Raw genomic sequence first — 72,089 nt, forward strand, 5'->3', positions numbered from 1 at the left:
AAAAATAAAGACTGACACTGTTTCCACTGTTTCCCCATGTATTTCCCATGAAGTGATGGGACCAGATGCCACGATCTTCATTTTCTGAATGCTGAGCTTTAAGCCAACTTTTTCACTTTCCTCTTTCACTTTCATCAAGAGGCTTTTAGGTCCTCTTCACTTTCTGCCATAGGGTGGTGTCATTTGCATATCTGAGGTTATTGATATTTCTCCCAGCAATCTTGATTCCAGCTTGCACTTCTTCCAGCCCAGCATTTCTCATGATGTACTCTGCATTTAAGTTAAATAAGCAGGGTGACAATATACAGCCTTGACCTACTCCTTTTCCTATTTGGAACCAGTCTGTTGTTCCATGTCCAGTTCTAACTGTTGCTTCCTGACCTGCATACAGGTTTCTCAAGAGGCAGGTCAGGCGGTCTGGTATTCCCATGTCTTTCAGAATTTTCCACAGTTTATTGTGATCCACACAGTCAAAGGCTTTGGCATAGTCAAGAAAGCAGAAATAGATGTTTTTCTGCAACTCTCTTGCTTTTTCCATGATCCAGCAAATGTTGGCAATTTGATCTCTGGTTCCTCTGCCTTTTCTAAAACCAGCTTGAACATCTGGGAGTTCACGGTTCACATATTGCTGAAGCCTGACTTGGAGAATTTTGAGCATTACTTTACTAGCGTGTGAGATGAGTGCAATTGTGAGGTAGTTCTAGCATTCTTTGGCATTGCCTTTCTTTGGGATTGGAATGAAAACTGACCTTTTCCAGTCCTGTGGCCAATGCTGAGTTTTCCAAATTTGCTGGCATATTGAGTGCAGCATTTTGACAGCATCATATTTCAGGATTTGAAATAGCTCGACTGGAATTCCATCACCTCCACTAGCTTTGTTTGTAGTGATGCTTTCTAAGGCCCACTTGACTTCACATTCCAGGATGTCTGGCTCTAGGTGAGCAATGATTTCAGGTCATCATACTTGATAACTGTAGTATCTTTCTACCTGTTAACTGTCCTTATACAAATCCAGGTGATTCACTACTGTAAAACTAATTCTTAAATATAGTTCAGATCACAGCATATCTACATTCAAAAATATTCAATACTCTCCTCTCATATCCATCAAATCAAATAGAGCTAACTGAACACAAGCTGGAATCAAGATTGCCGGGAGAAGTATCAATAATCTCTGATATGCAGATGACACCACCCTTATGGCAGAAAGTGAAGAGGACCTAAAAAGCCTCTTGATGAAAGTGAAAGAGGAGAGCAAAAAAGTTGGCTTAAAACTCAACATTCAGATAACAAAGATCATGGCATCTGGTCCCATCACTTCATGGGAAATAGATGGGGAAACAGTGGAAACAGTGTCAGACTTTATTTGGGGGGCTCCAAAATCACTGCAGATGGTGACTGCAGCCATGAAATTAAAAGACGCCTACTCCTTGGAAGAAAAGTTATGACCAACCTAGATAGCATATTCAAAAGCAGAGACATTACTTTTCTGACTAAGGTCCGTCTAGTCAAGGCTATGGTTTTTCCAGTGGTCATGTATGGATGTGAGAGTTGGACTGTGAAGAAGGCTGAGCACCAAAGAATTGATGCTTTTGAACTGTGGTGTTGGAGAAGACTCTTGAGAGTCCCTTGGACTGCAAGGAGATCCAACCAGTCCATTCTGAAGGAGATCAACCCTGGGATTTCTTTGGAAGGACTGATGCTAAAGCTGAAGCTCCAACACCTTGGCCACCTCATGCGAAGAGTTGACTCATTGGAAAAGATTCTGATGCTGGGAGGGATTGGGGGCAGGAGGAGAAGGGGATGACCAAGGATGAGATGGCTGGATGGCATCACGGACTTGATGGACACGAGTCTGAGTGAACTCCAGGAGATGGTGATGGACAGGGAGGCCTGGCGTGCTGCGATTCATGGGGTCACAAAGAGCCGGACACGACTGTGTGACTGAACTGAACTGAACTGACCTTCACATTCCTGGCCTCCATAATATACCTATGACTTCCTATTCCAGCCTAGACATCTTAGCTGCCTACAGTTACTATTATTGAAGACTACCTATGTTTCCAAACTTAATTCACTTATTTATTCTTCTCTCTGGCATGGAATGCCTCCCCTATGTATGCCCATTGAAATTCAATCCATCTCAAATGCCACGTCTTCCAGGAAAACTATCCCAATTCCATCAAGATAATTCCTTCTTCTTTTAATTATATTTTTTCTTGTGTAGCTTATGTAACTCTAGATTACTATATCCTTAATCTCCCTTTCTAGACATCAAATTCTCTGAAAGCAAAATTTGTGCAGTACTCTTGTTTGAATTCCAAAACACTCAGCAGATGTTTTGAAATTATGGCCATTAAAAATAGTCATTGGATTAAATTATTAAAGTTGAAAAAATATAGTGATGCATTAGTCAGAACTATTTTGGTTGCAAACCCATCTAATTTAGACCCAAAGAGAATTATTTTGGGCTCATATGAACAAATTATGGAAAAGGAAAACTACCTTGCCATAGACATGGCCACTAGTGGTGTACCAGTTTCTATCCTCTAAGCTTCAGCAACAGAGAGAAAGGAATCTGCCACAACACTCACCTCGACACCTGCACCTGTTTAAAAAATGCCAGAAAAAAAGTTTCTGACTGCCCAGCTTAATTCACTGATTCACTGAACTTTTGACAGTAGTCAAAGTTGAGCATAAGAAGGTAGCAGCGCCAGTTAAAGACCTCATGGATAAAGTAAGGAATCATGTATGTGTGTGTGTGTGTTAGAGTGCTTTCTCAGAAAATGAGAGAAGGGATATGATATAAACAAATATTTAATGTCCATTATAAGTAGTGAAAGGTTTTAGTGATAACTGATTACTGTTGCATAGTTGATTAAAAACAAAAAAAAAAGGAGGAAAGGAAAATTTTAGTCTATCAGTATATAAACAAAATTTAGAACAAATGGTATCATTTGTTTTCCCATTCCTATTACTGTTCTTTCTTCAACATTCCTAAGTTGGCACGTTCAGACTTTACATACTCTATGTAGAAGTAAGGCTGTGTAAAACTGTTGATAAATTTCCCAGATTGATATAAAAAAGAAAAAGATTGCTTAACTGTTTGGGAATCCAGTATTCCATGATGGTTAAAACAGTGTTACTGAATATAAATTTTAGCCTTTCTCATGTAAATTAACTTTTTTACTTTCTGGCATCATATTTCTCTCTTCTACTTTTATTGTTGGAAATATACATATTTATACATTTTTTCATTTATCTCAGAGTATCATATATACATGACAGCAAGAATCATAGTCTCAAGTAACCATTAATATAATTACCAGAAACACAGAATAAATGAGTAGGAAATAAGGTGATCTGAGAAGTGTCTACTCTTGAAATGGGCAGTTGTTATGTTGCTCCAGGCAACTGTTCCATTGAGGGAAGGCAGATGAGTGTTGTTGAATCAGATGGTTCCTTATATCAAAAAATTTCAGAAAGTCAGTTATATATGAAACCTCTTGATTTCTATATATGAACCACCAACTCATATTTTCAAATGCTTTATATACCAGACAGAGCAGATCTGCAGGTAAAATATAACCTGCCGATTTTTTCTTCTGTTAGATAGGTTCAACAAGTACTCATTGAATGAATACTTATATACAAAGCTAATGATCTGAAATCAAATCATGGTTTTCTATTAATTACAGTCCAGTTGTAGAGAGTACTTTCTCAAGAAGAAAATGTTGGCATCAGTTCTTTAAAATGCTGTTTAAAATTTTAACTTTTAGGGGAGAATCATTCTTTTGTTAAAGGGAGGCATAGGTAAATATAATCCTAAAAATTATCTCTGAAGAAGTTAGTCAAATGGATTATCAATTCACTCTTATAGATGCCTTTCATATGTTATTAAAAGGATAATATAGCTAGCATTTATTGGTATTCTTGTTTCTTTCTTCATACTTAAGTAACACAAAGTTTAAATGTTTAAATTGCTCAGTTTAATCCTTGTCATGAAGACATTTAAAACTGCTATCAGCCATACTGATATCTCTTACGTTGAATTTCTGTAGCCCTTATTTGTTGTATGTCATTTAGTGATATTTTCCAGCTTCAAGGAGTTTCTTGACTATAGAAGTGAAATATCTATACAGTGAAGCAATGGACAGAACAACAAACTGCTATTAGGAGATCCAGTCAGATTTAAATTTATTAATTGTGGGACCTCCAAGCCAGGCTTCAGCAATATGTGAACTGTGAACTTCCAGATGTTCAAGCTGGTTTTATAAAAGGCAGAGGAACCAGAGATCAAATTGCCAACATCTGCTGGATCATGGAAAAAGCAAGAGAGTTCCAGAAAAACATCTATTTCTGCTTTCTTGACTATGCCAAAGCCTTTGACTGTGTGGATCACAATAAACTGTGCAAAATTCTGAAAGAGATGGAAATACCAGACCACCTGACCTGCCTCTTGAGAAATCTGTATGCAGGGCAGGAAGCAACAGTTAGAACTGGACATGGAACAACAGACTGGTTCCAAATAGGAAAAGGAGTATGTCAAGGCTGTATATTGTCACCCTGCTTATTTAACTTAAATGCAGAGTACATCATGAGAAATGCTGGGCTGGAAGAAGCACAAGCTGGAATCAAGATTGCCAGGAGAAATATCAATAACCTCAGATATGCAGATGACACCACCCTTATGGCAGAAAGTGAAGAGGAACTAAAAAGCCTCTTGATGAAAGTGAAAGAGGAGAGTGAAGAAGTTGGCTTAAAGCTCAACATTCAGAAAACGAAGATCATGGAATCTGGTCCCATCACTTCATGGGAAATAGATGGGGAAACAGTGGAAACAGTGTCAGACTATTTTTTGGTCTCCAAAATCACTGTAGATGGTGGCTGCAGCCATGAAATTAAAAGACACTTATCCTTGGAAGAAAAGTTATGATCAACCTAGATACCATATTGAAAAGCAGAGACATCAGTTTGCCATCAAAGGTCTGTCTAGTCAAGGCTATGGTTTTTCCAGTGTTCATGTACGGATGTGAGAGTTGGACTGTGAAGAAGGCTGAGCACTGAAGAATTGATGCTTTTGAACTGTGGTGTAGGAGAAGACTCCTGAGAATCCTTTGGACTGCAAGAAGATCCAACCAGTCCATTCTGAAGGAGATCAGCCCTGGGATTTCTTTGGAAGGAATGATGCTAAAGCTGAAACTCCATTACTTTGGCCACCTCATGTGAAGAGGTGACTCATTGAAAAGACTCTGATGCTGGGAGGGATTGGGGGCAGGAGGAGAATGGGACGACAGAAGATGAGATGGCTGGATGGCATCACTGACTCGATGGATGTGAATCTGAATGAACTCCGGGAGTTGGTGATGGACAGGGAGGCCTGGCAAGCTGCAATTCATGGGGTCGCAAAGAGTCGGACACGACTGAGCAACTGAAGTGAACTGAACTGAATTGAGAAAGGAGAGAAAATGGTCTGCTCTGTACTTCAGCAAAAACTCTTCAGCAGTAGCCAACTGAGAGAGGGGGACAACAGAGGGAAATCAGTCCTTCAGTTGTCCAAGGTACTGTCAACTGCCAACTCCTGTTAAAGAAAGGAGATAGATATGAGAACCAGAAGGGCAGTGCTGATAAAACCTACTATGAACAGATGTTGGGAGAAAGGAAGCAAAGAATAAAAATAAATGCCAAGATATGTGAGTAAAAGATATTTTATCATTTAAAAAGCTGTAATAAAAAATAATGTGGAGTACTTAGAGAAAAAAATAATAGTATGACCTGGGTTCTATATAAATACACAATTAAAATCTATGACAAAAAGCCCAAATAAAATGAGAGAAATGGAAATTTACTAGAAAATAAAAGGAAGATAAAAGGAAAGGCACCTTACTTCTAAAATTAAGAATGGAAATAGAAGATATTTTTTAAAATCACACTATAAATTGAAAGTACAATGTCTGAAGTGAAAACTATGTTGGATCAATTTATCAGCAAATTACATGATTCAGGAAAAAGGACTATTGAATCTGAAAAACAAAGCAATGCAAACTATGCAAAAAGAAACAAGAAACAGAACGAAAAAGACAAAAGAAAAGAAGGGGAAAGAAGAAGGTATTGTGGGGAATATAATATGCGTTTAAGTAAAACATATAACAATAACAGCACAAAAATGGGAGGAGAAAACAGCAAGATACTACTGTAAAATTCTGACACCATATATAAGTGGTATAATGTCACTTGAAGGCAAACTCTGATAAGTTAATAAATGTATGCCATAAATTCTAAAACAAGCACTAAAATTAAAAAAAAAAAAGAATTACAGCTAATAATCAGCCAACAATTGAGATAGTATAAAATAATAATTTTAAAAGTATTCAATCTCAAAGAAGGAAATAAATGAGGGAAGAAGATCAAAATAAGGATGGAATCAACAGAAAACAAACAGCGAGATGATAGAACTCAGCATATCAATACAATATGTAATTATTTATAAATACTATAATAAGAAGGCAAAATTATACAATTGGATTTAAAGAAAACAGCAAGACCCAACTGTTCACTGCTTACAGGAAATATATTCAATATAAAGAATCAAATGGGCTAAATGTAAATTGATGATAAATATACACTATGTTAATTCTAGCTGAAAGAAAACTAGTGGGTATATTAATATCAGAAAATTAGATTTCAGAGCAAAGAATAATACTAGAGATAAGGGATTTTTATGATAAAGGGGTTAACCTCTAATCAAGAAAACATAATATTCCTAAAGATTTATGCATCTAGTAAGGCAATATCAACACACATATGGCAAAAATTAATAGAACTTGAGGAGAAATAAGTAAGTCCATAATTATAGTCAGCGATTAATAACAGAGCAGAAAACAACAAAACATATAAAAAGTAATGAAAATCAATTAAATAAGAGGCTGAGTCTTTGAGAAAAATCAAAACAATTGATGAACATCTAAAATTATGACCAAAAATAGATATTTGATACCAATTAAGAGAATTATTAGATAAAATGGAAACTGTAACAAGAAGATAGCAACTACCAAAGCTCATTCAAGAAAAATGGAAAACTCTGTATAGACTTAAATCTATTAAAAATATTGAATCTGTAGTTACAAACTTCTTTCACAAAGAAAACCAAAGAGTGAAAGTGAAAATCGCTCAGTCATGTCCGACTCTGTGCGACCCCACTGACTATGGAATTCTCCAGGCCAGAATATTGGACTGGAGAACCATTCCCTCTCTCGGGGATCTTCCCAACCCAAGGATAGAACCCAGGTCTCCTGCAGTGCAGGCAGATTCTTTACCAGTTGAGCTACTAGGGAAGAGCAAAAAAGACCTATATAAATTGAGAGAAAAATCCACCTTTATGTATAAGATGACTCAATATTGTCGCAATGTCAGTTTTTCCTTACTTGATCTGTAGAATCAGTTCCAACCAAACTTCCATCAATGTATTTTGTGAACATTAACAAACTGATTCTTAAATTTTTATGGAGAGGGAAAGGACACAGACTAGCCAAGACAATATTGAAGGAGAGGAACGGAGTTAAGAGGACTGACACTATCCAACTTCAAAACTTACCATAAACCTAGAAAGTGTGGTTGTGATAAAAGCGCAGACAAGTGTATCAATGGGACAAAATACAGAGCACATAAATAGACCCAGAGGAACTAAAAAGCCTCTTGATGAAAGTAAAAGAGGAAAGTGAAAGAGCTGGCTTAAAACTCAACATTCAAAAAAATGAATATCATGGCATCCAGTCCCATCACTTCATGGCAAATAGATGAAGGAAACAATGGAAACAATGACAGACTTTATTTTCTTGGGCTCCAAAATCACAGATGGTGACTGCACCCATGAAATTAAAAGGTGCTTGCTCCTTGCAAGAAAAGCTATGACAAACCTAGACAGAATATTAAAAAGCAGAGACATTACTCTGCTGACAAAGGTCTGTATGTATAGTCAAAGCTGTGGTGTTTCCAGTGGTTATGTATGGATGGGAGAGTTGGACCATGAAGAAGGTTTGAGTGCCAAAGAATTGATGCTTTTGGTGATGGAGAAGACTCTTGAGAGTCCCTTGGACATCAAGAAGATCAAACCAGTCAACCCTAAAGGAAATCAATCCTGAATATTCATCGGAAGGACTGATGCTGAGTCTACAATACTCTGGCCACCTGATGCGAACAACCGACTCATTAGAAGACCTTGACACTGGGAAAGATTGAAGGCAGGAGGAGAAGGGGACGAAAGAGGATGAGATGTCTGGATGGTATCACCAATTCAATGGAATGAATTTAAGCAAACTCCAGGAGATGGTGAAGGACAAGGAAGCCTGGCTGTGCTTCAATCCATGGGGTCTCAAACAGTCAGACATGACAGAGCAAGAATAACGTGAATGGCAATCTAGTGCAGCAAGCAGTCTTTACAACAAACAATGCAGAAAAATCCACGTATGAAAAAAAAAAAAAAAGAAATCTGGACACAGAACTTACTACACATCACATAACTCAAAATGGATGACATACCTAACTGTAAAAAAACACTAAATGACTATAAAACCCATAGAAGACAACACAGGAGAAAATCAAAGAAAACTTGGTCTGATATCTTAATTTGTGAATTCTGTAAACACACTTCATGATGAAGTAACAGAAATTCTACACAAATCTTCTAGAAATTGAAAATAAGGGAATACCTTTCAACTGATTCTATAAGACCAACACCACACTGATACCAAAATTAGGCAGACTTAAAACTACACAATAGCCCTTTGAACACACATAAAAGGATCTGAAACAAAATTTTAGCACATCTAATCTAACATTGCATGGAGGAAGAATACATCACTACAAAGCAGATATTACCCTGGTGATGTAGCCCAATTAAACAAGCAAAAATCAATGTATTTAATCATATTAACAAAAAGAATAAATAGAGAAAAAGCATCTGTCAAAATCCAACATCTATTTCTAACAAAAATTTTCAAAAAACTAGTAATAGAAGTTAACTTCCTCAATCTGATCAAGGGAATCTGAAAAATCTAAATCTATCATTATACTTAGTAATGCCTGGTAAAAGTCTACATCAAAATTTAACTGATCACCAACAAAATACGAGTGTCCACTCTCACCACTTCTATTCAACATGGTACTGCAACTTCTAGCCTTTGAAAAAAGAAAAATAAGTAAAAGGCATTGAAAATTAGGTAAAACAGTAATAATATCTTTGTTATAGGCAACATGATCATCTATGCTGAAAAACTGCTAAAATCTATTTTTTAAAAAGCCAAACTATACTCCATTGTATATTCTTGCCTCCTTTGTCAAAGATAAGGTGTCCATATGTGTGTGGATTTGTCTCTGGGCTTTCTATTTTGTTCCATTGATCTGTATGTCTGTCTTTGTGCCAGTACCATACTCTTTTGATGACTGTGGCTTTGTAGTAGAGCCTGAAGTCAGGCAAGTTGATTCCTCCAGTTCCATTCTTCTTTCTCAAGATTGCTTTGGCAATTCGAGGTTTTTTGTATTTCCATACAAATCTTGAAATTATTTGTTCTAGTTCTGTGAAAAATATGGCTGGTAGCTTGATAGGGATTGCATTGAATTTGTAAATTGCTTTGGGTAGTATACTCATTTTCACTATATTGATTCTTCCGATCCATAAACATGGTATATTTCTCCATCTATTACTGTCCTCTTTGATTTCTTTCATCAGTGTTTTATAGTTTTCTATATATAGGTCTTTAGTTTCTTTAGGTAGATATATTCCTAAGGATTTTATTCTTTTCGTTGCAATGGTGAATGGAATTGTTTCCTTAATTTCTTTTTCTACTTTCTCATTATTAGTGTATAGGAATGCAAGGGATTTCTGTGTGTTGATTTTATATCCTGCAACTTTACTATAGTCATTGATGAGCTCTAGTAATTTTCTGGTGGAGTCTTTAGGGTTTTCCATGTAGAGGATCATGTCATCTGCAAACAGTGAGAGTTTTACTTCTTCTTTTCCAATTTGGATTACTTTTATTTCTTTTCCTGCTCTGATTGCTGTGGCCAAAACTTCCAGACTATGTTGAATAGTAGCGGTGAAAGTGGACACCCTTGTCTTGTTCCTGACTTTAGGGGAAATGCTTTCAGTTTTTCACCATTGAGGATAATGTTTGCTGTGGGTTTGTCATATATAGCTTTTATTATGTTGAGGTATGTTCCTTCTATTCCTGCTTTTTTGGAGAGTTTTTACCATAAATGGAGTAAAGACAATCTCTTTAACAAGTGGTGCTGGGAAAACTGGTCAACCACTTGTAAAAGAATGAAACTAGATCACTTTCTAACACCGCACACAAAAATAAACTCAAAATGGATTAAAGATCTAAATGTAAGACCAGAAACTATAAAACTCCTAGAGGAGAACATAGGCAAAACACTCTCCAACATAAATCACAGCAGGATCCTCTATGATCCACCTCCCAGAATTCTGGAAATAAAAGCAAAAATAAACAAATGGGATCTAATTAAAATTAAAAGCTTCTGCACAACAAAGGAAACTATAAGCAAGGTGAAAAGACAGCCTTCTGAATGGGAGAAAATAATAGCAAATGAAGCAACTGACAAACAACTAATCTCAAAAATATAAGCAACTTATGCAGCTCAATTCCAGAAAAATAAATGACCCAATCAAAAAATGGGCCAAAGAACTAAATAGACATTTCTCCAAAGAAGACATACAGATGGCTAACAAATACATGAAAAGATGCTCAACATCACTCATTATCAGAGAAATGCAAATCAAAACCACAATGAGGTACCACTTCACACCAGTCAGAATGGCTGTGATCCAAAAATCTGCAAGCAATAAATGCTGGAGAGGATGTGGAGAAAAGGGAACCCTCCTACACTGTTGGTGGGAATGCAAACTAGTACAGCCACTATGGAGAACAGTGTGGAGATTCCTTAAAAAATTGCAAATAGAACTACCTTATGACCCAGCAATCCCACTGCTGGGCACACACACCGAGGAAACCAGAATTGAAAGAGACACGTGTACCCCAATGTTCATCACAGCACTGTTTATAATAGCCAGGACATGGAAACAACCTAGATGTCCATCAGCAGACGAATGGATAAGAAAGCTGTGGTACATATACACAATGGAGTATTACTCAGCCGTTAAAAATAATTCATTTGAATCAGTTCTGATGAGATGGATGAAACTGGAGCCGATTATACAGAGTGAAGTAAGCCAGAAAGAAAAACACCAATACAGTATACTAACACATATATATGGAATTTAGAAAGATGGCAATTATGACCCTGTATGCAAGACAGGAAAAAAGACACAGCTGTGTATAATGGACTTTTGGACTCAGAGGGAGAGGGAGAGGGTGGGATGATTTGGGAGAATGGCATTCTAACATGTATACTATCATGTAAGAATTGAATCGCCAGTCTATGTCTGACGCAGGATACAGCATGCTTGGGGCTGGTGCATGGGGATGACCCAGAGAGATGTTATGGGGAGGGAGGTGGGAGGGGGGTTCATGTTTGGGAACACATGTAAGAATTAAAGATTTTAAAATTTAAAAAAAAAAAAAAAAAAAAAGCCAAACTAGCACCAAAAAATGAGTTTAAGAAGTTGTAGGATATACTTTAATATTAAAAAATTAATTGTTTATATATACTAAAAATAAACAATAAAAATAACAGAATACCATTTACAATTATATTAAAAATATAAAATACTTAGGGGAAAATCTGTGAAGATCAGGAAAGACCTATACATTGAAAACTTTATTTATTAATGATGACCTAATAAAAAATAATCTAAATAAACAAATGGATAAACACTGTCAACGGATCAGAAGACGGAATAGTGTCAAGATACCAGTTCTCTCCAAATTAATGTATAGATTCAATGTAATTCTAAACAAAATTCTATCAAGTTGTCTATAAATATTGAAAAATTGATTTTAAAATGCATGCATGAACTCCACAACTTAGAATAGACAAAATAACTTTGAAATGTTTGAAATTCAATCCTGTCTGATTTCAGGTCTTTTTACACAGCTACCACCATCAAGATAATATAGTACTGTCACAAAAATAAGCAAAAATGGAATAAAATAGAGATTCCAAAAACAGACCCATAATATATGAATGAAATATTCTGACAAAGACACAAAAGTAACTCATTAGAGAAAAGATTTTAAGCAAATGGTACTGGAAAAATTATATATTTATTTGCAAAAAAAGATTCTAATCCATATTTTGCAGAAATTAATCAAGATGGATCAAAATATACAAAAATTAAATCAAGCTGGATCACGACCTTATCATAAAATCTAAGACTAAAAATTAAAGGAAAAAAGATATGAAAACAAATGCACAATGCATAATAGACTAAAATGATAAGCTAGATATCATCAAAATAATTTCTACTATTCAAAAGAAACTGTTTAGGAGAACAAAAAGATAAACCACAGAAGAGGAGAAAATATATGGAAATCATATATCTGATGAAGGACTTGTATATGGAAACACAAAGTACTTTGAAAGCTCAATAATAAAAAAAAAACACAACCCAATAATTCTCGCAAAAGATTTGAACAGAAAAGTCACCAAAGAAGGTATGTGGATGACAAAGAAGTAAATGAAAAGATCCTAAATGTCATTGGTTATTAGGGGAAAACACATTAAACTGGCAACAATATTGTCACTGAAACCTATTAGAATGATTGAAGTTGAAAGACTAACCATACCAAGTGTTGACAAGAATGTGGAGGGACTGGAGCTTACAAACATTGCCGACTGGAATGTGAAATGGTCACTCACTTTGGAAACCAGTTTGACAGGTTCTTAAAAAATTAAACATATATTTGCCATAACATCCAGCCATTTAACTCAAAGGTATTTACTCAAAATAAAAGAAAGCACAGAAGAATAAAACAGTACATACCATTAAATTCCATTAAATTTATGTAGAACTGTAGAAAATGAAAACCAATACAGAATGATAGAAGGCAAAGCAGTTGTTACTTGGTGATGCAAAGAAAGAAGTCAAGAGAAGTGGGAGGGAGGGATTAGCAAGGGACCTGGGGAAATGTCTGGGGATGATGGATATGTCCACTGTCCTGATTGTTGTGAGGTTTGACAATGTATAAACAAATCCAATCTTATCAAATTGTATATTTTTAAATAGGCATTGCATATTGTATGTCAATTATTCTCAAACTGTCAAAAAAGAGAGAGATGAATCCCTATCAATCTAAGGACATGTGATAGAAAAATTTTGGAAGAGCTTTCTCTGCTGATTACCACAATCAAAAGTAAATGTCAAGTTTGAAACAAAGTAACGGCCCACAATTTTCTCCAACTTATCCATCCTCAATCAAAATTCCTTGCACAAACAGAAGTAAAAATTTAGAATGTTAAAATAAGGTAAAAGGTCCTCTGATAATGGGCATACTCTCATGGAATCTCTCCAATATTGAATGAGATTAATAAAATCCAGTTCTCTGTCTGAATTAATGATATAACAGTTTCTGAAACATTCTTACTTTAAGTCTGATCATTTGTCTCCTGAGCATCGAATTCCTACTCCTGTTTTCTGCTCCATCCAAATGCCTATGATTCTTTCTCAACACATCCCAAATGCCTGATACTATGGCTGAGCTGTGCACAAACAAAAACATATATTTACTATCTGTCCCTTTATAAGCAAAGTCTTCTGATACCAGTTTTATTCCTTTAAATTCCCACATTTCACATCTCTCTTAAGCATCTTTTATTATATTATGCATCTTATGTTTAAGATCTTTAAGGGCAGGAACTCAACTATACAAGCACTATGTAGTACTTTGCTTTCAGTCAGTTCTCAATAAATTCTGTTAAATCAGATAATTTATGAATGAAAAGAGATAAATCAGCAGATACTAACTAGGATGAGCTCTTAATTCCAGAATAATAAGAGTGCATTGCTGTCATCAGATTAGGCTATGATACTCCAACAACTTTTGCCTACAGCTCAAAGAATGTTAGAGTTGAAATAGGCTTTAGAGCTCTGCAAATCAATCTGTTTGTTTTTAGCTGAAAAAACTAAGGGCCAGAGAGTTTAAGTGATTAGCCAAGGATAAAATAAAGAGTGCTAGAACAGACTAAAGCTCATGCCTGCTAGAGATAATGGAACAGATAGGTTCATGGGCAGGCTTTAAAAGATAGGCTAACTCCCCCCAAAATGTATAGCTGCTAAATTTCACATATGTGCATGTAAACATCTTCTTGGGAAGAGTATTATATTTTCATCAGTGTCAAAAAGAGTTCATAATCAAAAAAAAAAAAAACTGAGAAAAATATATTTTTTTGGAGAATCACTGATTGTTATCATTAGGTTAAGTAGTAAAGCTACTGGTCAACAGGTCTGATCATCCTGTATTATTTATCACATCCAAGGCAAAAGCCAACACACATTGTGCCAGTGTAAACAGCTACTGTGCACAGCAATTCAAATACTTCAGGTATCCCTCTTTATGTTCCCCTAAGGATCCTTCAGTGTAGAAGTACTTCTGCAGTACTAATCAAAACAATCAAATCAAGATTGTATGCTTAACAGGGGGATGGGGGTGAGAGTTAATGTAAAAGGGAAAAGTTGTATATTTCCTATCTTAAGAAATATTTCAAGGAGGTTATTTGGTATGCATGAAGAAAAAAGATTTAATGACAGATGTCAAATAATTTACTATCATTATCATTCTGATTTTAGGAAATCTATTTGTCAAAAAATCTTTCAATAAAATGAATCTATGAGACTGATGATCCAATACAAGTACAAACTAAATGTGACATAAGGTTTCTGTAGATAATGAGCAAAACTATTATGCAGACTAGACATTAATGTGCACTGCCTACCAATGGTAGCATTATTATTGCCAAACAGTTCAGTTCAGTTCAGTTCAGTTGCTCAGTCATGTCTGACTCTTTCCGACCCCATGAATCGCAGCACGCCAGGCCTCCCTGTCCATCACCAACTCCCGGAGTTTACTCAAATTTACATCCATCGAGTCGGTGATACCATCCAGCCATCTCATCCTCTGTTGTCCCCTTCTCCTCCTGCCTCCAACCGCTCCCAGCTTCAGAGACTTTTCCAATAAGTCAACTCTTTGCATGAGGTGGCCAAAGTACTGGAGTTTCAGCTTTAGCATCATTCCTTCCAAAGAACACCCAGGGCTGATCTCCTTCAGAATGGACTGGCTGGATCTCCTTGCAGTCCAAGGGACTCTCAAGAGTCTTCTCCAACATCACAGTTCAAAAGCATCAATTCTTCGGTGCTCAGCCTTCTTCACAGTCCAACCCTCACATCCATACATGACCACTGGAAAAACCATAGCCTTGGCTAGACAGACCTTTGTTGGCAAAATAATGTCTCTGCTTTTGAATATACTATCTAGGTTGGTCATAACTTTCCTTCCAAGGAGTAAGTGTCTTTTAATTTCATGGCTGTAGTCACCATCTGCAGTGATTTTGGAGCCCAGAAAAATAAAGTCTGACACTGTTTACACTGTTTGCCGATCTATTCCCCATGAAGTGATGGGACCAGATGCCATGATCTTCGTTTTCTGAATGTGGAGCTTTAAGCCAACTTCTTCACTCTCCTCTTTCACTGTCATCAAGAGGCTCTTTAGTTCCTCTTCACTTTCTGCCATAAGGGGGATGTCATCTGCATATCTGAGGTTATTGATATTTCTCCTGGCAATCTTGATTCCAGCTTGTGCTTCCTCCAGCCTGGCATTTCTCATGATGTACTCTGCAAATAAGTTAAATAAGCAGGGTGACAATATACAGCCTTGACATACTCCTTTTCCAATTTGGAACCAGTCCGTTGTTCCATGTCCAGTTCTAACTGTTGCTTCCTGACCTGCATATAGGTTTCTCAAGAGGCAGGTCAGGTGGTCTGGTATTCCCATCTCTTTCAGAATTTTCCACAGTTTATTGTGATCCACACAGTCAAAGGCTTTGACATAGTCAATAAAGCAGAAATAGATGTTTTTCTGGAATTCTCTTGCTTTTTCCATGATCTAGCAGATGTTGGCAATTTGATCTCTAGTACCTCTTGCCTTTTCTAAAACCAGCTTGAACATCTAGAATTTCATGGTTCACATATTGCTGAAGCCTGGCTTGGAGAATTTTGAGCATTACTTTACTAGCATATGAGATGAGTATTCAGGTATGACCTCAATCAAATCCCCTATGATTATACAGTGGAAGTAAGAAAAAGATCTAAGGGAGTAGATCTGATAGATAGAGTGCCTGATGAACTATGGAATGAGGTTCCTGACATTGTACAGGAGACAGGGATCAAGACCATCCCCATGGAAAAGAAATGCAAAAAAGCAAAATGGCTGTCTGGGGAGGCCTTACAAATAGCTGTGAAAAGAAGAGAGGTGAAAAGCAAAGGAGAAAAGGAAAGATATAAGCATCTGAATGCAGAGTTCCAAAGAATAGCAAGGAGAGATAAGAAAGCCTTCCTCAGCGATCAATGCAAAGAAATAGAGGAAAAGAACAGAATGGGGAAGACTAGAGATCTCTTCAAGAAAATTAGAGATACCAAGGGAACATTTCATGCAAAGATGGGCTCGATAAAGGACAGAAATGGTATGGACCTAACAGAAGCAGAAGATACTAAGAAGAGGTGGCAAGAATACACAGAAGAACTGTACAAAAAAGATCTTCATGACTAAGATAATCACGATGGTGTGATCACTCACCTAGAGCCAGACATCCTGGAATGTGAAGTCAAGTCGGCCTTAGGAAGCATCACTATGAACAAAGCTAGTAGAGGTGATGGAATTCCAGTGAAGCTATATCAAATCCTGAAAGATGATGCTGTGAAAGTGCTGTACTCAATATACCAGCAAATTTGGAAAACTTAGCAGTGGCCACAGCACTGGAAAAGGTCAGTTTTCATTCCAATTTCAAGGAAAGGCAATGCCAAACATATCAGACCACACTTAAAATGGAACTTGAAAACCTGTGAAAGTTACACTACTTAAAATAAAACAAAACACTTACTTGAAAGTTTTAATAGAAGGAAATTAGTAGTAAGAGAATTGGTTAAGGAGATTAAAAAAAAAAAAAACATAAACATACTGAAATTTCACTCATAGTACTGAAAAAAGTAAAGAATACTCAGAAATGTTTTCAGCAAGAATGGTCTCAGAATCTTTATGAACAAAGCACTAAAATTTTATGAGAGGATATAGATTCCCCTAAATGGAAAGATATTTAATGTTTTTGAGTAAGAATTCTTAATATCAGAAAAAAGTAAGTCTCTCAAAGTCACTATGTATCTTTAATGAAATCCCTATTAGAATTCCAATTTTTGTCCTTTGTCAGATAAAATTACCTTAAATTTATACAGAAGGATAGATGCCCAGAATCTGAAGGAAATAAAAAGTTGCTGGAAGCCTCTATTATCAAATCACGGATTTACCATAATAACAAAGTACATCAGATAATATTATTATCAGATAATTAATCTCCTCAGTAATGAGACCAGTGGGAAGAAAGGGGTCAATAGCTTAACAAATGGTACTGGTAAAACTAAATATATGTCTTGAGGAATGTCAAATTAAATTACTATTTTATATCTTGTCTGCAAAAACTTAGGATTAAGATTTGAATATAAAAGAATAAAACAATAAAAATCCCATAAGAAAATATAGCACATTGTATCATAATATAGAGATCTGAAAGAATTTCATGATCAAAATGAATTTACTACAAAATTATAAAAGAAAACAGACTTATTTGTTCAAAGCTTTGAAACTTTTGAATGGTAAAAGATATCATGAACAAACTCAAGCAACAGAGCATAAATTCAGGGAAAATATTAAATAAAGAGTGTAATTAAGCTCTGTGTTATGAGGAATACTTACAACTTGGTAAGGCAGATATGAACAGCCCAATAGAAAAATGAGCAATTAAGTGGCTATTTATATATGAGATCATTCAAATTTGGGGGGGGGGGGGGGGAAACATTAAACAGAACCTCAAACTCAGAGATTTGTAAATTAAAGTGAAAGTTAATCACTCAGTCGTGTCCTACTCTTTGTGACCCCATGCACTGTGTAGCCCACCAGGCTCCTCTGTCTATGGAATTTTCCAGGCAAGAATACTGGAGTGGGTTGTCATTTCCTTCTCCAGGGGATCTTCCCAACATAGGGATCAAACCCGTCTCCCACAGTGCTGGCAGACTCTTTACCAACTGAAAAAACATTAAACAAAAGCTCAGACTCAGAGATTTGTAAATTAAAGTACAAACAATCATTTCCCACTTATCAGCTTGCAAACATTTAAAAGAGAGATTACAACTATTAGTATAGATGAGCTAAAACGCGTATTCTCATACATAGCTATGCTAGATGGTTAAAAAAAGACATATTTAAAACTAAAACTAGCATTTCTTTAAAATATGTACTTTAAGTGTTTAAAAATATTTATTTTTAATTACCCATGAATAGTATCATTGAATACCTTTTTAACTGATATCTAATACATATTTAGGCACTTTCCAGGTAGCTCAGACAGTAAGGAATCTGCCTGCAACATGGGAGACCAGGCTCATTAATATATTTTAATGAGGTTATCTATGAGCAATATGGCTTCCCTTGTGGTTCAGCAGTAAAGAATCTGCCTGTAATGCAGGAGACGCAAGAGACACAAGTTGGATCCCTGGGTTGGGAAGATTCCCCTGGAGAAGGAAACAAAAACACATCAGCATTCTTGCCTGGAAAATCCCATAGACAGAGGATCCTGGCGGCCTACATCATGGGGTCACAAAGAATTGCACACGACTGAGTACACACTTGCATGCAGAATAAGCAATATATTTTTGTAGAATTAGAGGGAAATAAGATATCCTAAATTATATCTGACTTCTAAAACTGACTCAATTTTGACCACAGCTTGAACAAGTAACAATACAAACATTATTTTTTTCTATCTATATTAGGCATAGTTTAAATGGAACTGTTAGTAGACTCTGCAGTTTTTGTGTAACTGCACAGTACAAAAGAGAATACTCTCTTTCTAATGCTCAAACTCTCAGAAATATTGTTTGAGACTGTTACTAGGGGGAAGTCTTGTTTTCCAGAGGCTAAATTTAAATTACCATAAATCTTACAATTGTACATTTTTATGAATAAATGTATCTCAGAAGACACAATTGAAAACACAAGACAAAACCCCACCTTGGAATTCAGTCATAATGTTCTGAAAACACAATCAATCAATACTTGTAAAATATAACATCAAAGATAAGTTTAAGTTTTATATCATCAATAGATCACAAAGTTTCCTCATATAAAAGAATAAGCCATATTTTACTTTAAATAACCCATAATTAGGGTATTTTCCTCTTCGGCTAAATGTGGAAATCACTCAACTCTTCATTAACCTCTTTCTGCAAAGATATACAACCAATGACTTTTCTCCATTAATTGATAAAACGCCTTTAATTTTTCACCACCTTCATACTACAATTGTTTCTTAACAGTCTCCATAGAAATACTCGTGGATAACAGTGAAAGAAATTGTACAGTTCCTTAGGACAATTATTCACCTATTCTATGATGTTTATAAACCAAGAAAATTAAGTGTCTTTAGCTCACTGCCTTTCTAGTTTTAATCCCTCCCCAGAGGAAATCGATGTGTGGGTAATTTTTGCTCTAGGGCACTTACAGATTTGTTCCTGATAATAAGAACTGAACAGCTAAGTTACAGAATGCAAATTCCTGCTCTGAAAGCATATTTCTTAATGCCTTAACTGCTATTATTTCAAAAACAAATTAAACAAGTTCTGTTGAAAGCCAATTAACCAATTTAGGAAGCAACTTAATGCAAATCACTGCCTCTTACTTTCACCCAGCATGATATGATGTTTTGTGATTCTAAGATGTCAGTCTTTAAATGCATATCTATAGCTAGTGACTGTTTTAAAGTGACCCAAGGTGCCTACACAAACATTCCACTGGGATGCATAAGTTAAATAAAATTTTTGATTTCTTTTTACTTTCTACCTCTTCATCTTCCTTCTTTCAGAGTCCTATTACAAACAAAATTGAAAAAAAAAAATGTGTAAAAGAGCACAGAGCTAAGAATCATCAGAAAGAGATTATAATCCCAGGTTTATATCAAAGAAACTGTATTTGGTCCAAACACCAGTCACATGATAAGGAAAACACCAGTTACATGATAAGGTCATAAGGAAAACTATTCCATAAATTTAAGACATTATGCACCTTTTGAAACAAAGTTTATGTATATGGATAATTTTTCTATTTTGTTCTTTAATTTTCATAGAACATTTGTCCTGACTATAAGGCATTGGGGATTAATTTTAACTGATAATATTCAGAGATACCTAGCTAAAAGACATCTGATCTTTGAGACTTCCATCCCTTCCCTACCCAAAGTTTCTTCAGCACCTCTTCCTCAATAATTCCCATTTAAGACACAGATTTTTTGAACTATGTTCAACCAATCTGGGTATAATTCATGAAAACACTTCAGTCAATATATAAACATGTATCCAGTGATCAGCAGGAAAAAAGAAAAAGTAACAAATATTGACAATGACAAGTAATGGTTTATAAGAATTAGCCAGTTCCTAAGAATGCATTTACTATTATTTAATATTAACTTTAGCATTTCTATAACAGACAACATGTATAGTTTATTTCAAAGTTTATATAGGAGAGAAACATGTAAGAATTGTACTCATTCTGAGCATTTATATACCTAGGAAAAAATTTTGAGCATAAAATGAATGGACCACTTGAATACATTTTTTTGAAAATTAGATATTATAATGAAGCATTAAAGAGATCAAATTAACTACAATACAGATATAAAACTTTAAAAAAGAAAGGAAAACTAAAACTGAAAAGAGCAAACTACTACAGGACAAATAAAAGCATTAAACGAAAATAGCTCAACATAGGAAAAACATAACTGATGTTGTATAGAGCTTTATAGACCTCTGAGATTTATTTTTTCTGCTGTATTTTCCTCTGTATTTTTCCTGCTGCTCACACTTCAGTCAATAATAATTACGATTTTTATGTCAAATAGCAGAGTGTTCTCGGAGAAGGCAATGGCACCCTACTCCAGTATTCTTGCCTGGAAAATCCCATGCACGGAGGAGCCTGGCAGGCCACAGTCCATGGGGTTGCGAGTCAGACAGGATTGAGCAACTTCACATTCACTTTTCACTTTCATGCATTGGAGAAGGAAATGGCAACCCACTCCAGTGTTCCTGCCTGTAGAATCCCAGGGACGGGGGAGCCTGGTGGGCTGCCATCCATGGGGTCACACACAGTCAGACACGACTGAAGCGTTAGCAGCAGCAGCAGTAGTGTTCTATTTTTAGCCTTTGAATAACCATTAAAAATCACAAAGACAGTCAGCAAAACCTGCTTACTAATAAACATGCATGGGGTCTTTGACAAGTAATGACTCTGTTCTCATAAGGATTTGATTATTAAGTATTATATTTGGAAAGAACAATAACACTTTTGTGATAAAAATGTAGTTGAATAAATAAGATGTGTTACTATTTGGGCTCTATGCTTTCCCCTCACAGAGCTAGAGATATGTATTCTCTGGAAAGGCGTCTGTGTGTTGTGTGTGTGTGCACCAAGTCATTTCGGACTCTCTGCAACCCCAAGGACTATAGTCCATCAGGCTTTTCTGTCCATGTATCTCTTAACCACTTTCCTCTGTTCACCTTGTTGACTAATTTCTCTCATGACAGAGTCTCACTTTTTATCTTCATATCCTGGCACTTAGCATAATACCCTATATATTCTAGGGACTCATTAACTCTGGTTTATGAATGAACAGATGAGTGACTGATGGACTCAGCTTACAAAAATGAAGAAAGGGATGGGGGAAGAGTGCTCCATCCCAAGGCAGTGAATTCCTTGGAAAGAGTTCATTCTTATTTATATTTATCGTTTTAGCAGGTAGTGTAATATCTGGAAGATATTAAATTTTCTCATAATGTTTACCAAATGAATGAGTGTGTGATTTTTGTTAGAATTTCACTGAGCATGTGATTCTTACAAGTGTAAGTTTGTATCATTAGTTAGAAACATAGTCAATCCTCTCATTGATTACTCTTTTCTGTTCCAGTTTAGTCCCTATAACTACTCTTCTGAGACTAAAAGAAACATTTCACAAGCTATATAAAATATTATTTTTATGATTATTCCTTATTCTCCTACTCATTCACTAATATTTTTCTGTAAAATGTATTTTATATATGCTCCAATATCATACTGCCTACTTTGTTTTCTATAAATAATTCTTTTCTTTTAAATATTTTATGTAAAGAAATTTTGCCTTAATCAAATCAATTTATCTTTTCCCTAATAATGTTTCTTTGCTTTTACACTTTGAAACTCCTTTCCCTTCAAAATGTTTGAAAAATATTCAATTTTACTTGTTTAATGTAACAGTGGTTTGATTTTTTTTTTAACTTTACTATTATCCAGTTGGAATTTATTTTACTATGAACTATTAGGTAAAGATCTAAATCTTTTCCTAATCCCTATGAAATAGTCCAAACACCATTTATTAAATATTATTTCTCTCCTCACAAATTTGAGTTGTCTTCTTAATTATATATTCCTACATACAACCCAATCATAGTCTCAGGTCTATGTCTATGCCAGATTGTGAATGACTGAAAAAATGGAACCGTGCTGATGTAATAATGTATACAGTACAATGGAATGAACAGCTAGGCACTTAATAAATACTTTCTGTTAACAAAATTCTCGGTGACTTTTCCTGCTCTGAGATTTCAATATAATAATGAAAAATACATATGTAGTTCTCCCATAGTATATTAGAAGATCCTTAAAAGCAAAATACCTGTCTCACTCATTTTTAGTTTCCACGTTTAATATAATGTCTGACAAAGAGACTTAGCAAGCATTTGCTGAAATGAACAGAATTATGACAAGACTAAAAAGAGAGTGCTATGAAAAGAAAGATTTAAATACAAGGAGGTAGAAGATTTGTCCAAGTAAATGAAAGAAGTTAAATGGTGGTGGGAGAATTTTATAAGAGACACAAAACTATAAAGTACAGATTTAATTCTCTATTCACACCAATTACTATGTAAATATTATCGATTTTCAAATAACTCTGCTTTATAGGTTATGTTTAGGTTGTTTCACACTTTCAGTAATGACAAAATTCACTCTGGCAAAATGCACTTTAATTCTCATTCCTCACTAACTGATTGATACATACTAATTCTTCAGTCAAAAATTCTCATCTCTAAGACGATCTGAAAATGTTTCACATATAAATGAAAGGTTGTGACCCTAATTTTCAAACTTTGAAACCTCATGACTACATTCAGTGTTGTTAAAGGAAGCTTAATTTTAACTTTGTTAATTAAAATTGTGAATCAATGTCCTGAGGGAACTTTCACTAGACATATGTTAAATCCAGTGAGGAATTATTTAGAGAACATATGTAATTCTCATTAGGCTGAATTGTGAAAGGATGCAATATAATTTAATACTAGCCTCAAAATATAAATTCATCAAGAAAAATTTATTTCAAATACTATCTAAGTATTGAATTCCAAAACAAATGTGAAGAACTCATTGGAAAAAACCCTGATGCTGGGAAAGATTGAGGGCAGGAGTAGAAGGGGACCACAAAGGATGAGATGGTTGGATGGCATCACCAACTCAATGGACATGAGTTTGAGCAAGCCCTGGGAGGTGGTGAAGGAGGAAACCTGGCATGCTGCAGTCTATGGGGTCGCAAAGAGTTGGACACAACTGAGCAACTGAACAAATCAAAAAATTGTGTCTTGGCCTTCTGGCTGAGATCATATGTAATAAAAATTCTCAACCTCCAAGCATGTCCACTGATTCAAATTGGCAGATAGGGTGTAGTGAGCAATAGAAGGTAACTAACATCCACAGAGATAAGTATTACTAGCTCCCTTCTGAAATTAAGATTTGTAATTTTTAAGAAACAAACGGAAAAATTAGTGCTAACAAGAGGAGGTGTCAGGGTTTGAACACAAGTTTCTCAAATTTTAGAGTTGGACCCTTTCCACTGTAATGCATTCACAAATGATCCTTTCAGAAGAAATCTATGAGGTCCTAGTTACCAGAGGACTTTGAAACCTAGGTGATATCTTCATCTCTCCTACCCACTGAAGGGAGTGATATTAGAAAATAAACACAAATACAAAAAAGGAATAGTGGTTGTATACATGGCCTTTATAAGAACCACATCTGATTCTGAATAAAACTTGGAATTCATTCCACCATGAGATGTAGCTTATGCCTAGCAGTAAATACTAAGAATACATGTTTGACAAAGAAGAATGATTTTTGTCCTCAAAGTTTAATGAAATAAAAACCATAGTAAGTAAAGCAAATAAATAAAGATCCTGAAATTTTAAAGCAATGGCAAATATTATAAATGGAGCTGTGTGATCCCTCCTTCTTTTGGTGATACCACCAATTCCACTCTACACACATCCACACACATACACACTCCCACTCCCAGAGGTACTCTCTAGAGACAAGTCTTGTTTACAAGGCCAGGTTTCCTCAAGAACCCCGAGCAATACTGTGTACTGTTCAACAAACTGTAGCTTTTCAACAAATATTTGCTGAATGAATGGAAACAAATATAGAGAAAGTGGAATTTCTCAATTCCTATTTAGTTCTATCAAAGAGAATGATCTTCAAACTGGAAAAGGTATAATAAACAAAGTTAAGAGCTAACTGAAGGATAAGATAGATGGAGGGAGAATAACAGTATCTGGCTGTCTTACATGAATGATTTCAACTCCTTAATCCCTGACAAATTATAGCACAGAATTTTCTTATGAAGTACAGATATGGTCACTGAGTATGCCAGAAGACTGAGACTGGAATATAAATCCTGATTCTCAAAAAGAGTATAGGTTGGAAACCACAGAGAATGGAAAGTTGTATAATTCCTAGCAAACTTCTGTTGTTGTTCAGTCACTAAGTCATGTCCAACTCTTTCCGACCTCATGGACTGCAGCATGCCAGTAGCATGCCCTGTCCTCTATCTTCTCTGTATAGTTCTTCTATACAAAGAGTTGTGCCACCTCTTCTTAATCTCTTTGGTTTCTGTTTAGGTTCTTTCCATTTTTTTGTCCTTTATTATGCCCATCTTTGCAAGGAATGTTCCCTTGGTATCTCTAGTTTTCTTGAAAAGATCTCTAGTCTTTCCCATTCTATTGTTTTCCTCTATTTCTTTGCATTGTTCTCCTAAGAAGCCTTTCTTAACTGCTATTCTCTGACACCGTATTCAGTTGAGTGTATCTTTCCCTTTCTCCTTTGCATTTCACTTCTCTTCTTTTAGAACACCTTTTAAAAATAATTATTTAATAAGATGATTTATGAGCTCTTATAAGTGGAAGCACTGATCACCAAGACCCTTCATGAGTTCACTGAGATAACACCAAATTTTGGTTTTCTTTTTTTATTACAATTATTAACCTAGAATGACTAACCTATAATTCTATTAGAATTATAGACATACCAGAGTTGTTAACAGTAACATCAACACTCATTGAACACTTACTTTGACCAAGAATTGAAGATTGTCTCATTTGCCTGCATTGAGTATTAGCTCATCTTGCCTGATATTCTATAGGCAAGAATACTGGAGTGAGTGGGTTGCCATTCCCTTCTCCAGGGCAGATACAAACTACTATAGGTAAAACAGATAAACAACAAAGGCCAGAACTATATTCAGTATCTTATAATAACCTATAAATAAAAAGGCTATTATATATGTAAAGACTACAAACACACACACACACACACACACACACACACAAAACTGAATCGCTTTGTTGTACACCAGAATCTAACCCAACAGTTAAATTACAGACTCAAAGAATGATGGGGCCATCTATACAATGGAATACTCTTTAGTCATTAAAAATGCCTTTAAAGACAAATGTTTGACAAAGAAAGTTGTTCACAATATAGTTTAATGAAGTAATTATTATAAAAAGCATGATCAATAGGTTTCATTTTGGGAGAAAAAGAGAAAGTAAGGGAGGGAGAAAGTAAAAGGAGGAAGGAGGTCAGTGAGACTGAAAGAAATGAAAGAGGGAAAGTGAATCTACTGAGAAACTATTTTTCATTGTGATCCATTTTAATAAATGTGTTGTACATCTTACTCCACATGTAAAAGTACTTAATTAAAACAGATACAAGTACTTAACTGAAACATTTTCACAGAGTAATACTTACTCTTTCTGTGTAGAATGCTATAAAATATTTCTAACTTAAGCTATTCTATGTCTTGCTTTAAATGCCAGTTGTAATTAACTTCACGGCTGACTAACAGGTCAAACCCTGCAGTTTGAAACACACTGATCTAGAGAACACCTGCAAGGATACACAATGAAGTATTAACAGAGCCTATAACAAGTATAATTTGGAATTTCTGTTTTGCCTTTCTATTTTCTAACTTCCTATGATAAACACATGAGAAATGTAAGAATATTTTATGTAAGAAATAAAAAGCACTACAGATAACTGTAGAGACAATAATTAAGAGCAGATCATATGAAAAATATCTAGTTACTCTAATGGACTGCTAGCTTTAAAATAAGACAAAAAATGTGCATTAGGTGCCAAAAGATTTACCTGGCATTAAAACACATATAAACTCTCTCTCACACACACACAAATACACGCACTATTTAGAACAAGGGAGGTTTGTCTATACAGGACTCTACTGTCTTTTGTACATTTAGATCTTTATGTTCATTTCTCTATACCATATTTCCACTGCAGAAGAGAAAGAGGAATGATAGAGTCTATAAGTTACATACCACGAAGAACATCAAAGAAATAAAGCATCTGTAGTCTGATGTCTTTTCAAATATCGAGAGGGCTTTTATTTGAATAATAATCACAGAATAGAATTAAAATTCAATATGTGGAAGGCATGGAAGAGGTAAATCTGGGTGGATTTTAAAGCCTTATATAAAGAGGAATTCTAATACTACTTAACAATGGAATGCACTGCCTTAAGTAGGCACGATATCCCTCAACAATCTGACCCTTTATTACAAAAAAATCAATCTAAAAATTTTTAACACCTATAGGCTTTCTATTTCTTAAAGAGATCTCTAGTCTTTCCCATTCTATTATTTTTCTCTATTTTTTGCATTGATTGCGGAGAAGGCTTTCTTATCCCTCCTTGCTATTCTTTGGAACTCTACATTCAAATGGGTATATCTTTCCTTTCCTCCTCTGCTTTTCACTTCGCTTCTTTTCACAGCTATTTGTAAGGCCTCCTCAGACAGCCATTTTGCTTTTTTGCATTTCTTTTTCTTGGGGAAGGTCTTGATCCCTGTCTCCTGTACAATGTCATGAACCTCTGTCCATAGTTCATTAGGCACTCTGTCAAAAAAATAGGAAAGATTAGAGATCACTTCAAGGAAATTGGAGATATCCAGAGAACATTTCATGCAAAGATGGGCACAATAAAGGACAGAAATGGTATAGACCTAATGAAGAAGAAAATATTAAGAGGTGGCAAGAATACACAGAAGAACTGTACAAAAAAGATCTTCACGACCAAGATAATCACGATGGTGTGATCACTCACCTAGAGCCAGACATCCTGGAATGTGAAGTCAAGTGGGTCTTAGGAAACATCACTACAAACAAAGCTAGTGGGGGTGAAGGAATTCCAGTTGAGCTATTAAAATCCTAAAAGATGATGCTGTGACAGTGCTTCACTCAATATGCCAGCAAATTTGGAAAACTCAGCAGTGGCCACAGGACTGGAAAAGGTCAGTTTTCATTTTAATCCCAAAGAAAGTCAATGCCAAAGAATGCTCAAACTACTGCACAGTTTCACTCATCTCACACGCTAGTAAAGTAATGCTCAAAATTCTCCAAGCCAGCCTTCAGCAATACGTGAACCGTGAACTTCCTGATGTTCAAGCTGGTTTTAGAAAAGGCACAGGAACCAGAGATCAAATTGCCAACATCTGCTGGATCATGGAAAAAGCAAGAGAGTTCCAGAAAAACATCTATTTCTGCTTTATTGACTATGTCAAAGCCTTTGACTGTGTGGATCACAATAAACTGTGGAAAATTCTGAAAGAGATGGGAATACCAGACCACCTGACCTGCCTCTTGAGAAAACTACATCCAGTTAGAAATGGACATGGAACAACAGACTGGCTCCAAATAGGAAAAGAAGTATGTCAAAGCTGTATACTGTAACCCTGCTAATTTAACTTCTATGCAGAGTACATCATGAGAAACGCTGGGCTGGAGAAAGCACAAGCTGGAATCAAGATTGCCGGGAGAAATATCAATAACCTCAGATATGCAGATGACACCCTCCTTATGGCAGAAAGTGAAGAGGAACTAAAAAGCCTCTTGATGAAAGTGAAAGTGGAGAGTGATAAGGTTGGCTTAAACCTCAACATTCAGAAAACGAAGATCATGATGGCATCTGGTCTCATCACTTCTTGGGAAATAGATGGGGAAACAATGGAAACAGTGTCAGACTTTATTTTTCTGGGCTCCAAAATCACTGCAGATGGTGACTACAGCCATGCAATTAAAAGACGCTTACTCTTTGGAAGAAAAGTTATGACCAACCTAGACAGCATATTCAAAAGCAGAGACATTACTTTGCCAACAAAGGTCTGTCTAGTCAAGGCTATGGTTTTTCCAGTAATCATGTATAGATGTGAGAGTTGGACTATAAAGAAAGCTGAGCACAAAAGAAGTGATGCTTTTGAACTGTGGTGTTGGAAAAGACTCTTGAGAGTCCCTCGGACTGCAAGGAGATCCAACCAGTCCATCCTAAAGGAGATCAGTCCTGGGTGTTCACTGGAAAGACTGATGTTGAAGCTGAAACTCTAACACTTTGGCCACCTGATGAAAAGAGCTGACTCATTTGAAAAGACTCTGATGTTGGGAAAGATTGAGGGCAGGAAGAGAAGGGGACAACAGAGGATGAGATTGTTGGATGGCATCACTGACCTGATGGACATGGGTTTGGGTAAACTAAGGGAGGTGGTGATGGACAGGGATGCCTGGCGTGCTGCAGTTCATGGGGTCGCAAAGAGTCGGACACAACTGAGCAACTGAACTGAACTGATAGGCTTGTAATATATCTAGTTCCCAGATCTCTGTCCCATCCTAGATAGATCTTTTTTGAGTTTTCTCACTGTAGCTACACAAACAGAACTAGCTTCCTTTGGAAGGTAACCAAGTGCCTATCAATGGCAGTGTTCAGACACACGAGGGAAAAACAATTAGTGTGGATACTGTTGAATACAATTTCTAAATCAGACAGAACAGAAATTGTCAATCAGTACATTTTCTAAAATGAACATACTGGTTTTTATCTTAATGAAGAAAAATCTCCTATACTTATTGAAATGGACATAATTTCATAAGGATACAATTAGGGTTCCTAAATGGCACCCCACTCCAGTACTCTTGCCTGGAAAATTCAATGGATGTAGGGGACTGGTGGGCCACAGTCCATGGGGTCGCGAAGAGTTGGACACGACTGAGCAACTTCACTTTCACTTTTCACTTTCATGCATTGGAGAAGGAAATGGCAACCCACTCCAGTGTTCTTGCCTGGAGAATCCCAGGGAAGGGGGAGCCTGGTGGGCTGCCGTCTATGGGGTTGCACAGAGTCGGACACGACTGAAGCGACTTAGCAGCAGTAGCAGCAGCAAGAGGGAGTTTATAGCATAATACCTAAATAAAAATATTTTGGTTCTGCCAAATGCATTTGTAATTCTGTGGAGGTAATATTTTATGTGCTTATAAGAATATATGTATACTATTTCATTTCCTTCTTTATACCCAGAAGTCTTAACACACATAGTGTTCTGCACTTTTTTCCCTCATGATGATAAATATTACAGAGTTTTTCATTTCAGTATTTAAACAGCTTCAACATTTTATATAGCTATATTGCATTCTATTTTATAGCAGTATCATTGTTCATTTTACCAGTCCCTGATGGACAGTTATTCAGGATATTTCTAATCTTTGCTATTACAAACAATGTTGTAACAACTAACCTTATAAACACATCATGTCTCATGTTAGTATGCCTGCAGAAATATACATTAAATACACAGATATAAAAAATACTAAAGGGAATATGTATTGGTAATTTTCATAAATATTAACAAATTGAGTCCCATCCACAGTATATGAGTGTCTCTAAACTCCTCAGCTTTTACAACACAGCAATTCCAGTGTTTCAGTGTTGAAAGTGTTACATTTCAAGATAGAATACACAAGCCATAAACAAAAAATGTTCTAATAGGTCCTACATTTATTAAGCTAAGAGAGTGCAGTGGACAATATACCAAAAGCAGCACTGGGAATTAAGACTTCACCAAAGTGCTATGAAAGAAATGAGGCAAATTATCACAATAACAACATAAAGAAGTAGTGTGTTTAATGATGGACAGCCAGCTATCCTGTGTGTGAAACCCAAACTCTCTTAATAAAATCCCTCAAGCCCAAATTCTGTTAACACTGGTCCCGAAGGGAAAATTCTTACATGGTGTCACCTAGGCCTTCAACTACTGTTTACTAGGATTCAATTTTCTTATTGGGAGTCATTATACTACATACATCATGCTGCTAGGTCACAGTAGACACATTCTAGAAAAACAGGAATACTCTATCCTTCCCTTGATCTTTTCCTTAACAGCACAAATGAAACACAATTAGTAGCCAGCATGATAAAAATTTAAATGCAATAGGCAACCAGTGAAAGTGACCTGCAAACTGAAAGTGAAAGTTGCTCAGTCATGTCCGACTTTTAGCAACCTTATGGACTATACAGTCCATGGAATTCTCCAGGCCAGAATACTGGAGTGGGTAGCCTTTTCCTTCTCCAGGGGATTTTCCCAACCCAGGGATCGAACCCAGGTCTTCCACATTGCAGGCAGATTCTTTACCAGCTGAGCTAGCAGTGGTCACCTAAATCCATTTTCTTTGGCTTCACAGTAATGGAGATTCAGCTGAATGAGTGGCCAGGAATATACAGACTATACTTCTCAGCATTCCTTGCAGTCATGTGACAAAAGTTCCTATGGAACGTGAAATTCTGGGGCCACTTTCTTAAAAGGAAATTCTTTGCATTCTACTTCTGCTTAATCCTATTTCTCAAACTAGAATGCAGACATGGCAGTGACCCAGATCTAACCTAGCAGACAAGGACAACTTCCTTCTGGACTACAAAGCAATAAAACGCAAAACACTTGGGACTGGTAACCTTGTGAAACTAACCACTTTGACAGCCTTGACTATCCTCCTATTGTCATGTTCTATCTTATTTAAGCCAATGTATATCTTTGTTACAGTAATTTTGTCTCTAAAATACACACACAGACATACACAAACATATGCACACATACAAAGATTAGCTAGTGGAGGTATTAAGAAAAGGTAAAAACTTTTTAAAGTTCAAATAAAAGGAAAAAGATGTGTGTAGGCATCAGGACATAAGACTACAGCTAAGAAATAAAGATAAGTACAAAATAAACAACAGAAAGAAAATAAAGAAACCAACCAAAATAGAAGACTAGTATCAGAAAGAGATATTTTCTGTGCTCAGAAAATTTATATAATATTGCAAAGCATTAGAAGGAAAAATGTACTTCAGATACTTTGTTTTATATGCAAATGATTATTTCTCACAAGCAGAAAAGCTGAGTGATTCAAATATAATTAACAACTGTATTTGAAAACATTTAAATACATTTACATTTACAGTGAATTATAAAACAAATATGGTATCTTAGCTTGATTAAAATAAGAATTTAGCAGAAAAAAACACTGAAACTCACTCAGTAAACATTGAATATGTGCTAGACAAGACACCTGTGCTGGATTTAGGGATACAAAGGTGAATAAAACAGTTCCTATTTGGGAAAACTACTTTCTTATTATCAATTTTTGAACAATTATTTTTTAAAAACACACAGAAAATTAAACATATACACTAAATCTCTTTAATACAAAGATTTTTTTAAGAAAAAGTTTTCATTGTGTGTAAAATGAGTTTCAAAACAAAAAATTATTTTGAAATGTAATGAAAATTTATATTACACATACTTCAAAATTATCAACGCCTTTTAATCATTACAGCATTGTTCCTGAAGTAAGATATCAAAATGTGTTAGTCCTTTCTACAAAAAACATTTGCTCAATAAAGACTGAAAGTACTTTAAAATAACAGCATGTACTAACTTCTTCCTTCTATTCTGCATGAATTTATTCTAATTATCACAGGAAGGAAAATACAGGCATTTTGATATTTCATTTAACTTTTTCACCTGAGAAGTGAATTATAGTAGGATGTCTTAAAGTGTTATCTACTTAAAAATGACAAATATTTAACCTAATGAAAAATAATTTATAATCTAACAACATTCACTTGGAATTTGTCCAAATAAAACGTTTTATTTGCTTTATACACAATGGAGTATTACTCAGACATTAAAAAAGAATACATTTGAATCAGTTCTATGAGATGGATGAAACTCGAGCCGATTATACAGCGTGAAGTAAGCCAGAAAGAAAAACACCAGTACAGTATACTGACACATATATACGGAATTTAGAAAGATGGTAATGATGACGCTGTATGCGAGATAGCAAAAGAGACACAGATGTATAGAACGGGCTTTTGGACTCTGAGGGAGAGGGACAGGGTGGGATGATTTGGGAGAACGGCATTGAAACATGTATACTATCATGTAAGAAACGAAGTACCAGTCTATGTTTGATACAGGATACACGATGCTTGGGGCTGGTGCATGGGGATGATCCAGAGAGATGATATGGGGTGGGAGGTGGGAGGGGGATTCAGGATTGGGAGCTTGTATATACCCGTGGTGGATTCATGTCAATGTATGGCAAAACCAATACAGTATTGTAAAGTAAAATAAAGTAAAAATAAAATTTAAAAAAATAAAATAAAATAAAATAAATAAAAGAAAAATTTAAAAAAGAAGAGAAAAAAAAAATGTTTTATTTGCTTTAACTCACTTTAATGCATTAAAATCCCGGAGTAACTAGCTGTTATGTTAGACAAATTGTGTCAAGTGAAAACACACTTGTGATAACTTTATTCATTTTAAAAACTTGTTTGAAGCTTACAAACTACCCTCCCACTATTACATGAAGAAGATATAAGCATTCTATATTATTTGAAGTGTGTGCTCTGCTGTATCTGACTCTTTGTGACCCCATGGACTGTAGCCCACCAGGCTCCTCTGTTGGTGAAATTTTCCAGGCAAGAATCCTGGAGTGAGTTGCCATTTCCTACTCCAGAGAATCTTCCTGACCCAGGGATCGAACCTAAGTCTCTTGTGTCTCCTGCGTTGGCAGGCAGATTCTTTACCACCAGTGCCACCTGGGAATCTCCTGGATCTTATTTAAGACAATGTAAATGACCAATTGATGATAACCCTTTCCCTCAAAAAGTTCTAGAAATTACATTCAGTAAATATAAGAAACTAAGGGAAAATGATACAAATATATATATATACACACACACATATATATCTAACACCAAAATTTTAAATGATCATTTTAGAGTATAACATATAACGTTTTAAACTATGAAACGTTTCATTAATTACTTTAAATTAAAAATTGTTACAGATTGGTTAGAATAAGATACCACAGTCTCATATACATTATTTCTTTAAATAAAAAACACATTTTAAAAATTTGAACATTAGTTTGTGGAATAAACCTACAAAAACTATAACATCTAAATCAAGAAAATAATAAAGCTTAAAACCAGGAAATACATGAGATTATTTGGAATTCCTTATTTTTTCCCACCAATATATATATCTGCATCCTAATTTCCAAATATGCCTTCTAACTTCTAATGATTACTTTTAAATTTCTTTCTTACTAGACTTTGCATTCTTCAGTCACTTCTTTTTTCTTTTTAAACAGGCACCTGGGAGAATAAATTTTAAAGTCTGACTACAAAAAGAAAAAACAGGAAGATAATTAATCATTAGCGTATAGTATTAAATTTAGTATTTAGAATTTTCACAAAAAGAACTTCAGATACACCAGGTATTCTTCATTCAATCTAATGGCTGTCTCCCCTTTGAATATGACAGCGATTTCTTAAAATAAGTATATGCAAAACTGTATCAGCTTATCTAATCACCCTTCAACCTGACTCCCAGGCTTCTTGTCAAACTTGCTTTAAACGTCCTTCTCATGCAGTTGCTATTTTTCATTATTCTTTTATCCTTTTCTCTCAGTGTTCCAACATCTTTACTGTTTTCAGCAAACAGAAGGTTTTTTTACATAGTAGGACAAAAGCAGACAGAGCAGATAGTTGAGAACCATAAGCAGTCCTGCTGGTTGGTCCCCACAGGAGACAATGTGCTGTAATGTAGATTTGGCAGACTCTCTGCAGGAGCTCACAGAATCTGCAAATCCCTCCCCAAAGAACAAAACTATATTTTCCTATCTCCTCTGTACAATGGTTTATGTAGCATTCTTCTAAAGGTGACTCACTATGTGCAAGTTATCAGAAGCTGAACAATTACTTTTACTTTAAAACTTTGCACATTCCCAGGGCTAATTAAAGTCCAGAAATATATAGACTGTTCACAAGTAGCTTTCTAATATGACAGAACACTGACAATGAAGCAAATAGGATAAAGGAATTACTATACTTGTAAACTAGAGTCTACTAGCACCTCTATGACAGTAAACAATTTAAAAGAAAACAAATAAACCTCAATTTTATAGGGCCCTTCCCTACTCTAATTCTGTCATATGAATTGACTTGTTTTAACTAACTTTGTTGTGTTTTAATACTTTTTCTAAGTGGTCTCTTCACCTTTCATTACTTTTATTTGAAGTGTAATGAGAGTGGCATGCATGCATGCTAAGTCATTTCAGTTGTGTCCAACTCTTTGTGACCCTATGGACCACAGCCTGCCAGGCTCCTCTCCCCACGGGATTCTCCAGGCAAGAATACTGGAGTGGGTTGCCATGCCCTCCTCCAGGGGATCTTCCACAGTCAAGTATCAAACCCACATCTCTTATATCTCCTGCATTGGCAGGCAGGTTCTTTACCACTAGCACCACCTGCGAAGCCCTATTACCTCCTAATTCAAAGAAGCATATACAGACACCTCTCCACCAACTGACTTAATTCTCTAAACTATTTCAGACTTGTCAATTCTGAATCAGACCTACCTTTAATTTTCAGAGCACCAGCCATTTTAGAGACTTTGACAATACTGACGATTTTTCCATATCATCTTAGCAATTTTTCATTGGTTTTCATGGTACTTCCATATTTTTTGTCCCCTAAAAAATATTCTTTTAAGTCTATGGTATTCTCAATATATTTGTCAAATATTTCAAGAACTGTTCCATAATTAAAATAACCCCCCAAATCATACAAACAGAAAATTTTCCTTCTGATTTCAATAGATGTGTGAAAACAAAACAGTTACATATTCTGATTTGACTTCCATTTAGAAAGATAGTGCTGTCTTTTTTGTTGAGTTCTGAAGAATTTTCCACCAGCAGAAACAAAAAGCTCTAATAACAATCATTCATTTGTGGGAAAAAGAAACAACATTTAAAAAGAAATATTTAAAAACAAAAATCAGAGTTCTATAGGCAAACATATTTTTATATTTCTAGGCTTTCTAAATATTCTGCAATGACTCTGTAATATTTTGATCACTAGAGAAATTTTATAAAAATAAAATGTTTTTCAAAGAAAATATTCTCTGAAAGTCAATTTAAAACAAATGTAACAAATCAAAATGATACTCTATTTTTAAATAGTTGTACTGTTGACACTACACTTGAACAATATGGGTTTAAACTATGTGGGTCTAGTTATACCTGGGTTATTTTCAATAAATATGTCCCACAGAACTACACAGTACTCGGTTGGTTGGATCCACGGAAGTGGTATCATAACATGAAAGGCCAACTGTAAAGTTAAAAGCGGAATTTCAACTGAGTAGGGCAGGGATGAGGAGAAGGGATACGTGCCCCTAATCCTCAAATTATTCTAGGCTCACCTGTACTTTGCTCTCAGAAAATAACACAATAAGTAAACAAGTCTTACATATGTGATCTATGTCACTTGGCTCTTTTTATCCAAACTTCTTCAAATAGGAATAAATGTTAAATGTTTCCATTTTTCCCACACTGCTTTTATACATGAGCAAAAAAGCCAACCAAACACAAACTGATCTTTGAATTAGTTCTCTTCCTGATCCAGGAGGAAAACACATTTAGGGCTTACATGATCTGGAGAAAAAAAATCAAAACTAGTTTTTTGTATGATTTATTCTGTATGTTTGATTCCAGATGCTCTGATTCTTAATCCACTCTAGCATATCCTCTTATTATGGACAATTATTTATGGATATTATCAGTGGAGGGAAAAGGAATATTATTTGGGGTTTGTTTGGGTTTTTTTTTCATTTTGCTTAGGCAGCATGAGTTTATGTTCCTATAAAGTCAGATCATCTAGAAAGCAGTTTTCTTTTGTTTTAGTCCTAGTAATGCTGCCGGTATCCCACTAGCATGTTAAGGCAACTTTCAAAAAAATTAAATAATTTTTTCACATCATTTCATAATTACAGAGCACATGTGATATAACATGCAAGTGGTGTTGGAAACATGAACAAAAGGAAAGACTGCTGTCATTAGGAGCTCTACTGCCACTTTGTAAAGCTTCAGTCGAACCCCATTTCAAAGGCTGTATCCAAGGGAAGAAACAGGCTTTGAAGCTTAGAGTGGTATACTTCACTTGAGGAACCTAAAGCACTTTAACAGTCAGCATTTTTAAGTTCCCATCTTGAGGGTAAAACACTCAGTGGTTCCATAACTGGGGTAAGAGTACCAAATGAATCCAGTGCAGACCAAAGAATTCCAAACAAGCATCCTTCCAAGTCATTGTCCACTGCACGTTCTTCCCACGTAAACCTTATTCAACTCTGACCCTGAGAAAGCCAACTGAAGAAACAATCTTCATTTCCCCAACTTCCCCAGCATCCTCAAATCTGCCATCTCCTCCACTTTAAAACACACCTGTCCCTTATCACCTCTCTCATCCCAGACTTCTAGTCCCAAATATCATCCAGTGGTTCTATTACAAGAGGCCTCATTCAGGCATTTTCTCCCTATACAGCACTATAGATTCTGGAGGAGCATCTCCTACATTTTTCGGACTTCATATACCCATAAAGCTAAAAAACAAAGCAGAACAAAACAAAAATATACATATATGAAAGGATTGATATAGGGTTATCAATTTTTTATCAATAATGTTATTAGAAATAGTACAGATATGACTACATAATAAACAAGAGTGGAAAAACTTACTGTATCATTAACCCTTATTTTCTCATTTTGGGAAAGACCAGTGGAAATTTCCTAAAAACCAGGGAAAAATATTCTTCTGGACCATCCCTCCTTCCAACCCTTCTCCCCTCACTCTTTTACCTGTTTCCTCAGGTTTTCCTCCACCCTGGAAAAATAGTCAATTGGTATTCTTTTAGCCCCCTAAAAAATCAGGGAGGCTTGAAGAAAATGCTAAGTAAATTAAGAAGCAATCCTGAGTCTTTTAGTAGCTCCATTACTTAAAAAAAATAAAGAATAAAAGTGCACTGAAAATGCAAATGCACATTTTAATAAAAAATAGGAAAGCCACTACTTACTACAAGCAGTGTTTGTGTGTGTGTTGTGTGTGTTTTAAACTTCAATATATGAATTTGGATAGTGGGAAAGACCTGGATTGTAAGCCAGAACATGAATTTCTAGTCCCAAGTTGATCTCATCTGAGACAGACCAATGTGAATCTAAGCAAGTCATTTACTACTTCTTTATAAATAAAAAAGGCTAAACTAGATGATCTCTTAAAGTAACTACATATCTAAGAATAGGAATAAGCTTTCTAGAGAACACAACTAAGTAAATGTAAAACAGTGTTAATTTTTATATTCCAACAATTGTGCTTATTTATTACTCCTACTTTAATCAGTCATATATTTCCAAAAAGGATAAGATATGGCTTTTAATGAAGGACACATAGACTGTTATAACAAAAAGCTGATATTCTAAAAAACCTTTTTTTCAAGTTTACCAACCTCATTTTTCGCACTCAACATGTTCAATATCAGAACAAGAAACAAAGAGTGAGCTGAAATAGAGTAGCAAAATAAACTTTTGAAAAAGCAAACCCTAAATATATGTAATAAGCTCCTGCTATCTAATATGAGCATCAAACCATCATCTTTCTTGTCTATGTAATAAAATATAAATCAGAGTCTCAGATAAAAACTTAGTTTTGTAAATTTTTTAAAAAAAACACAAGATAAAATAATATCTCACCATGTAATGACTGTCTCATTTTCTCATTCCACCAAGCACATAAAACCTCTGTGAAAGGCATATCAGGATATTCTTTTTTTTTTTTTTTTCTCAGCAAATAATAGTTTTCAGTGTTTACTGAATTTAACTAAACTGAACTGAATTCTAAGCCCAAATGGCCTACAGTTATCTATTATCACTAAAAAACCCCTGATTTCCCATATCTGTCCACCATCTGTTTCAGACCACATATTCATATTTACTTGGGGGAAATACATGGCCAACCTGATGTAATTGTTCTGTTTTTCTACTTTTCCCCATGCCATCCCTACCATGCAGTTTAACTTGCCATTAAGTGTCTGCAGAAGTTGAGCATGGGCCCAGCTGATGGCATTCCTGAGATCTACATGTGATCCATTTTTAAAGTTCAGCTCCAATTTGGTTTTAATCCTCCTCATTCCTATTTAGGTCTACCTGCTTAATACAACTCTTGAACATCTATTTTTATTCTTAAGCATCTTGCTTCTTTACTTACAAAGTTCCTCTATCTACTTACATCAAGTATCTTTGGGGACTATCAAAACAGACTTTCCTTGTTCGACCCTAGGAGTCATCGTCCTTCTCATTTCTGCCCTACTCACCAACCCGCCCAACCACAGCCTCCCAAACACACACGTACATAATGTGTGTGCTATCCTCCTTTGTCATCTTAAAAAGGGGCAAAACCTGGCCCTTTATGGCTACTCCCAGACAGTTTTAGGGCTTCCCTTGTGGCTCAGCTGGTAAAGAATCCGCCTGCAATGTGGAAGACCTGGGTTCGATCCCTGGATTGGGAAGAGCCCCTGGAGAAGGGAAAGGCCACCCACTCCAGTATTCTGGCCTGGAGAATTCTGTGGACTGTATAGTCCATGGGGTCGCAAAGAGTGGGACACAACTGAGAGACTTTCACTTTCACTTTTCAGTTTCAGGTCAAGAAATCCTCACTTATTATCATCTATTTTCTTCTCAGTGTATCAGCTTTGCTTAATCAGTAAAAGGCAGTGAAGTGATAAGATGAAGCTCTATCTTCAATGCCTAAACACACTTGGCTAGGCAACCTCTATTTGTCTAGCAAGGCCCAGGATAGAGGATACTTACCAGTTTATAATCTATTTGGGGAAGAACATCTTCACATGGGGGATGGGGCTGAAACTTGAGAGTAGCTTTGATTTGGGCTGCTATGATATAGCAGATTATAGGGTACTTAGCTTTTGTCATGCAGATAAATTCATTTAATAAGTTTAATAAGCACACTCTGAAAAGTGAAAGTGTAGTCACTCAGTCATGTTAGACTCTTTGCAACCCCATGGACTGTAGCTCAACAGGCTTCTCTATCCATGGAATTCTCCAGGCAAGAATACTTGAATGGGTAGCCATTCCCTTCTCCAGGGGATCTTTCTGACTCAGGAATCAAACCCAGGCAAAATCACATTGCAGGCCAATTCTTTACCATCTGAACCAAAAGCAGATAGCACATTCTGGGCACTATAATGATAGATAAGGAAGGAGGTAAATAATAAAAAGACACTGTTTTTGTCCATGTGGCAAGCAAAGCATGATGGGGGTGGTAGATGAAGATATACTGAAACTGGTGTCAATACTTAATATTCACAGCAGCATTATTTACATATAACAGCCAGGACATGGGCACAATCTAGATGTCCACGGACAGATGAATGGATAAAGAAGTTGTGGTACATATATACAATGGAATATTACTCAGCCATTAAAAAGAACAAATTTAAGTCAGTTCTAGTGAGGTAGATGAACCTAGAGCCTATTATACATAGTGAAGGAAGTCAGAAAGAGAAAAACAAATATCAAAGAGTACTGATGAACCTATTTGGAGGGCAGGAATAGAGATACAGACATAGAGAACAGACTTGTAGACACAGTGGGGAGGGAGAGGATGGTATAAATTGAGAGATCAGACTGAAACACAGACATTAACATATGTAAAATAGCCAGTGGGAATTTGTTGTATGATACAGGGAGCTCAAGCTGGTGTTCTGTGACAACCTAAAGGGGTGGGATGGGGTGAGAAATGGGAGGAAGGTGACATATGTATAACTATGGCTTATTCATGCTGATGTATCACAGAAACCAACACAGCATTGTAAAGCAATTATCCTCCAAGGATTTAAAAAATAATTTTTTAAAAAAATACTTTAAAAAAAGAAAATGGTGCTAATAAGGGCAGCCATATTCACAAGGAATACAGGACCATAGTAGAGGGAGAATGACTGGCTCTGTAGGAAACAGCTGCAGATGTTTACAAAAAGAGATATCACTAGATATGTAAGCACCTGTCATTTAGAGAAAGGAGAAAGGTATTCCAGGCAGAGTGTCCATATGTGTGCAAAGATGAGAGCACAGAAGGATTACTTATTTCACAAAGTATGTTTGGGATAACGGACAGGACATGAGGATAGAGTCTTTAATGGAGCCCGGATTATACCAGGCTTAGTTCACTAGGATAAGTTTAGCTTCATCCCAAAGACAGCTGGAATCAGGACTGCTGGGAGAAATATCAATAACCTCAGATATGTAGATGACATCACCCTTACTGCAGAAAGTGAAGAGGAACTAAAGAACCTCTTGATGAAGTGAAAAAGGAGAGTGAAAAAGCTGGCTTAAAACTCAACATTCAAAAAACGAAGATCATGGCACTCAGTCCCATCACTTCATGGCAAATAACAGAAACAGTGACAGACTTTATTTTCCTGGGCTCCAAAACACTGCAGATGGTGACTGCTGCCATGAAATTAAAAGACACTTGCTCCTTGGAAGAAAAGTTATGACCAACCTAGACTGCATATTTAAAAGCAGAGACATTACTTTGTCAACAAAGGTCCATCTAGTCAAAGCTATGGTTTTTCCAGTGGTCATGTATGGATGTGAGAGTTGGACTATAAAGAAGGATGAGTACTGAAAAATTGATGCTTTTGAACTGTGGTGCTGGAGAAGACTCTTAAGCGTCCCTTGGACAGCAAGGAGATCCAACGAGTCCATCCTAAAGGAAATCGGTCCTGAATATTCACTGAAGGACTGACGCTGAATCTGAAACTCCAATTCTTTGGCCATCTGATGTAAAGAACTGACTCATTTGAAAAGACCCTGATACTGGGAAAGATTGAAGGCAGGAGGAGAAGGGGGCAACAGAAGATGAGATGGCTATATGGCATCACCAACTCAATGGAGATGAGTTTGAGTGAACTCCAGGAGTTGGTGATGGACAGGGAGGCCTGGTGTGCTGCAGCTCATGGGGTAGCAAAGAGTTGGACATGACTGAGTGACTGAACAGAACTGATTGATAAAAGGGATCTTTGTGGTGATAATTATTTCTATATCTTGATTGTGGTGTTAACTGCATGAATCTACATATGAGACAAAATGACAGAATTATATACACAAGTTGTACCAATGTCCACTTTCTGGTTTTTACCAGGAAACCAAGGGTCTCTCTCTAATGGGGGTTAATTAGATGACTGGGTTATCTTAAGGAAAATTCTTAGAAGAGGGATAACTCTTTGTGACCCCATGGACTGCAGCACACCAGGCCTTGTAAGGCTGCAGTCCACTGAGTCACAAAGAGTCGTACACAACTGAGCGACCGAACTGAACTGAATTGGAGCCTTCCAACATAGCTCAGGGTACCCCAGTTGGAGAATCATCATTTAATTTTACAGCTCTAAGGTGGTGATTTACAGATCATTTAGTCTGGCCTATTCTGGGGTAGACAGGAGATCCTTGGTGATTAGGTTATCTTCGGGAAAATTCTTAGAAGAGATAACTGCTAACCTTCTATGATTTCAGCTGTGATCTACTAGAAAAAGGCTTATCCTAGGAGCCATGTACCTCCTGTAGACAGAGCCTCCCTGGGAAATATCATTCACATACTACCTCATCTCAACAAGAAGCAGTAAAGATTTGAGGCATTTTCACAAACACACACACACAAGAATAGGCTTCCTGCATAATTGGTAGCTGTTTTGCTTGAAAATACCTGGTTTTCAAAGTTTTCTGGGAATTTAGCAAGATTAAATTTAGGAAAAGGGTCAAAGACTACAAGTCATTCCCAATCAGATTCACATCACTAAAGGTCAGATAAAGGATGCTATTATCACACAAATGTAATTTAAAAATCAAACTGACTTCTATAACCAGAAATTTAAAAAAAAAAAACAGAGGTACAGTGCACCACCAACCAGAAGGTGTTTACTTTGGTTTGAGCATTCTCTGAGAGTTCTGAAGCCTAGCAGGGAACACATGTTCAGGTTTGGTTCAGAAAAGCTGAATGGCCCCCTCTGGAAGCTGACTACGCTGTGAGTGCTTCTTAGAACTAGGAGATACCCCAAGATGTCAAATCACTGAGTAGTCTGTTAAGCTGAAAATAAAAATTTTACATCATTACTATTTACAGAGAGAGTACAATTTGTTTGTTTCTGCTTTGTGTTTGATTTTTTCTTCAGTAAGTGTAAAAAGATAAGGAGACCCAAAATATATTTAGGAATATATTGAGATCATTTTATTACCAATGATAATTGGACTCAATACACAAACGTAAGAGAGCACAGGCTATGCAGAGTTATAAACTTACTAACAGATAAGGCTAGACCAATATAATAAAGCCCAAAACTGAAGAAGTTCATGAATAATTTTCTATGCGAAAGCTGTAAATAAGCAAAAACCCATTTGTAATATAGAAAGCATTCATATATGATGTGTAAAATGGATAAGTTAAAGAGTATAGAATTTTCATTATCTGTTTCTAAAGGATTTATAACTTTTTCTAAAGTTTTTCATGACTGAACATACACAACATAAAATATCTGTAATAAACTCCTAGCCAAACTTTGGTAATTAATACTGACAGCAAATTCCCATTATGAGTAAAACCCAACACTTAAAAAATTGAAACCACATTTATAAGCAAGTAGTTGGGGAAAATTATGCTGAGCTGAAGATACAAGGTTTCTATGAAAGATAAATCATCTTTCTTATCTGAACTACTCAGATCAAAATGTCAAAACAATTAAATTACAATTTTGTCTAACATCAATATCCCATGCAACAATGCAAAACAGACAACCCTAATATCAAGCATACTATTTACTTTTAACTGGCAAACAAATTGAGCAATGAATCAAATGTTGCTAAAGAAAACATGAGGCACACTGCCAGATCAGAGAGGTCAAGGAATTCATCAAGATTCACTTTCTATACAACTGTATGTTTTTGGCTAAGGGAGAAAAAAGTCATCCATTCTCTTATACAAATATGAAAATACACTAACACAGAATAGATAATTTAACTGGTTCCACATCAAATGTGGGGCTTCACAGTGGTGAAGAATGGCGCAGTGGCAAAGAATCTACCTGCCAATGCAGGAGACACAGGAGATTTGGATTCGATTCCTAGGTGGTGAAGATGTCCTAGAGTAGGAAATGGCCACCCACTCAAGTATTCTTGTCTGGAAAATTCCATGGACAGAGGAGCCTGATGCGCTATAGTTCATGGGGTCACAGCACAACTGAGCATCTGAGCATGGCTGCATGCACATCGAATGTGACTAGAAATCACACATAAATGAATCACATTGATTTTACAGTTTTATGTGGATGCTTCTATTTTTGTGTATACATATCTGTGTATATATGTTTGCATAGGTGGAGAGAAAAAAAAGGAGAGCTTAAATTTTTATCTTTACAGAGCCTAGTTCTTCCACATTGCTATCATATCTATTTTTTTGAATATGCAATGTAAAAAGTTACACCATTATATTTTTGTGCTGTTAAGAAGCCCTCGAATGATCTTAAACTACCTGCTCATTTTTCAGTTAAAACAAATTAAAGGCCAGGGAAGACAAGGACATAAAATCAAGCTGGGAACAGAACTGGGTCTGGAATTCTGGGCCCCTGACTCCTATTCTTTTGTACCAATCAAGTCATATACTAAAAGCATGGACTCCTGAAAACTGGTAAATATTGTCAGAAGAAACAATTATAGGCTCCTGTTGGTATATCACTTTATATTTACTTGCTTTTTAAGGAAAGCGTTCTGCTTTCAGAAATCTACTAATGCTTCATGAGAAAATTATGATGTACTAGAATTTTCTAACCAGGCATATTTGGATTTCACACACCATTCATACCTAAAGTCCATTCAGGATTAGTCAGTGTCTTAAAGCCTTTACATCTATAATCACAATACAGAATTTTACCTAAGTGCAAATCATTGATTTATTTTCATTCTCTAATTGGCTAAAATTTTTCATATATATTTTTCTATGTATCTAAAAGAAATGCAGCATTATAATTAAGGATATGGATGCTGTAACAGGACTGCTTGGCTTCACTGTAAACCACTATGTAACCTTGGGCAAGTGAACCTACCCACCTTAGGCCTTAGTTTCATTTGTAGAAATGACAGAACCCACCTCATAGGGTTTTGGGGATGATTAAATGAGTAAATACAAACCAAACAACAGTCCTGGCTCTTAGTAAATGCTAAAAAAGTAATAGCTATTATTACTAATTTTTACTCAGCTAATAGAGTAACATACTGGAGCTAAAGTAGTATCAGAGATCATGTAGAACAGGAATCAGCAAGCATTTTCTAAAGGCCCACAAAGTAAATATTTTAGACTTCTTTAGTCATACCATCTCTGCCTCAACCACAAAACTCTATAACCTATGACAAATGCAGGCACAGACAATAAACTGGTGGATATAGTTGCGTTCCAATAAGACTTTACTATTCACGAAAACAGGGAGAAGGCTGCCTTTGACTCAAGGGCCAGTGTTTGCAGCCTCCTGATGTAGAATAACAGCCACACTCTACTGAGAAAGTGAAAAGCAGACAGGTCAATTGAGCAACAGAAAATCAGTTTAGCAAGCCACTGGCAGGTATAGAACTAGAAGCAAGAACTCTACAGTTTACTCAGTTCAGTGTTTTTTCTACCTATCCACATAAGAGAACCTCCAGGAAATCGCTCTATCCCAATCTACAAACAGAAGCTTACTCTCACACAACATAGAAGATTGGCAGAAAACGGACAGATTTTGAAAACTGATGAGCATGCTGGAGTTCATTATTCTATTCTAGAGTGTCCAATAATTTCCACAGTGAATTTTTTAAAAACTCAATGCACTCAGTTCTCTTCATACGGCATTTATCAATTCTCTCCAAATATTTGCATACATTCTTTTCTTCCTTACTAGGAATTTTAATTTGAAAGCAGGGATCATGTCATTTGCATCTTGGTATCACTATCTTTTACCAAGACCTCACACAGTACCCCTATTTTATAATTCAGTTCAGTTCAGTCACTCAGTCGTGTCCGAGTCTTTGTGACCCCATGAATCACAGCACACCAGGCCTCCCTGTCCACCACCATCTCCCAGAGTTCACTCAGACTCACATCCATCAAGTCAGTGATGCCATCCAGCCATCTCATCCTCTGTCGTCCCCTTTTCCTCTTGCCCCCAATTCCTCCCAGCATCAGAGTCTTTTCCGATGAGTCAACTCTTTGCATGAGGTGGCCAAAGTACTGGAGTTTCAGCTTCAGCATCATTCCTTCCAAAGAACACCCAGGGCTGATCTCCTTCAGGAATGGACTGGTTGGATCTCCTTGCAGTCCAAGGGACTCTCAAGAGTCTTCTCCAACACCACAGTTCAAAAGCATCAATTCTTCAGTGCTCAGCTTTCTTCACAGTCCAACTCTCACATCCATACATGACCACTGGAAAAACCACAGCCTTGACTAGATGGACCTTTGTTGGAAAAGTAATGTCTCTGCTTTTTCATATGCTTTAATAAATAAATAATCCCTAAGTAACTGAAGCAAATCCATCTCAAACAAGGTACTATTTCTAACTGCAAAATTCTCTCCATCTTGTCCAATAGCTCAGTATCCATGAGCAATGCTATCAAAATGCTCTTTCCTTACATTCAGTATGTTGCCAATCCAGTCATTTTCAAAACTCAACTGAAATCTATTCCCAGCAAACACCTCTTTCTAGGTCTAATACCATCTCTCCATTAAGTGATTAATCACCAGCAACAACATTGCTCTCTAATAGATCACACTTTGTACTTAAAAATAAACTGTTTGATATGATAGTAATATTCTTAGAGCATTACTGCAGTTAGCCAGCAGCACTGGAGGTTAAGATTCAGTATTTTTACTCTCATCATAGTCTTCCTCAGATTTCATGATATAATCTTGCTTATCTTATTTCTTCCTTCACCTGTACCATTTTATAATCTTAACTTCCTTTCCAAGGCTTCTCCCAAGCAGAACTCAAGGTAGAAATTCTCCCTTTTCTTTCTTCAACAAAACACAACAAAGTTCTTTGCTTTGAGAAATTCTTAGAATCTCAAAGTATTTTCTCATCAAAAATTTGGTCATTTCTCTGACCAAATGCAGAAAAATAGATAATGTTTCCTACAAATTTCTTATGCACTGTCTGCCACTCATCACAATAAGAAGAAAAGGAATCCAACAAGAAAATCTACCCCCCAACACACACACACACACACACACACCTGCATCTGTGTCCAAAGTTTTCCTTCTCTCTTTGTGTGTGTGCTCAGTGGTGTCCAACTCTCCGCAACCCCATGGACTGTACCCCACCAGGTTCTTCTGTCCATGGAATTTTCCAGGCAAGAATGATGGCACAGGATTTCCTACTCCAGGGGATCTTCCTAACCCAGGGATCAAACTCACGTCTCTTAGGCCTCCTGTCTCTTAGGCCGATTCTTTACTATTGCGCCACCTGGGAAGTCCCTTCCTTCTCTCTTACAGGTAAATAGCCCATAATCCTAGAAACAGATAACCTCTCCTGTTCCAGCCTCTCAAACATACTTAAGAATACTGCTCCTGTCTCTCTCCTGCATCAACAATTTTCCATCTTTATTGGTTACTTCTCTTAAGCACAACAATATATTAATACTATTGTTCTGTACATCTTTAAAACTCTTTATATCACATAGCCCTCCAACTAATGATCCATTTCTCTTCCTTCCTTTTCAATAAAAATCTTCAAGGGATATATACCATCACTCTCTTTAACATCTCTTCTTCTACTCCTTTGTCAAACATTCCAAACAAGCCTCACCACCTGTCACTCCATGGAAACTGGTATCATCAAGGTCATCAATGATTTCCTTTGCTAAATCAATTCTCAGTCCTCATCTTTGACAATCCCCTTACTTCTTCAAACATTCCCTTCATTTGGCTTCTAAATACTCTCCATGATCCAAGAGTATCTCCTGCTGTTCCTCTTACCTAGCATGGAGCTCATTTTCAGACTCTTCTGCTGGTAGTTCCCCATGTCCTACTGTTGGAGGCCCCCAAGACTCAGTCCCTGGTCCTTTCCAGTTTTCTAATCTCATATATTTTTGATGAAGTTACTCTATCTCTTTGCTTTTAAAATCAGTTGTATAATGAATGAACTAAATTGTTGGGTTTATGGTTTAGGATTGGATGAAGGATGCCGAAGAATCCTAAATGCATATTGTTAGTCTGTTCTTAGGGCTTCCCTGGTGGTTCAGACGGTAAGGAATCTGCCCACAATGTGGGAAACCCAAGTTCAATCCCTGGGTTGGGAAGATATCCTGGAGAAGAGAATGGCTACCCACTCCAGTATTCCTCAGACTGAATGCTTGACATCCCCACTTGGATATGTAAAATGCATGTAACCCTTAACAAGCCCAATTCCAAATTATTAATCTTCACCATCATGTCTTTCTCCTGCTATCTTCCCCATGTCAGTAAATGGAAGTTCTACATTTTTGCTGACTAGGGTGATTAAGTTCTCCCTAATTTCTTTTGCTGGCACACTCCATATCTAACCTGTCAGCAAATCCTGTGTAATATACTATCAAAGTACATCTCGAATATGAACTTTTCACCATCACTCTTCATACCAGCCTAGTCTAAGCCACAATCTTCATCACATGGATTATCCTAATCACCCACAACTGGTACCCTGACTTCTGCCCTTGCTTTCCTTTAATCTGTTCTCAAAACAATAGCAAGAGTAATGAAATTAAACAGTTCTCTTAGTACTGATCAAAACACTCCAAAGGCTTCCCCTATCACTTCAGGGAAAAGACAAAGTCATTATAATAGCTGACTAGTACTATCCATCCTCTAACTTTAAAACCACATTTCCTACTGTCCTCCTTTCTCTATGCCACTCCACCATGCTGGCCTCTTTGCTGAGACCTGAACACACCAAGATGCTGGACCTCTGCATTTTTCACTCTCTATGCCTGAAAAACTCATGCCTCAAATATCACATGGCTCACTCCCTCATCTGCTTCAAGTTCTACTGAAGAATGTCTCTTACTCCAGGGGCTTTCCCTTGGGCTATTTTAAATGCTATTTTAAACTGCTAAACACATGCACACGCACTTTTCCTTGCTTTAGGTTTTCCATAGCACTTTCTACAGGTATACCTCATTTTATTGTCCTTCCTTTATTGTACTTCACAGGGAGTGCATTTTTAAAAAACTGAAGGTTTGCAGCAACCCTGCATTGTCAGATGATGTTTAGCATTTTTTAGCAATAGGGCATTTTTTAATTAAAGTTCATACTTTTAAAGATAGAGTGCTACTGCACACTTACTAGACTACTGCATAGCATTACATAACTTTTATATGCACTGGAAAACAAAAACTTTTCTGTGATTTCCTTCATTGCAATATTCTCTTCATTGTGATGGTCTGGAATTAAACCTGCAGTATCTCCAAGGAACTCCTATACAGTATCATATTTTTCTATGTATTATACATAATGTGTCCCTCCACAAGAATGTATATTCCAAGAAAACAGTACTTTATTCCACTGCCAAAAACAACGCTGGGCATATAATAAACATTTGTTGATTAAATGAATAAACAAATTGTGCTCTCTCTGTCAATCTGATGCTGCTTTTTGTAAGCTATAATTTTATCATTTCACTCTTGTTGGTCCTATAGTAGTATACAAAACTCTTTGTATGGTACCAGGAGTTCTTTAGATCACCCTTGTGGAGAGGAATTACTTCTACATTCCCCAGAAGTCCTGAGATCAGAAGTTACTGCCAATTGCAAAGAAGAAAAATCTGAGTAGTTTGAGCTGAAAATATTGTTTGAAAGATTTTTTTTTTCCTTTTTTTGAAGGAAAAATAAATAAAATGGGGGAAATCTAACTCAAATATCAAAGCCTAGTTTAAAACCCAACCCTTTCATTAATCCCTTCCTTCCTCATTCACTTTGTCACTAACCTATAGTAGTGCTCACCATGGTCCCTTCTCCTGGATATGTAATCTCTGGGGGACAGGAACTGGATCTTTCTCTCCTGTCACTAGCTATACATGACTGACATTCAAAGAACTATTACTGGGTTGAACTAAATGGAGTGAATACTACAGGAACTCCTGATATAACTGCTTATTTGTCAAGGTGTAGCCCACCAACTCCAGTACTCTTGGCTGGAAAATCCCATGGACGGAGGAGCCTGGTAGGCTGCAGTCCATGGGGTCGCGAAGAGTTGGACACGACTGAGCGACTTCACTTTCACTTTCATGCATTGAAGAAGGAAATGGTAACCCACTTCAGTGTTCTTGCCTGGAGAATCTCAGGGACGGGGGAGCCTGGTGGGCTGTCGTCTATGGGGTCGCACAGAGTCGGACACGACTGAAGCGACTTAGCAGCAGCAGACCACCGAAAGAAGCAACACCACCATCTAGATTACTAAGGGTCAGTTTCAAACAAACTCATCTCCTTTGTTCTGCATGGCCAACTGAGGCAATAGGACACAGCCCAATAACTCAATCACACGTACAAGTCCAGCCAGGATCCAATAGTCTGCTTCTCAAATGCACAAGCCATGGTAAGCAAAGCCTTGCTAAGAACAATGGAAAAGAAAAGCATACTGTGTGTGTACTTGTTCTTCTAACAGTGCGGGGCAAAATAAGACACCACAGGATGAGATACCCAATAAAGAAGAAAATTATAATAGTAGTAGGAAGTATGCAAAAAAAGAAAAGACAGGAGAAGGACTAGAGATGAAGAGGATAGAAGAATGAGACCATGGGGGTACTGTGGTGTAAGAACCAGACACTAACATTCTCTCAACTTCCTCCAGAAAGCCCTGGTGCGCGTCCTCCGGAGCGGCATTCAACGGTACCCCTCCGGCAAGCCTTCCCTAAAGCAGGCAGCGCCGCGCCGCCGTCTCTACCTGCGTCCCGCTAGGATGCCCCGGGGGCCGGGCGTGCGTGCGTGTGTGAACGTGTCAGAAACGCGTGATCCGGAGCTGCGGGGCTCCAGGAGGTGGGCGGGGGCCTCGAGGCGGGGCCCGGGGCTGCTCCGAGGCGTGTGCCCGAGGGCGGCCAAAGCCAGGTGCCCCGCCGGGCGCCCCTCCAAGTCGCTCTCACCCAGCCGCCGCCCGAGCGCCCCTCTGGCCCGGGACTTGACGCCCCATCGGCGAGCCAGGACCCACGCAGGAGTGCGGCCCGTGCCTCAGCTGCGCCGGTCCGGGCGGGAGGGGGAGTAGGGGAAAGGTCCGGACGGCTGGGCCGAGGCCGCGCCTTCTCAGAGCGCCGAGCTGCTTGGGGCAAAACTTTGGAAACCGAAGGACTCGGATTACCTGAGCGGCGCGGGCGCGGACTCGTCTGCGGTACGGCTGCCGGGCGCGGGCCGGGTTTTCAGCAGCCGTAAAGCGGGCGGAGCGCTCGAGCCCTCGCCCCCGAGCGGTGGACCCGGCGCCTCCGCCGCGAGCGTCAGCCGCTTGGCAAGGAACGAGCTGGGCTGAGTCATAATAAAAGACACGTTTGCCGAGCGAAGTGGGAAGGGGGCCTCGAGTAGCGGTGTTAAACGGCGACAGGCTCAAGAAGAGAGCTTTTTTTTTTCTTTTTAATGGGCTGAACTGGAAAACTTGTCCCATGGTGGGAAAGAGATGAGATTCTTTTATAACTTGCACGTCCTATACAAATATGTATCTAATAAAGCTTTTTAAAGATTATTCTTATAAGTGCATTGCCTCCGGAGCCAAGTAGCTAGCTGGGTTGAGCGCTGAGCCTTGTCTCTTCCAGCTTTTAGGGCTTTATTCTACAAGTTCCTCCAGTCCGCGCCTTAGTTTCTTTCATTTGTTGAGCAGGATAATGAGGGCACCTCCCTCAAGAGAGAATACTGGGAGGGTACTTGACGTTGAGCTTGCAGTTTTGCACTTGCTAAAGCTTAATTATTATGCTGTAAAAATTAAAGGGGGGATAAGTGAAAACAGATCTTAGCTGAACAGCTTTGAAAGGAAGACAAAAAATTTTTTTCAAGAAGTATAAATGAGACAAATGTCTCAGTGGAAGAAAGGAAACTGGAACCTCTAAGAAACAGATGAGACCAACAGAGGTAGCTGAGATGGGCGAGGAAAAGGGGGAAACAGGGAAGAAAAAAAGAAACTAGCCTTGGTGACCAGAAAACCGAAGCTTCATAGGAGGGGGAGCATGTTTATCGCTATTTAGAAAATCATGATAAACTCCCTCTCTACTGAGGGAGATTTTAAAATATTTAAAGAGATAAACAACTGTTTAAAATGAGCCCCAAATGGGGAGGCTTTGCTCCAATGAATGAGATTTGGCAGCTCTGCAAAATGAGGAAATTCTTCCCGTGCTGCATCTTAGGGGGTTGAGTCATCAAACCATAGCAAAAAATAGTGGGCTGGATTCCTGAAAGGCATGCCAGATGGATGCATTCTGCTTAGTTTTAATAACACTATGATGTTCCCTCTGTACTGTCGATTTTGGAAGAAAGAAATGTGAATAAAAATTTGAGGAGGGAACTTGAAAATAAGAGTCAAAGTAGTAACTTAATGTATGAGTATCCACCCACGATGAGCATACAGTTAAAGATTCCAAAACAAGTAACCATTTCTCACACTTTCATTCTCCCTCCTCTTTGTTTCTGCTTTCACTGTGTTTCTATCTACTTTTGTTATATTATTTTTGTGCAGTGGAACTGCCTAGAGGAAAAGTGGTTTTAATTAATACTAGGGAATGGAAGGCATTTTAGCTAGGCCTCTAAGTAGGGTCAAACTTTTTGAAGAAGATTTTTGGGTTGAAGTTTTTATGAGAGCAAGGGTAAATTAACAGATGTGAAATCAGATGTTGTTTTACACAAACAAGAAAACAGTAGTAGAACTGTTGTGAAAGGATCAAATAGAAATCAGAAACAGTTCTACTCCCTAATTACTGTAGGCACCAAAGGCTAGAGGAGAGTTTTCCCTATCAGATAAAGGAAAATGGGTACCTTGCTCTATCACCCAGGCTTTCAAATAGAAATAAAAGAAAAAAGAGGAGAAAAAAGAAAACAACAAAGAAAAATAAAACAACAACAAACTCACTATCAGGTTCTAGAAGAATTTCTACAGAATTGTATATTCCTAGGGGATCTCCTGCAGGGTAAAAGGCTTGTTTGTGCCTTTTTCAGTGTAGAAACAACAAACAAAATATTTGAGGGGATTAATTTTTTGCAGAATTGGGAAAAACCGAAGTAAGATAAGAATCCCACTCTCTTTGTTTCAGTTTTGCTAAGCCTTCAGGCTGAAACAAACATTATCATTAACGCTTTATTAAAGTGAAACAAAGAGATAAAATCTTAAATGGTGTGAAGCCCTTGAACTAGAATGAGCAAGAAAACAAAACCAAAGCCCAGAAAATAAAGAGAATAGGAACCTTTTCTAAGGGAACCTTTGAACTTTCGGATGTAATATAAAAGCCTGTGACTTGCTTTAGACAAAGAGGCAATACAAACTAAAGCTGGGAACCTAGAATATATGGTCAATTCAAATTAAAAAAGCCTTCCTTGCCTGAAAGGTTTTGGTCTAACGTAGATCCATTCATTTTAGATAAAGACAAAAATCTACCACCCGACTTTGTGTGCCCATTAACACCTCAGTCACCAGAATGACATGAATGTTTTTTTTTTCAGTTGGACTTATGGCATTGTAAACTAAACCTCAGGGGCTTGTGAGCAGTTTCTGAATTTATTCAAAAGTGTTTGCTTTTAAAACACAAGTGTTTGCTTTTAAAGCTTTTAAATTCATCATTCATTGATATAAAGGTGTAAAGTATCAGTTCAGTTCAGTTCAGTCGCTCAGTTGTGTCCGATTCTTTGTGACCCCGTGAATTGCAGCACGCCAGGCCTCCCTGTCCATCACCAACTCCTGGAGTTCACTCAGACTCACTTCCATCATCGAGTCAGTGATGCCGTCCAGCCATCTCATCCTCTGTCGTCCCCTTCTCCTCCTGCCCCCAATCCCTCCCAGCATCAAAGTCTCTTCCAATGAGTCAACTCTTCGAATGAGGTGGCCAAAGTACTGGAGTTTCAGCTTTAGCATCATTCTTTCCAAAGAAATCCCAGGGTTGATCTCCTTCGGAATGGACTGGTGGGATCTCCTTGCAGTCCAAGGGACTCTCAAGAGTCTTCTCCAACATCACAGTTCAAAAGCATCAATTCTTTGATGCTCAGCCTTCTTCACAGTCCAACTCTCACATCCATACATGACTACTGGAAAAACCATAGCCTTGACTAGACCGACCTTAGTTGGCAAAGTAATGTCTCTGCTTTTCAATATACTATCTAGGTTGGTCATAACTTTTCTTCCAAGGAGTAAGCGTCTTTTAATGTCATGGCTGCAGTCACCATCTGCAGTGATTTTTGGAGCCCAAAAAAATAAAGGCTGACACTGTTTCCACTGTTTCCCCATCTATTTCCCATGAAGTGATGGGGCCAGATGCCATGATCTGCGTTTTCTGAATGTTGAGCTTTAAGCCAAATTTTTCACTCTCCTCTTTCACTTTCATCAAGAGGCTTTTTAGGTCCTCTTCCCTTTCTGCCATGAGGGTGGTGTAATCTGCATATCTGAGGTTATTGATATTTCTCCCGGCAATCTTAATTCCAGCTTATGTTTCTTCCCGTCCAGCGTTTCTCATGATGTACTCTGCATTTAAGTTAAATAAGCAGTGTGACAATATACAGCCTTGACGTACTCTTTTTCCTATTTGGAACCAGTCTGTTGTTCCATGTCCAGTTCTAACTGTTGCTTCCTGCCCTGCATACAGATTTCTTAAGAGGCAGGTCAGGTGGTCTGGTATTCCCATGTCTTTCAGAATTTTCCACAGTTTATTGTGATCTACACAGTCAAATGCTTTGGCATAGTCAATAAAGCAGATATAGATATTTTTCTGGAACTCTCTTGCTTTTTCCATGATCCAGTGGATGTTGGCAATTTGATCTCTGGTTCCCCTGCCTTTTCTAAAACCAGCTTGAACATCAGAAAGTTCACAGTTCATGTATTGCTGAAGCCTGGCTTGGAGAATTTTGAGCATTACTTTACTAGTGTGTGAGATGAGTGCAATTGTGCGGTAGTTTGAGCATTGTTTGGCATTGCCTTTCTTTGGGATTGGAATGAAAACTGACCTTTTCCAGTGCTGTGGCCACTGCTGAGTTTTCCAAATTTGCTGGCATATTGAGTGCAGCACTTTCACAGCATCATCTTTCAGGATTTGAAACAGCTCCACTGGAATCCCATCACCTCCACTAGCTTTGTTCATAGTGATGCTTTCTAAGGCCTACTTGACTTCACATTCCAGGATGTCTGGCTCTAGATGAGTGATCACACCATTGTGATTATCCAGATCATGAAGATCTTTTTTGTACAGTTCTTCTGTGTATTCTTGCCACCTCTTCTTAATATCTTCTGCTTCTGTTAGGTCCATGCCATTTCTGTCCTTGATCGAGCCCATCTTTGCATGAAATGTTCCCTTGGTACCTCTAATTTTCTTGAAGAGATCTCTAGTCTTTCCCATTCTGTTCTTTTCCTCTATTTCTTTGCATTGATCGATGAAGAAGGCTTTCTTATCTCTTCTTGGTATTCTTTGGAACTCTGCATTCAGATGCTTATATCTTTCCTTTTCTCCTTTGCTATTCGCTTCTCTTCTTTTCACAGCTATTTGTAAGGCCTCCCCAGACAGCCATTTTGCTTTTTTGCATTTCTTTTCCATGGGGATGGTCTTGATCCCTGTCTCCTGTACAATGTCACGAACCTCATTCCATAGTTCATCAGGCACTCTATTAATTTATATCAATTTGGTAACAAGTCCCTTTTACACAACTGACTTTAACCTTAGATGCTAATATGATTTTTATTTAAGATTTCATGTAAGATTATTTTGGGAAGGACTGATTGTTTTGATGCAAAAGACCATATTGTTCTAACTTACAACTTCAGGGTAGGGAGGCTTTCATGTCACATTCTGAGCACTGTTACAAAATTATCTGTTGCTAAATCACCACATAACAGAAGCACTGGTTAAAAAGCCTTAACAAATTCAGAGTTTTCAAAACTAATTTCAAGAATACTAAAGACTGTATCAAAGTTGAAATCAGATTCTCCAGCCAAATTTGAACTTTAGCTCAGAGCACTGTTTCCAGATTGAGAGTTAATCCATTTCAATAGAGGAGGATAGTCTTAAAGATATATATCCTTGTTTTGCTCTGTCAACAATATACATACTTATTTACAATGATATGTTGTACATATTTTAGCAGAGGTCTACTTGAAACTATTCAAATCTGAAAATCAACACTCTACTCTATTTAGACAATCCAGTTAGGTTGAAAAATGGTCACTTTATGGGTTTGATTTATGGACAATGTCACAACTAGGAATTCTCAAGTAACTAAAATCTTCATTGGAAATATAACTGTAGGAAATAGGCATTCTCGTACATTTCTGAAAGGAGTATAAATTATTACACACTCCCTACAGAGAACTGTTTGGCTCTTTCCCAGGTGGCGCTAGTGGTAAAGAACCCATCTGCCAATGCAGGAGACATAAGAGACACAGGTTCGATCCCTGGAAGATTCCCTGGAATAGGAAATGGCAACCCACTCCAGTATTCTTACCTGGAGAATCCATTGGACAGAGGAGCCTGGTGGGCTCTAGTCCATGGGGTTGCAAAGAGTCGGACATGACTAAAGCAACTTAGCAGAGTACGGAGAACTGTTTAGTAATCATCAAAATTACAAGTACCAGAAAATTACAAAAAAATTACAAATACCAGAAAATTACAGAACCAGAAAATTGCTTTTAAGAGGTGCTTCTATAGAAATAACATATGTACATTATTCATTATAATAACAAAAGTTTAAAAATAATCTAAAAGTCCATTTATAGGACAATGGTAAAAAGTTATTTTAACACATTTATATAATAGAATGTACTACATGATTGTTGGAGGGAAAATAAAGAAACAGAATGAAGAACTTTTCTGTAAACAGTTTTGGAAAGTACAACAATATAGAAAAACAAAGTAGAGAACAGTATTTAAAATTTAGTACTTTTTATAAAGAGGAGATATGGTTATACTTGTACATGCATGTGATGGGAAGAGTTAACACTGAGATTTTAGGAATCAGTGAACTAAAATGGACCAGAATGGACAAATTTAATTCAGATGACCATTATATCTACTATCGTGGGCAAGAATCCCTTAGAAGAAATGGAGTTGCCCTCACAGTCAACAGAAGAGTCCAAAATGCAGTACTTGGGTGCTAGCTCAAAAACAACAGAATGATCTCTGTTCGTTTCCAAGGCAAATCATTCAATATCACAGTAATCCAAGCCTATGCCCCAACCACTGATGCAGAAAGCTGAAGTTGAACAGTTCTATGAAGACCTATAAGATCTTCTAAGCTAACACTAACAAGACCTTCTAAACTAACTAAAAAGATGTCCTTTTCATCATAGGGGACTGGAATGCAAAAGTAGGAAGCCAAGAGATACCTGGAGTACCAGTCAAGTTTGGCCTTGGAGTACAGAATGAAGCAAGGCAAAGGCTAACAGAGTTGTTCCAAGAGAAAGCACTGGTCATAGCAAACACCATCTTCCAACAACACAAGAGAAGACTCAACACATGGACATCACCAGATGGTCAATACCAAAATCAGATTGATTATATTCTTTGTAGCCAAAGATGGTGAAGCTCTATACAGTCAGCAAAAACAAGGCTGGGAGCTGACTGTGTCTTAAATCATGAACTCCTTATTGCCAAATTCAGATTTAAATTGAAGAAAAGAGAAAACCACTAGACCATTCAAGTATGACCTAAATCACATCCCTTATGATTATACAGTGGAAGTGGGAAATAGATTCAAGGGACTAGATCTGATAAACAGAGCACCTGAAGAACTATGCATGGAGGTTCATAACACTATACAAGAGGCAGTAATCAAAACCATCCCCAAGAAAAAGAAATGCAGAAAGGCAAAATGGTTGTCTGAGAAGGCCTTAAAATTAGCTAAGAAAAGAAGAGAAGCAAAAGGCAAGGGAAAAAGGAAAGATATGTCCATCTGAGTGAAGAGTTCCAAAGAATGCCAAGGAAAGATATGAAAGCCTTCCTCAGGGATCCATGCAAAGAAATAGAGGAAAACAATAGAATGGGAATGACTAGAGATCTCTTCAAGACAATTAGACATACCAAGGGAATATTTCATGCAAAGATGGGCACAATAAAGGACAGAAACAGTATGGACCTAACAAAAGCAGGAGATATTAAGAAGATGTAGCAAGAGTACCCACAAGAACTATACAAAAAAAGATCTTAATCTGGGTCAAAAAAATGACCCAGATGACCACGATGGTGTGATCCCTCATGCAGAGCCAGACATCCTGGAGTGCAAAGTCAAGTAGGCCTCAGGAAGCATCAATATGAACAAAGCCAATGGAGGTGATGGAATTCCAGCTGAGCTTTTTCAAATCCTAAAAGATGATGTTGTGAAAGTGCTGCACTCAATATTAATAACCTCAGATATGCAGATGGCAGCATCCTTATAGCAGAAAGCAAAGAAGAATGAAAGAGCCTCTTGATGAAAGAGGAGAGTGAAAAGGTTGGCTTAAAACTCAACTTTCCAAAAACTAAGATCATGCAGTCCAGTCCCATCACTTCATAGCAAATAGATGGGGAAACAATGGAAACAGTGACAGACTTTATTTTCTTGGGCTCCAAAATCACTGCAGATGGTGACTGCAGCCATGAAATTAAAAGATGCTTGCTCCTTGGAAGAAAAGCTATGACAAACCTAGACAGCATATTAAAAAGCAAAGACATTACTCAACTGACAAAGGTCCTTCTAGTCAAAGCCATGGTTTTTCCAGTAGTCATGTGTGAATGTGAGAGTTGGACCATAAAGAAAGCTGAGCAGCAAAGAATTGATGATTTTGAACTGTGTGTTGGAGAAGACTCTTGAGAGTCCCTTGGACTGCAAGAAGATCAAGCTAGTCAATCCTAAATGAAATCAACCCTGAATATTCATTGGAAGGACTGATGCTGAAGCTGAAGCTCCAATACTTTGGCCACCTGATGCAAATAACTGACTCATTGGAAAAGACCTTGATTCTGGGAAAGATTGAAGGCAGGAGGAGAAGGGGATGACAGAGGATGAGATGGTTGGATGGCATCACCAACTCAACAGACATGAGTTTGAGCAAGCTCCAGGAGTTGGTGATGGACAGGAAAGCCAGGTGTGCTACAGTCCACGGGGTCACAAAGAATCGGGCTTGACTGAGTTACTGAACTCAACTGAAGAACATTCTAAAAGGAAATGTATGAAATCGGCAATATTTACTTATATAAAGGGGAAATTTAATGCACTGACTGGACTGAGAAGGGGGTGAAAAGAGCTTTTTCATTGCATACATTTTGTTTTCTTTTGAGGGAATATGTAAATGTATTACCTGCTTAAATAATTTAAAAAAAGAAACAGAGACTTCCTTGTTGGTCTAGTGGTTAAGAATCTGCCTGCCAAACTTGCATGGGAGGGGAGTTTGGGGTAGAAATGATATATCTATATGTATGGCTAAGTCCCTTCACTGTTCACCTGAAACTCACAACATTGTTTGTCAATCAGCTAAACTCTGACACCAAATTAAATTTTTTTTTAAAAAATAAAATAAAAGAGTCTGTCTGCCAATGCAGGGACCATGGGTTTGATTTCTGTTCCGGGAAGATTCCATTTGCCACAGAGCAACTAAGCCCATGTGCAGCAACTACGGAACCCTAGCTCCTCAACAAGAAAAGCCACTGCAATGAGAAGCCCACACACGACAACTAGAGAGAAGCCCCAATTCACTGCAACTACAGAAAGCCTGCTGCAGCAACAAAGACCCAGCACAGCCACAAATAATAAATAAAATCTTAAAGAAACAAAACAAATGCCCAATTGTATCCATAATTCCATAACATATAAAAAGATGAAGTTGGAAAATTTATTCTTAAATTGAATAATCCTCCTGTCATAGTTACAAAGTATTGAAATTTACTATTAAGAATTCCTGCTAACTAAACTATGAATTTTATTTACATCTATTTTGACTATAAAGAACTGTGCCACTTGAAAAGTTCAGATAAACCTTCACACCCAAATAAAATTCATATTTATTTCTCTATCCAACCAGTCCATTCTGAAGGAGATCAACCCTGGGATTTCTTTGGAAGGAATGATGCTAAAGCTGAAACTCCAGTACTTTGGCCACCTCATGCGAAGAGTTGACTCATTGGAAAAGACTTTGATGCTGGGAGGGATTGGGGGCAGGAGGAGAAGGGGACGACAGAGGATGAGATGGCTGGATGGCATCACTGACTTGATGGACGTGAGTCTGAGTGAACTCTGGGAGTTGGTGATGGACAGGGAGACCTGGCATGCTGCAATTCATGGGGTCTCAAAGAGTCAGACATGACTAAGCGACTGAACTGAACTGAAGGATTTTGAAGTTCCCAGTAATAGAGAAATTAATTCATAAAGTGCAGTGTATTTTATGCTAATAGACTGTCCAATTTCCTATTATTTTGCTGAAAATACTGTTTGGAATCAAGTGCTAATATTTTAATTCTATAATGACTAAAAGATAATAATTCTTATGTTAAAGTCCTTTAACCTGGAGACTTTCTGTAATTGTTAACTATATAAAGTCCCTGCTATTTATTTCCAGTGCATTTTGAGAAATTAACGGCCTTAATATGAATAAGTCAATGAAAAATAAATAAATTCAAATCACACTACTTATAGAGAATATTGAGATTTTGCAGAAATTTGTGTAGAGAAATTTACTTAGCTGAGAAAGTGGCATCCAGGAGGTATTGAAAATGTGTATATTACTTCTTGATTATTAAACAGTGCGGCAGAAGATGTTAATTTCACTAATGTCGCTTTCCTTCATACATTTCTCATCTTCCCATGCAGTTGTATTAGTCATGTAACTGGATTCTGACCAATAGAAAATGGATGACAGTATGCTATGCTCTCTTTACTTGTGAGCTGGATGGTTGGAGAAACTCTAGCAGAATTTCTCTAAGTACTCTATCTATCCATATTAACTGAGGAAAAATAAACCACACTTTTCAAAGAGAGGGGATTTAATATCAGGGCAATGATTATACAGGTTGTAATCTGTAGCTGAAGAAATAGAAAGTAATTCAGAGACAATTGCCAGAAACAGCTACCACCCCTGGGACTGGGTGTCATAGAGAACTTATGAAATGGTCTCCATAACCCCTACCTCCTGGTATTTGTGCTCTGTATAATAACTTCCCTTTGAATATGGGCTGGATCAGGTGATACTCCTGATGAATAGAGTAAAGGAGAATGAGCTGTCCCTGTGGACTGTAGCCTGCCAGGCTCCTCCATCCATAGAATTTCCCAGGCAAGAATACTGGAGTGGGTTGCCATTTCCTGCTCTAAGAGATCTTCCCAACCCAGGGATCAAACCTGCATCTCCGGCATTGTAGGCAGATTCTTCACTCCTGAGCCACCAGGGAAGCCCAGAAAATCACCAACAAAGAGATGTCACTTCCAAGATTAGGATACAAAAAACTATAGCTGCCCTCTAAACATACGTTCTTTCACTCTCTCCTGAATTACTCATCTAGTGAAAGCCAGGTGACACATCATGAGGCAGTCCAGTGGGAAGAAAATCTCTTGCGTCAAGGATGTGAGGCCTGCCAATAACTGTAGGAGACAGCACGGAAGTTGATTTTTCCACCCATCAAGCCTTTAGATGAGACCACAATGCCTGCCAACAGTTTGAATACAACCTCGTGAAAAACTGTGATTATGGAGGTGCCAAGTTAATCTGCGTCCCCATTCTTGACCTGGAGAAGCTGGGAAATAATAAATGGTTGTGTAAGACACTAGTTTTTGGTAACTTCTTTTGCAGTGGTAATAACAAATATACTAAGAAAACAAAAGGAAAGAGATGGGTTACCAAAACCTCAGAGCTCAGAGAGTAACCATGTATTACTGGTCTGTCTGTCCTCTAAGGAGAAACCATATTTTATGGTTACCTCCTATCTGATAAAGGTGGAATGGACTCCCTCCCAATTATAGGTAGGATATAGAAGCTAATAGCACGCCACACCCCAAAAGAAACTGAAATTACACATAGAAGTGATTCTTGAGGAAAGAGTAGGCACAAGTATATTCATACCGACTTGAGGGAGGCAGAGGGGGTCACTGGGTCTCTGTAGTGGCTCATATCCACTCTAGGGGTGTGAGGCTAGAGAAGAAATTCCTATGCATGGGCTGAAGAGTTTCAAGGTTTAAACTGCCCACCAGTGCCAAAGGAAGAGGCATAATTGCACTTCTTTATCAGCCTGTTCAAAGATAAAGATAAGCCCAATTGGGAAAGGGAGGATGAGGCTTAAACAAAAATCAGAAACTAAATGTCAAAACGTGAAGTCAGACTCTTTGTTACAGGGTGTCTTTCAGCTATGAATTGTACCTGAGGAGCTCAGAGAAGGGTCCCCAGAAGATGGTACTCTGACCTCTTAACAAGGGGCACTTTTGGCTGCAGTTGATACCTCTGAAAGGGAACAAGATCAGTTCTGGGAGCCGCAGGAGACAATTGAGGCCATATCTGACGGCTGTTGCTCCAACCATGTTGACAGGGGAAAAGAAAGTGCCTTCTCTCCTCTCTCACTTTCCAAAATCTCTTCAGTGCTGCCTGTTAGTAGAAATTCATCAGTGTCTCAGAAATGTAACCTATCCTAGCCCCAGCTTCATGAAAGACACTATGAAAGGGTGGATTGGAGCAGAAGCCACAGGCTAATACCCAGCACACTCCTCACCTTTGTCATCTCAGCATCTGTGCCCATTCTCTCCTCATATACTTTAACTTCCATAGCAACAACTTCATGCTTCTGCATTTATTCAACCAACAGTACTCTCACCCTCTCCCCCTAAAGGGGAGACACAGAGAAGAGCAGTAACATCACCCTTTTGATCTGTTAGTTAAGTTAGTTCCTCTGTTGGTTCAATCATAAGCCTGTCTTGGGTACTCTATAACTGAGGATGAAAGTAAAAGCACTATCATCACCAAACTTTATTAAAAACAATAAGAACATAAGGGCAAAAGTATTATATACAAAATGCTGGAGTCCTTGTTTCTGGAACCAGTCAGAAGAAAGTTGATAATTGTAACTTTCATTATCCATTGCACCTCAGCTGGTATCTCTGCTAGTTATGGTTATTAAGCTGACAAAATGATTCAGATCTTTATTCCCAAATAATTTATTGCCGCAGTAATTCTGTCTTTTCTCTGTTTCTCTGTGTGTGTGTGTGTGTGTGTTAGTCGCTCAGTCGTACCCGACTCTTTGCGACCCCATGGACTGCAGCCCTCTGTCCATGAGATTTTCCAGGCAAGGATACTGGAGTGGGTTGCTATGTCCTTCTCCAGGGGATCTTCCCTAATATTAAATATGCATATGTTAGGTGGTAACCCAGAGAATCTGCTAGGTTCCAGATCTAGTCCTCTCTGGCCAGTACATAGCAGCAGCCTAATTTCTCTTTGATAATCAGGATCAATCACTTCAGTCAATTAAGTACTCCACCCTTGACAGTTAATTCAGTGATACGAAAATCTTGAAACGGCCAAATGACAGTCTTCAGTTCAGTGGAACAGTGGTCCTGTCTCCTGGTGATAATATTCCTTAGTTCCCTGGAAACTGAGATCACTAAATCAGAAGCATCCAAAGTTTGAGAGATAAGAAGCAGATGTTCGCAAGTGGATAACTAGGCATAATTATGAGACAAGCTAATCATATTTCTCCCTCTAGATTCCTGGAGCAACACATTCCAACTCTGGGAGAAACAACACCATATGTATTCAAAACATATACTGTATGCTGTATCCCAGTCAGTGACATAGGTAGAAAGACTAGTGAATATCATGCTGCCTCATTTATCTAGCTGTGAAACAATGTCGTGTGGAATTTCAAGCTGGTGAATACAGGTATTTTGTAAGTCCATGAGTGATGCACTGGCCAAGCATTGCTGGCAGGTAAAGCAAATCCATACCCAGAACAAATGTGCCTGCCTGTGGTGTCCAGTCTCCGTCTCTTCCGTGGAGGAGTCATGAGATGAAAAGAGCCTGGGATCTTGACTTTCTACTTGGAGTAGAGCTACCAGAGAGACTCTGAATCTAGAAAATCTGCTTTGGACTTTTTATGTGTGAGAAATAAAATTTTATTGCATTAAGTTACTGACATTTTGGTATTGTTTATAATAGCTTTCAGTCTATTTTGACTAATTCTAGCAACAATATTTCCCTTAAACAAGAAAAAGATGAATTCTAAAGATCCATGAAAGAACTAAGGATTTAGTTATACACAAATCCTTAACATACAACATTCTTTCCCTTTAACATACAACATTAAGAAGCATTTTTCTATATTTAATCTATGAATTAAGTTTTCTATCCTTATTCAGTAATGATTTCTATATCTGAAATAATGAAGATATTTTTAAAAATTTTATTACTATTTATTACCATTACTACTGTTTATTATTATTATAATATTGATTGATTTTTTCCAAAATATCAATATTTCTAATAGTTCAAAGATTTCTTTCTATCAGTCTAAGATATGTTTCATTAAAGAATCCAAAAAACTGCATGAAATCAAAATTTTAATTACTCAAAAATTAAGCTCATTTTTTTCTACCTCTTCCTCTTTTCCTCTAATGCAAAGTAAACTTTGTTTTGTTCCTTATTATATTTTTGGTATTCAGGAATTTTTTATTAACTGAAAGAATAACTGAATAATTGTCAGTTTCCTTTTCCATCATATTGTAATAAACTCTTTAAAATATGTTCACACCTGGAAAATCCATTTTATACCAAAATATTGATAAATGGCTAGATTGTATGGGGGAAAAGCAACTTGAGTATTTCTCATTTCCTTCTCTATCAATATACGAAATGGACAAAAAAATTTAAATGGTATGTGCAACCCAGGCTATGTTTATTGAATGAATGGCTTGGCATGAATATCTGGGAGACTTTTCCATACTAGAGCATGTCTTTAATAGCTATACAAAATAGTCCTAAATATAATTTAGAATCTTCTTTGAAATAGGAATAACAGGATTATCTAATGATTCAGAAAAAAGAAGACTACTAGAATACAGAATGATTTTAATAACTTAATAAGTCTTGCATAGGTAAAGACAAAATAACCTATTCCGAACACTACATAACACTTTCTCTCCAGCTTTCTTAATATAGTGTATATTTTGAGGTTTCTTCACTTTCATGATTTTTACATTAAGTATACAATATAACTTCAGATGTAACTTTTATATCTTCCATACTAGCATTCCAGTTTATGCAATGGACATCTGTTAACATTTTTTCCCCCTTCCATGTCCCCTTGTCTTTTGTAAAATGGTTTTATCCACCTCCAATGAATTTTATAAAACTATTTATTATTTATTAAATAGAAAAGGGCCCTGACTCCAGAGGTAATTCTTAATTCAAAATACTAATTATAATTCTTAAGGGACAGAGAGTTGTGATTCTCTGTAAAGTTATACAGGCTCTAGCTATAGAGCAGCTGGGAGCCAGCTCTCTCACCTCATGGAGGATCTCTGGAGGAAAGCAGAATCAAGACTGAAAGTCTAAGAACACTTTATTCGTTCTAACCTATGCGCAATCCCTTAAGCCTCCCAAACACATGAGTCATGTACACCATATTTTCCTTAACCTGGTTTCAGTTGGATTTCTATCATTTGCAAGCAAGAGTCCAAAAATCAAAGCTTTCACTTACCACCTTTTTACTGCTTATTTCATCATGCCTTATAGCTTATATTTCAGAATATTTAAAGATGCAAAGCAAGTAACACAAAAATAAATGTAGCAATTAGAAATAGAAAATGGACATTCTCAAAAGACCTAGAATCCAGAGTATTTTCATGAATCCCAGAATAAGGAAGTGAAGTGAAGTCGCTCAGTCGTGTCCGACTCTTTGCAACCCATGGACTATAGCCTATCAGGCTCCTCCGTCCGTGGGATTTTCCAGGCAAGAGTGCTGGAGTGGATTGCCATTTCCTTCTCCAAGAATAAGGAAGGATGGGGCCAAATCATCATCAAGTATGAGAAACACATTGGGTGTGTTCCTTGCTACTGGGACATCATCAGCTCTCGGCCCTGCAGCATAGAGAGCTCTGATTCTAAGCCAGTACGGTCTGTCTCATGACTCATTCTAGCTTCCCTGCTCTCCTCTCTGTTCCTTCCCACTATGACACTCCAGCCTTCTCTAGGTACAACACCCCCTGGCTGTTTCCTCTAAGCTTTCACTCATCTTGATTATGGCTTCTCCTCTCGCAGTTTAGATGAGACATGAAGGCTGGATAGAGCCAGATTAGGGCAGAGTCTCCTTTTTCCAGATGGGACAAAATTTCAGAATAGTCCCTTGTTAGCAAGAAAACCGTGGGAGGTTTTCACAATCGCTACCCTTTCTCTCTCCTTGGCGATTTCACGTGGAAGCTTTCTTGGATTCCTCCTGTGAGAACCTGGCAGGGCTCCTGAGAAAAAGCTGACAAGTGTGCAGGGCCCCAGCCCACGACTGTGAAAGCCGTTCACTCCCATGCTAGTGCACAATAAGCCTCCAGCAATTTGTCAAAAGTATTGTTTAAATGTTCTTACCACGTTATGGAGTCCAGTGGCTTCTGCTCCAGAGAAACAAACCTTAGTGGCTTTATCCTCTGGACGCACCTGACTTTACAGTTTACAGTGGGTGTTTGCTTGTGTTCTTCAGTCTCTCGTGAGTCCAAATCACCCGGTCATTTGTTAAAGTTGTCATTTCTTATTATTCTATGGAAAAAAAAAAAAAAAAAAAAGCTCATGGCATTAAACACCTTATTTAAAAAGCAATTTTTTCATTGAAGATATTTAGAAAATACAAAAGCAAAGTAAAAATCAAGCACAATTTCAACGTGCAAACACTACAAGTGATATATTTTGACATCTATCCTTACAGGAGATTTTTTAAGTTTTTAAAACAATAATTCATTTATGCAGAATCTGAAGACACTTCCAATTTCCCCTTGGCCTGAGAAGATGAAGAAAATATCTTTAGAGTAGAGGGTTGTGACCCTTGCCTCAACATTGAATGGCCCCATTTGCTTATGCATATTGGCCCCAGTAGCTGAGCCTAGAAATCTCACTTCGGGGGCTTGATCAAGGCTCATGAGTGCTCTACCCAAGCCTATGCTGGGAACTAGATCACCAAGGGTGGCAACAGGGGCCAGGGATGCTTCTGTCTGGTTTAGAGAACCAGTATAAATGGCAGTGGGAACACTAGCAAACCTAACAAGATCCCCTCAGGGGACTGGTCACATTTCCCATTTCTTTCACTCTGCCTCAAATTTTGTACACTGAGGTCTAAAGCAACTAATTAAAAAGAAAAGCTATGTCACCCATTTTTCTTCCAAGATTAAATGGGTCTAATTTATAGTCAGATGCCTTTTTCTTACAAATTACACTTCTGTTGATTTTTAAACATTTCTAAAGCCTTTTAAAAACTAAACCCACACCTGGATTCATACAAGTGTCCCTCACTTTATAAATTCATGCAAAAGATTAATAAAATGTAAAGGTAGAGTAAGAAGTAGGAGCCTGACTAATTTAGAGACCTCACATGCTTATGCATGTCAATGACCATTCCCTCATGGGTCCACTCATTTCTGAATGGCAATCTCCTGATAGGATTCAGAGATTTCTAGTCCTCACTCCAGGATCTGTTTAAGAAATGCCTATCAACAGAATGAGAAGGAATACAGGAAGGGGAAACACTCTACACTCACATTCTTCTCTGTGCTAAGTTGATTCAGTCATGTCCAACTTTTTGCAACCCTATGGACTATAGCCTGCCATGCTCCTTTGTCCATGGGATTCTTGTCCAGGCAAGAGTACTGGAGTGGATTGCCATGCCCTCCTCCAGGGGATCTTCCTGACCCAGGGATCGAACCCACTTCTCATATCTGCTGCATTTGCAGGCAGGTTCTTTACCAATAATGCCCCCCAGGAAGCCCAAGAATACTGGAGTGGCTTGCCAAGCCTCCTTCTCCAGAGGATCTTCCCAACCTAGGGATCAAATCTGGGTCTTATGCATTGCAGGCAGATTCTTTAGCAACTGAGCCACTAGGGAAGTTCATTCTTCTCTAGGGCCCTTTATTATTTACATTGCAACCTAGGCTATCATGACAAAGGAACCAAAAGCTCTAATAAGACAGACATTCATTCCTTGTTCATGTATGTGTCCAAAGGTAAGAAGACAGTCTTGGCCTTGTAGTCATCTCTGTCCACTAAAATCATAGTTTACACCCATACATACGACTCAAGGAAGATGTTTCAATGCTTACCATCTCCCAACAATGGAAAGAGGAGACAATCCCCAATTATGTTTAGTGTAAGATGCAGAGTGATACACAATACTTGTTCTGTTTCATTTATTACATCTCTTTAGCCAAAACTCTATCATATGGTCACCTACAAAATACATGGAAACTATAATCTTTAGTTTGGCAAATATGTGGCCACTTAAAGCTTTATTACATGGAAAGAAGAAGATGAAAATAAGAGATGGCAAAGACTCTACTACAAATCTCAACAGAGTCAAGCCTGACATTATGTTGCTTATTTGTATCGATTACTTTAGACTTACAGTATGGAAGGGAAGAAAATGGCAGTTAGGGCATGATACTTCCTATATTGTGTTTTTATCTCTTTTGTAAATATTAGATGAATTATAATACATCAAACGTATCCTGAAGATTTCCAGAGTGGGAATGTTATGATAACTATTTTTAATGTTAATATTAGCATTATAGATAGATGTGATATACTGAGTTATTACCCTTAGGTTTTCATTTCCTCAGGCTTCCCCAGTGGCTCAGCGGTAAAAATTCCACCTACAAGGCAAGAGACACACCTAGACTGGGATTCAATCCTTGGGTGGGAAGATCCCCTTGAGGAGGGCAGGGCAAGTATTCCTGCCCAGATCCCATGGACAAGAGGAGCCTGGCAGGCTACAGTCCATGGGGTTGCAAAGAGTCAGACATAACTGAAGCAACTGAGCATTCATGCATGCACACATTCATTTCCTCATCTTCGTTAGAAAATTTTCCATTCCTCCAGTTGCCACAGTTGTAAGGTGGAGTTGCCACAGTTGCCACCATCTCATTCCCAATTTTCAGACCTTAGCTAGTTCTCAGACACACAACTCATTGGCTGAATAAGAGGCATCTCATGAAGAATTGGATCTTATAGACAGAGTACCTGAGGGCTTCCCTGGTGGCTCAGAGGTTAAAGCGTCTGCCTCCATGTGGGAAACCCAGGTTCGATCCCTGGGTTGGGAAGATCCCCTGGAGAAGGAAATGGCAACCCACTCCAGTATTCTTGCCTGGAGAATCCCATGGACAGAGGAGCTTGGTAGGCTACAGTCCACGGGGTCACAAAGAGTTGGACACGACTGAGAGACTTCGCTTCAGACAGAGTACCTGATGAACTATGGACAGAAGTTTGTAACACTGTATAAGAGGCAGTGATCAAAACCATCCCCCAGAAAAAGAAATGCAAAAAGGAAAAATGGTTGTCTGAGGAGGCCTTACAAATAGCTGAGAAAAGAAGAGACACCAAAGGAAAGGTATACCCATCTGAATGCAGAGTTTCCGAGACTGGGAAGGGGAGATAAAAAAGCCTTTTAAAGTGAACAATGCAGAAAGATAGAGGAAAAAATAGAATGGAAAAGACTAGAGATCTCTTCAAGAAAATTAAACATAACAAGGGAACATTTCCTGCAAAGATGGGCTCAATAAAAGAAACAATAGGGACCTAACAGAAGCAGAAGAGATTAAGAGGAGGTGGCAAGAATACACAGAAGGACTATTTTAAAAAGGTCTTAATGACCCAGATAACCATGATGGTGTGGCAACTCACCTAAAGCAAGACATCCTGAAGTGTGAAGCCAAGTGGGCCTTAGAAAGCATCATTATAAACAAAGGTAGTGGAGGTGATGGAATTCCAGTTGAGCTATTTCAAATCCTGAAAGATGATGCTGTGAAGGTGCTGCACTCAATATGTCAGCGAATTTGGAAAGCTCAGCAGTGGCTGCAGGACTGGAAAAGGTCAGTTTTCATTCTGGTTCCAAAGAAAGGCAATGCCAAAGAATGCTCAAACTACCACACAGTTGCACTCATCTCACATGCTAATAAAGTAATGTTCAAAATCTTTCAAGCTAGGCTTCAACAGTATGTGAACTGAGAACTTCCAGATGTACAAGCTGGATTTAGAAAAGACAGAGAAACTAAAGACCAAATTGCCAACATCCACTGGATCATAGAAAAAGCTAGAGAATTTCAGAAAAACATCTACTTCTGCTTCATTGACTACTCTAAAGCCTTTGACTGTGTAGATCACAACAAACTGGAAAATTCTTGGATATGGGAATACCAGACCACCTGACCTGCCTCCTGCATACAGGTCAAGAAGCAACAGTTGGAATCTGATGTGGACAAATGGAATGGTTCAAAATTGGGAAATGAGTACATCAAGGATGTATATTGTTACCCTGCTTTAACTTCTATGCAGAGAACATCATGTGAAATGCTGGGCTAGATGAAGCACAAGCTGGAATCAAGACTACCAGGAAAAATGTCAGTAACCTCAGATATGCAGATGGCACCATGCTTACTGCAGAAAGTGAAGAGGAACTAAAAAGCCTCCTAATGAAAGTAAAAGAGGAGAGTGAAAAAGCTGGCTTAAAAATAAAAAAACTAAGATCATGGCATCTGGTCCCATCACTTTAGGGCAAATAGATGGGGAAACAATGGAAACAGTGAGAGACTGTATTTTCTTCAGACCCCAAATCAGTGCAAATAGTGACTGCAGCCATTAAATTAAAAGATGCTTGCTCCTTGGAAGAAAAAGTTATAACAAACCTAGATGGTATTTTAAAAAGTAAAGACATTACTCTGCTTACAAAGGTCTGTTTAGTCAAAGATATGATTTTTCCAATAGTCACGTATGGATATGAGTTGAACAATAAAAAAGGATGAGTGCCAAAGAACTGATGCTTTTGAACTGTGGTTTTGGAAAAGACTCTTGAGAATCCCTTGGAGAGCAAAGAGATCAAACCAGTCAATTCTAAATGAGATCAACCCTGAATATTCATTGGAAGGACTGATGCTGAAGTTGAAGTTCCAATACTTTGCCCATCTGATGCAAAGAACCAATTCATTGGAAAAGACCCTGATGCTGGGAAAGATTGAAGGAAAGAGGAAAAAAGGATGACAGAGGATGAGATGGTTGGATGGCATCACCGACTCAATGGACATGACTTTGAGCAAACTCTGGGAGATGGATGGGGACAGGGACAGGGAAGCTTGGCGTGCTGCTGTCCATTGGGTTACAAAGTTCAGACATGACTGAGCACCTGAACAACAAAATGAAAAATAACTTAACAATATCACTGTAAATGTATACAGTCATGTTTCCTCCATCATTATTTAAAGAAATCTATAGCTAGTTACTTTGGAAAAGGTAATGGCAACCCACTCCGGTACTCTTGCCTGGAAAATCTTATGGACTGAGGAGCCTGGTAGGTTGCGGTCCATGAGGTCGCTAAGAGTCGGGCACAACTGAGTGACTTCACTTTCACTTTTCACTTTCATGCATTGGAGAAGGAAATGGCAACCCACTCCAGTGTTCTTGCCTGGAGAATCTCAGGGACAGAGGAGCCTAGTGGGCTGCCATCTATGGGGTCACACAGAGTCGGACACAACTGAAGTGACTTAGCAGCATAGCTAGTTACTTAGATAAACATACACTGGGGAAAGAGAAATGCACATAGCAGGTAATTTTGCTAAACCCAGAAGAATGCATGCTGAATCCAGAGTCCCACTATGGTTCATTCAGTTTGAATAAGAGATCTGTTTAATAATAATAGCACACTGACAGATTCTATGAGGGGAAACCTCACTTTCATCAGTTCAGGTCTGAGTATAGTCAAAAGACATGAATATGGATTGTCAAGATCAGACAAAAATGTTTGCTTTTGACCCATTCTAAAATATCCATCCAGGGAGTTTCCTGGTGGTCCAGTGGTTAAGAATCCACCCTGCAATGCAGGGGACACGGGTTCAATCTCTGGTTCAGGAACTAAGGTCTCATAT

The sequence above is a fragment of the Capricornis sumatraensis genome, chromosome 1 (genome assembly GCF_032405125.1).
Source record: "Capricornis sumatraensis isolate serow.1 chromosome 1, serow.2, whole genome shotgun sequence".
Taxonomy (NCBI): Eukaryota; Metazoa; Chordata; class Mammalia; order Artiodactyla; family Bovidae; genus Capricornis; species Capricornis sumatraensis.